Source organism: Phascolarctos cinereus, unplaced genomic scaffold (assembly GCF_003287225.1).
Source record: "Phascolarctos cinereus isolate Bilbo 61053 unplaced genomic scaffold, phaCin_HiC Scaffold_3;HRSCAF=262, whole genome shotgun sequence".
Classification (NCBI taxonomy): domain Eukaryota; kingdom Metazoa; phylum Chordata; class Mammalia; order Diprotodontia; family Phascolarctidae; genus Phascolarctos; species Phascolarctos cinereus.
Genome location: NW_027555736.1, coordinates 61,340,415 through 61,412,503, shown reverse-complemented (window position 1 = coordinate 61,412,503; position 72,089 = coordinate 61,340,415). Strand labels below are relative to the sequence as shown.

The following is a 72,089-nucleotide window of genomic DNA, read 5'->3' as shown; positions in this document are numbered from 1 at the left end:
CAGAGGTCTCATGAGTTATAAATATCATCTTTCCATGTAGGAATGTAATCAGTTCAACTTTAATAAGTCCCTTACAATTTCTCTTTTCTGTTCACCTTTTTGTGCTTCTCTTGAGTCTTGTATTTGAAAGTCAGATTTTCTATTCAGTGCTAGTCTTTTCCTCAGGAATGCTTGAAAGTCTTCTATTTCACTGAATATCCATTTTTCCCAGGAAGGATTATACTCAGTTTTGCTGGATAGATGATTCTCTGTGTCTAGCTCCATTGACCTCCAGAATAACATCTTCTAAGCCCTCTGATCCCTTAATGTAGAAGCTGCTAAATCTTGTGTAATCCTGAACTGTTTCTTTCTGACTGCTTGCAATATTTTCTTGACATAGAAACTCTGGAATTTGGCTAAAATATTCCTAGGAGTTTTCCTTTGGGGATCTTTTTCAGGAGATGACTGGTAGATTCGCTCCATTTCTATTTTACCCTCTGGTTCTAGAATATCAGGGCAGTTTTCCTTGATAATTACTCAGAAGGTGATGCCTAGGCTTGTTTTTTGATCATGGCTTTCAGGTAGTCCAATAATTTTTAAATTCTCTCTCCTGGATCTATTTTCCAGGTCAGTTGTTTTTCCAACAAGATATTTTACGTTATCTTCTATTTTTTCATTCTTTTGGTTTTGTTTCATAGTTTCTGGATTTCTCATAAAGTCATTAGCTTCCATTGCTTCATTCTAATTTTTAAGGAAGTATTTTCTTCAGTGAGCTTTTGGATTTCCTTTTCCATCTGGCCAATTCTGCTTTTTAAGGTGTTCTTCTCCTCATTAGCTTTTTGGACCTCTTTTGTTATTTGGATTAGTCTATTTTTTAAGGTATATTTTCTTTAGTATTTTTTTGGTTCTCCTTTAGCAAGCTGTTGACTTGTTTTTCATGATTTTCTTGTGTCACTCTCATTTCTCTTCCCAGATTTTCCTCTACTTCTCTTACTTGCTTCTCAAAATCCTTTTTGAGCTCTTCCATGGCCTGGGGCCAATTCATGTTTTTCTTGGAGGCTTTGGATGTAGGAGCTTTGACTTTGTTGTCTTCTGGTTGAATGTTTTAATCTTCTTTATCACCAAAGTAAGATTCTATGGTCTGACTTTTTTGTGCTGTTTGCTCATGTTCCCAGCTAATTATTTGAGTTATAAACTCTTTGCTAAGGTAGGGGTCTACTTCCAGTGTGGAGAATGTACTGTCTCAAACTTTGGGGGTTTTGTGTAGCTGTTTTCAGAGATATTTCTAGGGATCTATATATTTTCAGTTCTTCCAAGGTGCTATAATGAAGGGCGAGGTGTTTATTCCTTTCCCGGCCCATGCTGTGGTCTATTAGTGACCACAAGTACTCTTTTCTGCCTTGGAACTGTGAGGAGGATTCTCTCTCTGCTGCCACTACAAGCTCCACCATGCCGGCACTCCTCCTTGCCTCAGGATTGCCAGCCAGGACTGTGACTCAGATCTAAGTATGGGCAGAACAAGAGAATCCTGCCTCACCACCAACAGAAAGATCACTGCAATCCCCCTATGATCCCCCCTCTGTCTGTGGTCCAAGAGCTCCAGAAGCAGCTGCCACCCTGGTGCTGTGCCAGAAGTGGGGAGGGACCATGCTCCTCTCTCACTGAGGTCCAGTAGACCTTTCCTACTGACCTTATAAGTTGTCTTTGGCATTTGTGCATTGAGAAGTCTGGAAACCACCACAGCTCCCCTTGCTTCAGTCTGCTGAGGCCTGCTCAGGGTTTGCTGAGGTCTAGTCTTTGTCTGTATGGCCCACACTGACCTGCACTCCTCTCCCAGCCTGGGGCAACAGACCTTTCACATCAACCATTCAAGTTGTCTTGGGCTGGAAATTTGTTTCACTCTGTCTTTTTGTAGGTTTTGCTGCTCTAGAATTTGTTTAGGGCCATTTTTACAGGTATTTGGAAGGGTTTGGGGGAGAGCTCAAGCAAATCACTGCTTTTACTCCACCATCTTGACTCCACCCCCAATGATGACATTTTTAAACTGGGTTTGAGATGTCTATGGGACATCTAGTTTGAAATGCCTGATAGCTGACAATGCAGGACTGGAGATCTGGAGAAATATCAATGCTAGATATATAGATCTAGGTGACACCTACATAGAGATAATAGCCCATCTATGGGTGATTATTTAGTAACCAAATGAGAGCATACATGGAAAGAAGAGAAAGCAACTCAGGACAAAACCTGGGGATACACCCATAGTTAAGGGATATGCTATGGATAATGATCTAGCAAAGAAGGGCAAGATGGAACTGTTAGACAGATTGAAGGAGAACTAGGAGACAGCAGTATCATGAAAACCCAGGGAGGACACAGTGTCCAGTAGGCAAGGGTGAGTAATAGTGTCAGAAGCTATGGAGGGCTCAAGAAAGATGAGGACTGAGAAAAGTCTGTCTGATTTGGCAATTAAAATATTGTTGATAATTTTGGAGAAAGCAGTTTCAGTTAAATGAAGAAATTAAAAGTCAGATTTCAAAGGATTGGGGAGTGAAAGGAAAAGAAATGGAGGCAGTGATTGTAAATAGATTTTTCTAGGATTTTGGGCTAAGAAAGGGAGCAGCTTGAAATAAAAAGTATATCAAAAAAACATGTTGCTATATCCTATAGGTTCATTCAGTTTTCATATTAAATAGTATTTTTCATGGCCACAGGAATATGTGTCTCCTTCCCATTAGCATTAAAAGTAGTCCATTTAGCAGTTCTCCTTCCCCTCTATCTACCCTCCCTTTAATAATTTCAAAATAACATCAGTAATGGGGCAGCTAGGTGGTGCAGTGGATAGAATGCTAGGCCTGGAGTCAGAAAGACTCATCTTCCTGTGTTCAAATTTGGGCTCAGACACTCAGACACTGTGTGACCCTGGCCAAATCACTTAACCTTGCTTCCTCAGTTTTCCTCATCTGTAAAGAGCTGGAAAAGGAAATGTCAAATCACTCTAGTATCTTTGCCAAGAAAACCCCAAATGGGGTCACAGAGTTGGACACCACTGAAAACGACTAAGCCTAGTACTTTACATGTTGCTGTGAGAGATGATCTCTCAAAAGTGAAGCCTCCTCAGGGGATCAATAGTTCTTGTTAACATTTCTTGATTGTTGCTTTCAAAACCCTCCCCTGCTCAGACCCTGTTGGGGTTTTTTTAAATGCTTAGCAGAAAGAATGGCCCTGCCCCCAACCTGAACTCAATGCCCTTTGAAAAGCTCCCCACCTTTTTTTGTCTCTGGGATAAGGAGAAGCGGGTTAGGGAGGGAAAATTGCAGTAAATTTCGTTTCCTAGAAATTACCTAAACCTATAGGAATTCAGCCCTAAACCCCGTCCTGATTGCCACACCGCTATCACATCAGCATTACTTTACTAAATAAGGACATGTGTGTTTGGATTGGTTATACCCTGTTTCCTTGTCGTCTTTGAATTTTTGCTCCTAGAATGCAAGACCGCCTCCCCAGCCAATGGGAATGAGGGATAGTGGTGGGTGGAGGTTTGTTTGCGTTCATTTAGCTTTCTGTGCCTTGCCTCTCTCTCCTGGAAGTGTACGGGGAGAGCGGATGCCCCTTCTCACAAGATTGTAATAAAAAGTAGCTTTTGCTTCTCTCTTGAGAAGTCTCTGAGTTTAATCGATTTAGAGTCGCTGTCCCACACATGGCCTTGCACACAATAGGTTTTGTTGTAGGTGGTACAGCGGATAGAGTGCTGGGCCTGGAGTCAGGAAGATCTGAGTTCAAATCCAGCCTCAGACATTTACTAACGGTGTGACTCTGGGCAAGTCACTTAACCACTTTTTGCCTCAGTTTCCTCAATGGTAAAATGGGATAATAATAGCGTCCACCTCCCAGGGTTGTTGTAAGGATCAAATGATATATTAATTATAAAGTGTTCAGCATAGTGCTTAGCACATAGTAAACATCATATAAAAGTTAGGTTTTATAGCTATTATTGAGAAAAAGGAAAGAATCACTACTTTTTCCATGTATGCTTTTTCTTGTATGGTTTCCATGCAAGGTAGCTCTCTAGTCAAACTGCATATTTGTCTTTGGGCTAATATTTTCCTGAAGTAATCAATATCCAGATGACTCTTTTGTATTCAGTAAACAGCCACCCTTGCTTTAAGGAAGAAATCTGTGTGTGTTATTACTTACAGTTTGTCTACTATGGACACACTGTTCTCAAGGTCAAAAAAGCCTTGTAAAACGGGCAAGTGACACACGTCCATGGAAATATGGCTTAGTTATGTTTCCAGATGAGGCTTGTTGACTGACTGATAATGTTGGGGCTCAGGCTACAGTTGTTCCGCTGATGGGAACAGGATCTGAACCCTTAAAAGGCCATCTTTGAAAGCAACCCAGGCCCTGAATTTTCTCATACATTTCAGTAACTCAGATCACTGTTGCTTCTGCCTGGGGCATCTGGCCCACCCCAGCCTACCTTGATTACTTAATTAGCTTACTTGCCACTCCTTAATCCCATCCAGGCCCCTTTCTCTATTACTTCTAGACCACCCAGACTACTTGCCACTCTTTAATCCCATCCAGATCTTCCCACAGTCTGTATGAAAATATCCATCTCATCCTCATCAAATGCTCACTCTTAAGATCTGGCCTGCTTGTACTGGTGTTACAAATAGCCCAGATTCACTAGAAATCTAGCCCACTCCCACCAGTGTTTTAATAAACTCACTGCTTGTACTGAAAGAAGGCTTGAATGGTTGAATTCTTTCAAGGCAGATCCACACTCTTTACCTTTGCATTTTGGGGTTCCCAAGATCCCTAGACTGCAACCCAGCCAGCCTAGGTTTTCCCCCCTCTTTCCTAGAAATATAGCCTGGCAGAAACTTTCAATCCTTCCCTTCCCTGGAGTGTGGATCCATTTGCTATTTACTGCTTTATCATTTACTTCACTCACTGCTTTTCCCTCAGGGTGTGTGTGTGTGTTGTGTGTGTGTGTGTGTGTGTGTGTGTGTGTGTGTGTGTGTGTGTGTGTGTGTGTCTGTCTCAGGGACTTTGGGGAAAAGAAACACTTTTTGTCCTTCCTCAGCTGCCACTTGAAGAATTGATTGAATGGATAGATGGGAAAAGCATTGGGGATAGAAATACAAAAGCAGAGACAATAGTCAGTATCAGTCACCTACAGGTACCCTTTCTAGGCCTCAGTTTCCTCAACTGTAAAATAATGGGGCTTGACTCATTGGTATCTACGGTTCTTTGCAGCTCTATAGCTATGAAAATATCTTGGAGTGAATCACTTCACAGGAATGTTGGAAAGAAGACATTTTGCAAAGTCTCCATAAAAGTGGGCTTTTATTGACTATGACCCTTAGGCTCTACTTTATCATCCAGCCATATTAGCCTACTTTCTGTTCCTTGAATGTCACACTCCAAGCTCTCCCTGGGAAAAGGTACTTTGGAAGTACCTTTGGAAGCACTTGGAATGCTCTTCTCTCTCACCTCTGGCTCCTGGCTCCCCTGGCTTCCTTTAAGATGCAGCTCAAATTATACTCTGAGAGGGGGGCATCTCCATCCCCATTTGCCCCACCTAATGCCTTCTTTCAGATTACTTCCATCTACTCTGTAAATATCTTAAATGTACTTAATTATTTACATGATGCCGCCCCCATTAGAATGTATTGAGGACAGGGACTGTTTTTGCCTTTCTTTAAATGTCACATAATAAGAACTTAAAGAATGCCTGTTGACTGACTGACCACATGCTGTGCTCTGTTTGGTTAAAAAACCAAATCCCAGACAAAACAAAACAAAAAAACCCCAATGAGCAAGTTAGGCTCCACACATCTTCTGACTCCATAGAGACAAGTAATAATGATTTTCTTTGTAACTTTTGGTGAAGTATATCACATAAGGCAGAAGTGCTGGAACTCCATTGGTGTTGGTCAGGGCCCTTTAGTGGAAACAGCTGGAAGAACTAAAGAGAAAGGGAAAAATGGGGTGGGAAGGTGCTGGGAGTCTGCTGGGACAGTCAGTTATGTATTAAGACATAGAACAGGAAGGGAAAATGAACCTTTGACTAAAATTGCGACAATGCTTGGAAAGTGGGGAATTTGACATGGAACAGACCTGGGTTCTAATGATTTTGCCACTAACTATACAACCATGGGCAATTCACTCTATTGGTTCAGGTTTCAGTCAGTCAGTCAATAAACATTTATTAAGTGCCTACAATGTGATGGACACTGTGCTAAACACTGGGGATACAAAAAGAGGCAAGAGTCTTTGAAGTTAAGGAATTCACAGTCTAGTGGGGGAGACAACAAGCAAACAAATATGTGTAAACATATACAGAATTAACTGGAAAGAATAGGAGGAATCCTACTCTCAAGTCAAGGGAAAAGAAAGGAAAAGAAAGCTTCCTATAACAAGTGTGATTTTAAGTGGGATTTGAAGAAAGGCAAGAGGCAAAGATGAGGAGGGAGAGCATTCCAGGGATAGGAGACAGCCAGAGAAATTCCCTGGAGCTGAGATATGGAGTGTCTTGTTCATGTAACAGCAAGGAGGCCAATATCACTGGATCAAAGAGTATATGACAGGGAGTAAGGTGTAAAAAGACTGGAAAAAATGGAGGAGGCTAGGTTATGAAGGGCTTTGAATGCCAATCAAAAGATTTTGTATTTGATCTTAGAGGCAATAGGGAGCCACTGAAGTTTATGGAGTAGGTGGGTGACATGATGGTCCTCAGTTTCCCCATTTACCAAATGAGTAATTTGGATGAGATGAGATGTAAGATTCTTCAGAATGGTCTATCATTCTGAGATTATACTCTACACTCTTACATAAGGTCCAATTTTGAGATTAGCCTTTGGGAATGATGGTAAGACTTAAAGCATCTCTTGTTGAAACATACCATGAACACATATTGTTCACAAATCTACTTAATTTAACAAAGCTCTTGCTTGTAGAATTACATTTTCTTGGTTTTTGTCTTTCCAGGTCATATACATGTACATATTAATGAGGCACTATTTCTAATATAAATCTGCATGAGAAAATTAAAAGTGAGTTGGGTATTTTAATTATGTGTTTAAATACAGAAAATGGCAACTGAATGTCAAGCTTACAACATTCCAGCATTCATTTCTGGTATCATTGATATGGAGTCACAAATAAAGGACTTCAACATTCAATCCCCAGTAAGGGACCCATTCAGACAGGAAATTCACAGACAGCAAGCAGGGAAGTTGTACAGGATATATCATTCCATGATCCGTCATTATTCAATAATACACAGTCTTCCCCAGATCCATGATTATTGGGTTCATTCTCCCTCCAGTTGGTGTAGGTCATTCTCTCTCCTGTTATATATACAAATTGTCCTTCTTGAACTTTGTCTGTGATACCCAGAAAAGCAGGGGTGCCATTGGCCAAGTTCTGGATAGCTTTATTCTCCTCTGCATTCTTTGGGGTTGCGATGGTGGCCTCCACTTGCTCACAAAGAACTTTCACTCTGTCAAAATTGGCTTTTTCTCTATTGGTTAGGAACAGTTTTTTCCCAACCTTTTTGCCCAAGGAGAAGGCCAGAACTGTAGGTAAGATGAATATGGTTGATAAGGACAGCTCAGGAACAAACAAATGCCTTTTCTGAAAATGGCTACCTCCGGAGAGACAGACCAGGGGTTCTTAACTATTTTTGTGTGCTTTGTGGACCCCTTTGGCAATTGGTGAAACCTATGGATCCCTTCTTAGCTTAATATTTTTAAATAATTGAATAAAATACTGAATTTCAGTTAGATGAAAATAAAGATGGAATTTTCTTTCTTGTCCTATTTAAAGACCCTCTGCAATCTATCTGCAGACCCTTTGGTGGTCTATGGGCCCTGAGTTAAGAACCTTGGTTTATCCATGAGATTCTGTTCTTATAGTATGAGGACAAGAGTCTACATTCCAGGGGCAATATGAATTAGATGAAGACCATAACTGAAGTGTCGGAAGGGCTTGGTTTGTGAACCAAAGGGAAACCTTTGGCCAAGACCAATGAGCCTTTACACGTAGAACTGAAACCATGGAAAAACATCAAGGAACATTTGTCCCAGGGTAGGTAGACCAAAGAGAAGTGAACAGATTCATTACAGCCAAAGATTAAAGACTGACTAGCCAGGGAAAGCGATGTAGAGTAGCTGATAGGAAAAACTGTGATTAAAGTCAATGTGTGATTAGAATTCTTAGCTATTTGCTACTCTTCTCCCCTTATTAACAAAAACAATCATGAGAAACAGTGTGATATAGTGAAGAGGGGATTGGTCTTGGAATAAAGACTTGGGTTTAAATTTGACCATGAACTCATGCTAGTCATGTAAGCATAAGCAAATCATGCAACCTCTTAATGCCCTCAATAGATCTCTAAAATTATCCATTAGAGGGAGACTGGAGTGGTCATTGCTCATCTGTGTCAGTGAAAGGAGTTTGTCACCAGTAGTTCCCTGCAATGATGATATCAACGATGTGGAGCAGACCCACCCCATCCTCATCTCTCTATAATCCGACCTGCCTAAAACAGCTCGCAGATAGTGTTTTCCAGTTTGTAAAGCACCTGCCTCAGTGTGGCTGATATAATGGGGAACATGTTAGTAGCAGAGTCAGGGGAGAGCTGGGTTCAAATCTCACTCAGTTCTGTGACCCTGGGCAAATCCCTTAACTTCATTGAACCTCAGTTTCCTGATCTATAAAAATGAGGATAACTTTGCCTGTAGCTCCTACCTCACAGGGTTGTTATGAGCCTTTAATGAAATAATGTAGGGGAATTAACTTTGCAATTTCAGAACTCTATAGAAATATTAATTACTGCTACTACTGCTGTTGCTACTATTACTACTACTACCACCACTACTACTATTACAACTATTGCTACTACTACTACTACTACTACTACTACTACTACTAGTGGTAGTAGTAGCTATTCCATAGGGTTGGCTGAAAGGTTCAAATTAAGTAATGTATTTAAGCATTTTGTGAATTTTAAAGTGTTAAATTTCAGCTACTGTTCATGTAGCTGGTGTGAAGAAAGAATCCCCTGATTTTTGGGACTGGAGTGCCTCTCATGGAGCTGGACCTATGCTCTAGGATTATTATCTCTACTTCAAAGATTAAGAAACTGATGTTTGAAGAATTACCTATAATCACATGGCTAGAAAATGGTAGAACTAAAACCCAGAGCATTGGATTATAAATCTAGACCTGGGAGGGACCTCGGAGGCTATCTCATTCACAGGCTCAGTTTTACAAGTAATGTCAAATGCTATTAAGTGACATGATCAAAGCCACTTAGGTAGGAAGTGTCAGAGGCAGGATCTGAACCCTGGGTCTCTGGCTGTACAGACATTTTGCTTTTTTGTTTACCTAGATCTTCTCATTGTAAGTCTAATGCTCTTTCCATTATTTGTGAAAAACTATTAAAAACACATTTTTAGGGGGTTTTGCAGTTTACAAAGTGCTTTCCTCTCAACAACCCCAGGAGGTATTATTATTTCCATTTTTACTGGTGAACATATCAAAGCTTAGAGAGGTTAGTTTAAGTGGCTTTCCTAAGGCCACCTGACTGTTTGATATTGGATTGAGGCTGAAGCCCCACTTTTCTCACTAAGCCTAATTTGTTCCCACATGAAGCTGCTGCCTCTGGCTTAAAGTCCCCCAAAGAGCACATGAACAAGAAAGGACACCACCATCATGAAGAGCTAGCTTACGATTTTTGTTCTTCTCCACTTGAGCTTGAAGGGTCTGGATTTGTTTATCTGAGGTTGTGGCCAGTCTGAGAAAAGCTAGAAACAAAAGAAATAAGAGAGATGATTATCTCGAGATTTCTCACGAGACATAGAAGTTTATTCTATGTAGCACTAGAGGGCAGCACTGGGCATGGAAACAATCAATGGAAGTTACAGGGAGGCAAATTTGGGATGAATATAAGGAAGCAATTCCTGATAAAACCAAATAATCATAGTCTGCATAGGCGGCCATTCATGGAAATGTTCAAGCAGGGGACCAGGTGATCACTGTTAAGGACATCACTGACAGGACTCCTATAGTTGATTTAATTCAATAAACCTTTATCACATACCTACTACGTTCAAGAAAATATGTTGGATTTTATTAGGAGACCTCTCAGGTTCCTTTTACCTTTAAGAGCTTATGATTTTAGAGGCCAATTTATAACAGGGCTCATAGACCTTGACTAGGAAAGGATGGTGGTATTCTCCATTGTCTCACCCTCCACCCCTTGCCCCATTTTTGTCATTTCATTTGTTTCCATTGCATTAATGAGCTCTGAAGATTTCCCTTTATCTGAACTGCCTGGAGGTTCAAGGTCTGGCTGCTAAGCATTTCAATAGCTACTGAAAAATTCCTCAAATGCTGTCAAATTTCTCCAGCAGATTTGGTTTCCTCCTATTACACAATGGGGATTTTGGTATTTGGAGAACATTTTGATTTATTTTTTTTTTTACCTGTGATTTCATTAGTACAGGGAAGTACCAAAGATGAAATTCCCTTAATCAGTGGAGATTGGCACCTGCTTGACAATGTACAGTCTTAGAGAGTAGCTTGGGGGCACTGAGGGATGAGGAGAGATGAAATTGACTTGCTTGGGGTCACACAGCCAGTATACTGGGGCAGATCACCCTGCTTCTGAGTCTCCCTTTCATGTATTTATAATAATATATAATATATACTTATATAAAGGTTATATTATATTATACAATAATAATTTATTTCAGCTTTATAAGTATAAGTTTTATTTCCCATATTTTAAGTATTGCAAAACTGAAGCTTAGGGAGATGGAGTCCCATAGCTAGTAAGAAACAAAACCAAAATCAGATCTTTTTTCTATGAAGTCCACTGCTTCTTCTAATACGTGTAAAATAGTATGAATGTTTCTATGATAATTTATTCATTACAAAATTATTTCCTTTCAACAACCCCAAGAGGAACATGGTATTATTATCATCATTGTCATTTTACAGATGAGGAAATAGAATGCCAGAGAAGTTGAGTGTTCCCATGTGGTCACCTGGCTAGCAGGTATTAGACATGGGCCCCAAACCCCAGTTATTATAAACCTAAACCCGATAATCTTTACACTAAACCACTATGCCTCTGGCTTAGAGTTATCTGAAGTGCAAACTACAGCGAAGGGATACCATGTTCATGAATGGTTAGCTTACACTCTTTGATATTTTCCAGTTGTGTCTCAAGGTGCTGGATTTTTCTTTCCAAGGTTGATAGCTTATTCAAAGAAACTAGAAGCAAAACAATTAGTAGAGTGTTATCATACCGATCTCTGCTTCTCCCCAGACTTTCTTCTAAACCCTTGCAAGCTTGCTTCCATCATCATCCTTCCCTCTCCAAAGTTACTACTGATTTCTCAGGGCCAACTAATGGCCTCTGCGTTTGACAATGTCAATTGCCATCTGGATACTCTCAAGTTTTTTGCGATACTGCTCTCTCCTGGTTCTCCTCCTGTCTGTTTGATCATTCCTTCCATTCCTTTTGCTGGTTATCCAACTGTATCATTCCTCTCACTGTAGGCGTCCCCCAAAGCTCTGTCATAAGCCCTCCTCTTTTTGCTTTTTACTATGCTAGCTCATTTGATGATCCCATCAGTTATCAAAAGTTCAATGATTATGTCTATACAGATGATTCCTAGACCTAAATATCTAGCTCTAGTTTCTCTTTTGAAGTAATAGTCACATATCTCAAACTAGATGTCCCACAGAGACCTCGAACTCAGCAGGACTCATTATCCCACTCCAGAGCCCTGGCCTCTTCTGTACTTTCCTGTCCCTGTAAAGAGCGTCAACATCCTTCCACTTAGCTAGGCCTTCAACCTCAGTGTCATTACCCTCACTCACCCCAATCACTTCATTGCCAGATCTTGTCATTTTTATCTTTTATCTTTATAACACCTCTCACATAAATCTCCTCCTCTCCTAGAACTACAATTCTAGTTTAGTACCTCATACCTCTCGCCTAGACTATTGAAAAAGCCATGTACCTACTTATTTACAGGTTTTTTCCCTGCTAGCATGGAAACTCCTTGGGAGCAAAGAATGTTACATATAGATTTTGTCTATATCCCCAGAACTTAGCACATACCTGACACATAGCAGAACTTAATAAATGCTTGTTTCACAAACCCACTGAATCACATATTTATTAAGCATTGTCTTAGGCATTAGGAATATAAGACAGAAATGAAACACTCTCTGCCCTTCCTTTATTGACATAAATATAAATATGTGTATATCTAAAGTATATACAAAGTAAATATGTGTGTATATATATATATACATATATCTATCTATCTATCTATCTATCTATCTATATATATATATAATATATATATATAATATATATAATATATATATATTATAATATATATATATATATATATATATCTATGTGGTTGGGAGGAGGCACTAGCAGCTAAGGGGGATAAGGAAAGTCTTAAATAGAAGGGATCACTTGAGTAGAGTTTTGAAGTAAAAGGATTCTAAGTGGTAGAAGTGAAGTGGTGAAAACTTCCAGGCATAGGATATAGCCAATGCAAAAGCATAGAGAAAGGAAAGGGAATGCCATATGTGAGGAGCAGCAAAAAGGTCAGTTTGACTGTGCATGGAAGGGAGGTAAAAATAAGGTTAGGAAGGTGGATTGGGGCTAGGTCTTTGTGAAAGTCTTTGAAAGCCAAATAGAATTTTGCATTTGATTCTAGAGGTAATAGGAAGTTGATGGAATTTCTTGAGGAGGAGAATCCATGGTCAGGCTTTCACTTTAATGGAATTTCTTGAGGAGGAGAATCCATGGTCAGGCTTTCACTTTAGGAAAATGCATTTGGCAGCTGTGTGGAGGACAGACTGGAATGGGGAGAGAATTGAGGCAGGGTGACCAATACAGAGGCTATCTCAATAGTGCAGGTGACAGGTACTTAAAGGCCTGAGCTAGTGTTTAATATACATTGCTATGTCCAAGACACTGTACTAGGATATATTAGATGACCTCTGAGTTCCTTTCACCTCTATGATTTGGAAAGAAATTTATGATGGCCCTGGTGGATTTTTTTTTTTTACTAAGAAAGGTTGAAGATTTTCTCTCCCCTCCTGTTTCTCTTGACATGTTTGGTTTGTTTTCTATTGAATCAATGATGCCTGAATATTTCCCACTGCCTGAATTGTCTTAAAGTTCAGTTCACTGTTTGGCTTCTCAATACCCCAATAGCTACAGAAAAATTACATGAATGGGATCAAACTTCCCCAGTCATCTTCTGTTTGATTATTTTCAGGAACAATTACTCAACTCTATTTCCAGCTGAAGGCTGAGACAGGGTCTCCAGCTAACATATAATGAAAAATGTGTTAGGAAGAGTGTCTACATGCATTGATGTATGTGCATGTGTGTGTGTGTGTATAAGATGTTTCTATAATAACTGCAGAAAACTAATGGGACTATGGTCTCACCTTGGACTCTGGTCTTTTTGTAAACAAACTTTTATGGATAACTTTGTTTGAAAATTTCTTACATTTCCTAAAATATCCCTCCAGCTTATCCTTCCCAAAGAGGCATCCCTTGTAATGGAGAATAATAAAAAAGTAGAAAAAGGGGGAAAAAAAGCTCAGCCAAATTAACCATTGTATTAGAAACAGTCTAATTCTATATACAGTGTTATATAGCTATAATTTGGGTAAGGAAGGGGAGAGGTATGGAGTCATAGAGGAGTCTCTGCTAGTAATGATACAAGTGGAAGGGGACATTTGACTGCACTGGTAACAGGATATTTGGAGAAGGGATCGTCTGCTTACTGGATCTAAGCCCCAAATCCCTAAGTAGCCTCCTTCCAACTAGGGAAAGCACGAAGCAGATAGAGCATTACCTGAGCTGTCTCCTTTATCTCCTTTCAAGCCTCGTAGTCCTGGAACTCCTGCTGACCCTTGTTGCCCTGGAGGCCCCATTTTCCCTGGGGGGCCCTGGATACCTCTGAGCCCTTGGCCTATTATTGGACAACAAACAAACTTATCTTTGTATTCAGTTTTTAAAAAATGTTTGAAAAAATTAGTTTTATTGTTAGTTCTCATTTTATATATGGTCTTTTCTGTATATGCCCATTCCACCTCCCTACCACCTACCAAGATCCCTTTCTTGAAACAAAGAAAAGTTGTGGTGGTGTGCAGATTACTTTGGACAAACAGTGCCTTTTAAAAAATGATTCCATTTTGTGACAGTAATAATCATATGTGTGTGCTTCTAATGACACCAGACTGACTCAGTATTACCTTGACCAAAGGAAACCAGGCTAAGCTGGGGTCCCCACTTTGAGTTAGTTCTTTGTCAACTGAACAGTGGATTTGGGACCATGCATACATCTTTCATTGTTCTCTTGTGTTGTTAATTCTGTAGAATTTTAAAGAATGGCCATTACTTCAAAGAAACACGCAAAAATTGTAGCTCTCAAAGATCACACTTCAATAACTATTAGAAGTATTGCTGAGAATGGCATGGGGAAGTCATGCATGTCAAGGATCTTTCAAGCCCACAAGAAACAGGACCAGTCTCAACAAAGCAAAAAAGGGTAATGAAATCCAAATGAAAAGTAATGCTAAGAAATGACAACGTGTGGCTGCAAAATAGCTTGATTTATCCTCAGAAAACAAGTAAAGGGCTTTGTAAGAACCTGGTGGCTGGAAGGGTTGTTACTGATCATTCTACAGTATGGTGTAGACTTTTTAAAGTTGAAAGAACAGTAATAAGACTAGTTGAAAATCAGTTACTAACTCTTACTAACAATAAAAAAAAATGTTTTTTCATGGGCAAAATTACATAAAGACTAATGTACTAAAGTTCAGAAAATGATACTTTTTACTAATAAACTTATTTTTTCATTTAAGGTCTTTTAATTCCAAACCATTTTCAGGAGTCCAGATAAGCTTGCAATGCCTGGGCATCTTCATCAGATTGTAAAACATTAATCTCCAAAAAAAGTTTGGGGAATTTTTTACATTCAGTAAACCTAGAAATTTTGTCTCAACTGAAGAAAATTATGAACTCTGATGAATCTATTGATATACTGATAAACAGAATTGTTTTGGTATTATGGGACTTCCCCAATAGCAATGCAACATTGCACCGTGCTACAGGTCATGAAAAACTAAGAAATTTACTCAGTAACTGGAGAGAAATGTGCTTCAGTACCCAAGAACTTGTCAGATTTAAGGCCTAGTAAGAGTCTGTAAGCTATAATCAAGGCTAGATTTGGAAAAAATGACTATTTTAAAAGGTATAATTAATATCTAATGTGATAAGTGTGTTTTCATGAATTAAGAATTAAAGATTGTATTGTCAAACTCATTACTAAATTACATATAACAAAGGCTCACAAGAAGTGGAGGAAACATTACATATTAAAATATTTTGGAGGACACAAAAGTCTTAAGACTTATTATATGCCAGGAAATGTAGTTATTATAGATTGTCCTGATTAACTGGTATACCACTATAAGCAAAACCACCATACAGATGGGTATGCAGTACTCTCAACTTACAGCCCTCTGTTTCTCTACAAAATGGAGTGAAACAAGCAAAAAATATTTCACTATGAATTCTAAGTGGACACCTTATGGGGGGCATAAAATGAACTGGTGACCTCATGAAAGAGTTCCTAGACTTTCTTCCCAGCATTTGGAGTTTACTTTAAATCTAATTAAGTAAGCAGTATTCCACAGGTTTCCCCAAAGAGGAGTGGATTGAGAGATTCTCAAGAGATAGACTTGGAAAGTAGCCCCAATGTACTGTCTTTTTTGGTAAGGCACCAACATAATCCTTCCTTTGACTACTTGGAAACTGGGGTTGCCAGATTACCGCAGTGGGATCAATAGAAAAGCCTTGATCATTTCACTCCCTTATTTAGAGGAGAGGTTTTTGGACAGAGATTGTATCTAGAAAAACAATTCAACATCATTGATAAATGTGACCTCATGTGTTGAGTCTGAACTCCTGGAAGAGGCAGTCATCATGTGGGAACACCTGGTAGAAATGAAGGCTCAGAGAGAAGGACCCTAGTTGGCCTGTACCTGGTTCTCCTTTTTCTCCCTTGAGCCCATCTCTTCCATCTTTTCCAGGAGCCCCATTTGCCCCAGGGGTACCACAAGAGACCAGGGAGCAGCAAGGCAGCTCAGTCCTCTCACTTAAAACTGGCTCTGAGTAGTCGGTCTTTACCATGATGATGAGGAGGAGTGGGAACCAGGAAAAGACAGCCATCCATCAAACCTTGAAAGGGGAGAAAGTTGAGGTCAGTTGTTTTAGAAATATAAGTGGCAGAGGTCTTCAGCCAGCCTCACTATTTGCCTCGTCACTATTGTCTCCCCCCTGGTGGCAGCACCACCTACCTCTTTTCACTCCAAACCAGCCTGCACACACCCCTGCCAGTTTCACTGCTTTGGATCCTGTCAGTCTCTTGGTCAGTGTTTTATTGACTCCCCAGTGTTTACAAGATTAATTAACCCAAACGGATTTGGAAACCATTATACAAGTTAATCCCCACCCTACTTATCCTGGCTTATTTCCCATTCTGTCCTAATGAGAACTCTCCATTAAAGACTGACACATCTCTTGCTTTTCCAACCCACATACTGTATATTCATTACCCTCACTGCCCAGGCTAGTCTGGCTGCTTTCTTCTGCATGTCTTCTATTTCCTAGGATCCTCTATAGTGCATAGCACAGGACTGGATATACAAAATAAATAATAAAATAAATGAAAAAATAAAAGCTTGATATGCAAAATCCTTATTTCCCTTCCCTTCTCTCCCTCTCTCCCTTTCTTCCTTCCTTTCCTCCTTCCTTTCCTCCCACCCTTCCTTTTTCTTACTTTATTCATTCCTACCTATGGTCTTGCAAAAAGTTTTGTAAATCTTGTTTGTTCTTGCCAGGGAGTCCATGAGGTGCAGTGTGGGGAAACTGCTAACCCTTCATCCAGAGACCAAATAATTTCATGTCCCTTTTTCTTTTCCCTGCACCAGATCTGGCCTGTTTCTAAAGAGTGCCATATTTCCAAAGGAATGAAGGGACCTAAAAGGAGATGAGGGACATCAAAATAGAAAGACCCTTGATAATAACTCTGTAGTAACAAAACTTTGCCTGAGAATCTGATGGAAAGTCCCTTTCTGGAACCAAGTTAAACACACAGATCTTTGACCCAAGTTCCCCAGACTTTCTTTCTGATCAGAAACTTACCTGGCATATAACAGGAAAGAGGTAACAGGACAGAGTGTCCTCTAGTTTAACCCCGAGAATACGAGAAGAGGCTGGATTCCACAGAATATGAAGAATCAATTCTGTTTACAGGGTAGAGCTCTGTCCTTGTCCTGCTTCCACAGATTAATAAACAACTGAAGCAAATATCCAGCTCTTATTTTCACAGCTCCCAGTGGATACTGGCAGATTGGGAGAGAATCACAGAGACAGAATTTCAGAGCTACAAGGGCCCTGACTGTCCACAACCTTACCTAAAAATGAGTTCCCTCAACAACATACTTGAAAAGTGGTTAGCCAGCTTTTGCTGGAAGACTTTCAATAAGTAGAAGCCCTTTATCTCCCAAGACGGTCTATTCCATTTTTTGGTAGCTCAAATTGTTAGTAAGCTTTACTCTCTGGTATCACTCTAAGTTTCCACATGATAGTTTTTCATGTATAGCAAATAAATAACTGTCCAATTCCTGATTCCTACTTCCACCTTTAGGGAGACCTCAGATGTGATGAATCTGGATAACCCTGGTTGATCTAGTGAAGCAAAACTAAAACCTTAAGTGCTAGAGTGGGGGACAAAATGAGCCAAAGAGTAAGAGAAATGGAATTCTGACTTCTCTCATTAAAGGTCAGGCTATCTAAGGCTGATGCTGTTTGGACCATGTGCATATGTCCAGTGGTGAGAGGTGGCCCTTAGTGCAAAGAAGAGGGAGTGCCATGCCTTAGCTCTATTGCTCCAACCGTTAAATTATGAATTTAACAAACCATAAGGGAACATGAACATTTCTACATATAAAGAACAAAATAGAGGGTAGTATAGGAAACTGTGAACTGTCACATAGAAAGTTTTCAAAGTATATATTAAATGTAACACAGTAACAAGAAAATCGCCCTGCTTGTCCATAATCCCTATTACCGCCCTCTGAATTCTTCTGTCTACTGTGTTTGTTTTTAATGTTTTGTTGATGGGCTTTTCTTTCTTTTCATGCATTTTTGTATCACTGCCCTATCTACTACCAAAGCCATTTCTTGTAAGCAGTAAGTACAGTCAAACAAAATAAACCAAGAGCACTTTTTCTGAGAAATTTGCTCCAAAGATTATACCTAGTAAACTGTTTCCTTAAGAAGTCTAACTTGCACAATCAAAACTTTATTTTTTTGTGCAAGTTCTCAATTTTAAGCAATAGCAATTGTCCATTTATCTTTTATGATCACTTATAATCCTTGTTAATTAAGAAATCTTCCTTATTCATAGTTTGGAAAGGTATATCTTTCCTTCCTCTTTTCTCCTCTTGTTTACAAAGAACCTGTCATATTCTAAGTCATGTAACCATTTGGAGCTTATTGCAATATACAGTGTGAGCTGTAGCTTTTATGACTGGATCCTTTTTGGATTTTGACTTCTGAAGTTCTGGGTGTTTTGACCACCATCTAGATTTGTGAATAAAGACCAGTTTTTATTTCTCCCTTCCTTTTCAGTTTAAGGCCCTTTTGATTAGAGTTAAAAGAAGTAACATGGCATAGTGGACAGAGAACTGCCCTTCCTCAAAGCTAAGCAGACCCAGATTCAAATCTTGCCTCTGATACATATTGGCTATGTGACCCTGGGCAATTCTCCAAGAGTCTAAATTGCAGATGTGGTGTTGACCTGCATTTGTAGATGGAGTTTCCTCACATGGGCATTCTCTATACCATTGAAATCACAAGTGGAATGTCTCTCTCTATCCTTTGATTAGACTTTCAATACCCTAGGCAAATGCAGTTAGCTCTTGTTAGATGTATCTCTGGTCCAAAGCCTTTCATTCCTATTTCTTAAGCTTTGGTCCAGAAACCCTATTCAAGTTGTGGGAGACCATCTTCTTTCATACACACACACACACACACACACACACACACACACACACACACACATACATATAGATAGATATACACACATACATATATATATATATATATATATATATATATAGTTAGCTTTTATTTAGTACTTTATTTTTCCCCAGTTATATGTAAAAACAATTTTTAACATTCATTTTTAAAACTTTGAGTTACAAATTCTCTTCCTTCCTTCTTTTCAACTCCCCTTATTGAGAAGGCAAGCAATTTGATATAGGTTATACATGTGTAGTCAGGTAAAACATATCCATAGAAGTCATGTTGTGAAAGAAAACGTAGACAAAAAAGCTCAAGAAAAATTTAAAAAGTTTAAAAAAAGTGTATTTCAATCTATATTCAGACACTATCACTTCTTTCTCTGGTGTTGGATGGCATTTTTCATCAAGAGTCCTTCAGAGTTGTCTGGGATCATTGTATTGCTGAGAATAGCTAAGTCATTCAGAGCTGATCATCTTACACTATTGCTGTTACTTTGTACCTAGTACATTTCACTTAGCATCAGCCCATGCAAGTCTTTCCAGGTTTTTCGGAGAGCATCCTGCTCATCATTTCTTATAGTATTCCATCATGATCACATACTACCACTTGTTCATCCATTCTCCAAATGATATGCTTTTCCTCAACTTCTAATTCTTTACCTCCAGAAGAGAGCTGCTATAAATATTTTTGTACATATAGGTCCCTTTCATTTTTGTTTTTTTAATCTCTTTTGGTCTACAGGGTATTGCTAGGTCAAAGGGTATGCATGGTTTTGTAGCCCTTTGGGCATAGTTCCAAACTGCTCTACAGAATGATTGAATCAATTTGCAACTCCACCAACAGTGCATTAAAGTCTCATTTTTCCCATGTTTCCTCCAACATTTATCATTTACCTTTTCTGTCCTATTAGCCAATCTAATAGGTAAGAGGTAGTACCTCAAAATTGTTTTAATTTGTATTTCTCCAATCAATAGAATATTTTTTTCGTATGGCTATAGACAGTTTTGATTACTTCATCTGAAAACTAATCATACCTTTTGATCATTTATCTGTAATACCATCTTCTTAACCAGCTGTTAACTTCCCTAACTTCCTTTTATCTATGACATCTCTCAGCTTTGATGAAACCTTAAGGTCTTCAGTTTCTTCCTTAAAGATTTATAATCTCTGCGTGATGCTTTAAAAATTATTTTATTTATTTATTTTTATTATTAGGCAATTGGGGTTAAGTGACTTGCCCAGGGTCACACAGCTAGTAAGTGTCCAGTGTGTGTTCTGAGGCTGGATTTGAACTCAGGTCCTCCTGACTTCAGGGCCAGTGCTCTATCTGCTGCGCCACCTAGCTGCCCTGATTATATAATCCTGAGACATAATTGTTTTATTAACAATGCCAGCATTTTAAATAAAAGCATGGTCATTTGGCCATATCTCTCAGACAAAAGACCCCTCATGGGGAGGGCTCACAGCTTATATGCCCTTGGAAGAGTAGATGTTCCTTAGGTTGGCAATCAACACTGATTTGTTAACACTTAATGATAAAATGAATACTATAATGAGAGGGTGGGCTATATTACAATGACAGTCTTGGTGACTGGGTGACTTGGATCACCCAAATCTCTGTCAAAGAGACTTCCCAATTTCCATATCACTTGTTTGATAAAAGAGAGAATCAATACTTCCCTAGACCTATCTGAACACAGTGAGCATGAATGCATCTATTAGCCCAACCTTAGAATTTCTTTTACTGTCTGATTAGATCTTGATTTGGGTAAATATCTGCTAAAGATTTCCCACACTGGTTAATTTCTGAATGAGGAAGTAGAAAAGGGGAAAATACTTGTTCCTAACACAATAACTGGTTATTAAATACGTTAGAGAAATGATAATCATTTCTCACATTTTAAAAATACTTTTTAGGTCCTTTCTGGTAAAGTTACTTGTGTCCTTTTGAATCACTGGAAGTAGGGTATTAGTCACCCACTGTGACCAGTCTAGAGAGATGTTTGAGGTCTTAGAGACATATTCCAGAAAGATGGCAGGTGTCTCTTTTGTCATTATTGATTGACACTTGGTTGTTTCAGTACCTTTCAGCAGAGGGTAGCCAAGCACCATTCCTCTTCTCTTCTTCCTCTGACCCTTCCTAAATAAATTGTCTTTTCACCACACAGCTCTTGTAGAATTACTTTTTCATCCTTTGGAGGGTAAGTGGCAGCTTTCTCCTCAGTGTGTACTTCCTACTCTTCCATTTTCTTTTTGCTTTTCACATGGAACTCCTCCTCCTCCCTTCCTTTTCCTCCCTTCCTCCTCCTCCCTTCCTCCTCCTTCTCCTCCTTCTCTTCCTTCTCCTTCTTCTAGGATAATGGGATTTTTAAGTTGAAGGGATTTTAGAGGTCATGTAGTCCCCTTTCTCAATTAAAGATAAGGAAATTTGGGACCTGAGGGATAAAATGACAATCAAAGTCACACAAGTAATGAAGGAAAGAACTGAGATGTGAATCTAGGTCTTCTGACTCCAAAGTCAGTTCTCTCTCCACCAGACCATGTTGATATGCTTGACAGCAATCTTGCCATTCATAAAATCTCAGAGGTAAAATGGGGTTCTAGGGGCCCTTTAATGGAACCTGTGCAGCACAGTGGAAAGAGCCCTGGGCAAATCACTGCTCTTCAGGCCCCAGGTTTCTCATTAGTAAAAGGGGGAGGTGTTGGATTAGATGACCTCTGAGGACTCTTCCAACTCTAAATCTGTGATGTGTGCTTCTATGAATATAAGTCCCCTCTACAACATCCCTGAGAAGTGAGCATCCAACCTCCAGTCGAATACTATCCATGAGGGAAAAACCTTCTGAAGTACTTCATTCTGCTCCCAGAGAGAGTCCCTACATTAAGCTGAAATCTGCTTCAGCAATTTCTATCCATTGGTCCTAGTTCTACTTTCCAGAGCCATTTACATTGAAATGTGGCTGATGTTTCTTTGACTAAATATAGTCCAGATAATTATAAATCCTTTATAGAAGAGTTACATGGACAAGAATTGAATAGGAGGAGGGATTGCAATTTGAATCAATGGATGGAGTACTCACTTGGATCTTTCAAGTCTCTGAAGTCAGAGGACTTTGGTTCAAAACCCACCTCTGATATTTACTACTTATGTGACCTTGAGTAAATCACTTAACATCTCTGAGCCTCAATTGCCTCACTACAAAAATGAAGGGATTGAAGCAGATGGCCTCTGAGGTCCCCTTAAGACCTAGATGTATGACTAAGACAACTGTGTCCCCATTCCCTATATGGCTGAAGAAGGAAAATGGTAGCCTGATTTGGGGAATTTAGACACCATCATTCTTTCTGACCATGGTTATTCTTTTTCTTGGTTCTTCTCCTCCTGGATGATTAATTCAGGAAAAGCACCAGCCATGCCTTAATTCACTCCTAACTCTATCTCCTCCATATACTTGCAGCTACCTTAACTCCTGCCCCTCCCTACAATTTTCCTGTTCCTCCTTCTGTACTCCCTCAAAAGACATGGGACTATTAACCATGATCATATCATTCCTTCAATTGTTCTTGTATTGGGGTGTGTCAATCTATTCCTCTATAACCTCATTCTCCTCATCATCCCTAAAAATTTCTGGACCAAAGTGTCCCTCTCTGGTTACTACTCTTTGTGTGTTGCCTCCTTCATTAGACTATAAGATCCTTAAAGGCAGATCCTTAAAGGTCTTTGTAGTGTGTATTTGCATTTCCAGCACTTTTCACTGTACTTGGTACATAGTACGTGTTTAATAAATGCCTTTTCACTCATTGATTCATTTATGTCCATGTTGTACTGAGCAACCTTTCATAAGAAGTTTGAATTCCTCTTCTTTATGTCAGGAACTCATAACTGATTGTATTTCAATACAATAAAGCAGTTGACCTTTAAAGATAAGACATTTGTCCCTCCCTCCTGTTCTCAACCCTATACCGTTTTATCTATAACAGCATCCTATGATGGCACTTAACTGAGAAAAAAAAAGCCCCTTTCTCTCATCTCTCTTTCTTTCAAGTCAACTGCTCCCTCTGGTGGTCTCCCAAGAGGCTCTCAGATTTGTTACCCACAGGTATATTGATGATTCTCCTCCCCAATAGTTTCATCCCATTTTTTTTTACCCACCAGAACTGTGATTTAATCAATGTAGGGAAATCCTAATGAGGCATTCCTTCTATGATTGCAGATAGGTATTTTGTGTGCAACTAACAGTCTTAGAAATTTGAGGTTGTGAACTACTCAGTACCATACAGACAGTATTTGCTGTATATTTTTAAAAAATTGAATTTTATCTTTTCAATTGACAAAAACATATTTTTTCTCCATTCTACCTTCATCTTTCTCATTTGAAAAATCTCACAAAATAGAATCCTGGTAGCAAATAAATTAGTGAAACAAGCAATTTCCTGCACCAGCCATGCCAAAAAATATGTTTATGTGTGTATATACCCCCCCTCTATATATAATATGTATGTATATGTATATATATATACACATACATATATATAATATCAATATAAAATATATATACACACACATATATACATATATGTGTGCGTATGTATATATATATATATACATATACACATATACATATATAAATACATATACCCATACATATATTTATATATGTTGATCTCTACATTGAATTTATCACCTCTCCTTAGCCAATATTTATTAGAGGTACAACTTGAAATTACTTCTATTTGACTAAAGCCAAATATCTATCCACTGTCAATCTGTCTCTCTCTTTAGCTCAGTCATAGCCAGAATCATACTAAATCTATCCAATGTTAATAATGCTCTATAGTACAGATGGACACTCCAGACAGGAGTGCCATGAACTAAATTTGACCTAGAAGGGGCTACCTAGAGAATAATAATAATACTTAACATTTATATATCACTTACTATATGCTGGGTACTTTAAAATATTATTAAATTTGACCCTCACAACAATTCAAGAAGTAATATTATTATCACCATTATACAGATGAGGAAGTTGAGGTACAGAGATGTTAAATGACTTTCCCAAAGTCACACAGTTTCTAAATGTCTGAAGCTGGATTTTAACTCAAGTCTTCTTGATTCTAGATTTAGTGTTCTATCTATTGTACCACCTGCCTAAGGAAGGAAGGAAGGAAGGAAGGAAGGAAGGAAGGAAGGAAGGAAGGAAGGAAGGAAGGAAGGAAGGAAGGAAGGAAGGAAGGAAGGAAGGAAGGAAGGAAGGAAGGAAGGAAGGAAGAAAAAAAATTGAGAAAATGCTCAGATAAAAGCCTATTTCCATGCTGTCCGAATAGATAGCCTATCTTCTGGGAAAGAAAGAAGACATGGGAAATGAAAGGCCACTGCTCAGCAGATAGTCAGCAAATATTTCCACATAGTTTTTGCTCAGGATGCCCTGGGTAAGAGATAGCTGTCCTTTGCTTCTATAGGAATGTAAACTCCTCTTTCTGCACCAGTCAAAATTTTCCAAAATGAGCAATCATTCAGTTTCCTTTTAGATTTTTTGGTCCTTTGTGCCATGAAGGGTCTTTCTTTCTCTATAAAAGATACTAGATTTCAGGAAAGTTGCATGGTTGGCAAAGTTTGCCTTTCCCTCTTATATAACCAGACTAGCTAGATCATCACTATGGAACCAAGGGTCAGGATCAAACCAGGCTTCTCTTTTTAGGATATTTAGAATGGGGTGAATCAACCATTATCTCCTCTCAAACCCTTTTAACCTCCAGCTGTGGACCTTTGAATTTATCCCAGAAACCAAAATGATCCAACTTATTGCTTCAAATTTCTTTTTATTCCAAATGTAAATATAAATAAAATGGACATTTCCATATATGTATTGAACTGGAAAAGAAGATCTCTTTTATGTACAGCTTGCTTTAAATATATATACACAAGTATATTTGTGTCTGCTTCCCTCAAATCTAAATCTAATTTATTCACTAATCAAAGGACATCACCTGTACCATTTTACCATTTTACCTATCTCAAAGTCCTGTAGCAACAGGCAAGTGACAAAGCAGCAGGTGCAGATACACTGGAGAGCTGTAGTCACACTCTTGCACACAGGTGGCCCAAGCCATAGGGTTGTTTCTCACTGAAAGCAGCAGTGGGATTTGGCAGCCCCCTCTGAGTCTGAGTAGCCTTTTAAGGATTGCACAGCTTACTGCCTGGTGTGAGGAAGGAGCAAGAAAAGGTGCCCTAAAAATTATCTGCTTACCCAACCCTGGCCTGATTACTGTGGCAAGTGGGGAATCCCACTCTGTGGTTGCAACACAGGAAAATGTACAAAAACAGCTGCAAAGACAATTCCACTCACCATCAGCACATGGAACGTACACATGCTTATAGACAACACAAATTCCAGTAGACCTGAAAGACGAACAGCTCTTGTTGCAAGATAATTCAACAGGTATGGCATCCAAATAGCAGCCCTGAGTGAAACAAGGCTGGCAAATGAAGGCCAGCTTACTGAAGCTGGAGCTGGATACAGGTGTTTTTTTTTTTTCTGGAGTGACCACAGTGAAAGGGAATGCTGTGAAGCTGGTGTAGGTTTTGAAATCAAAACAAATCTAGTCAACAAGATTGTATGCTTACCAAAAGAAGTGAGTATATATTGCTTATAGCAATGCGATTGCCACTTGCAGGAAAACATCATGCCACCATCATCAGTGCCTATGTTCTATGATGAACACTAATAAAGTTAAAGAAAACTTTTATGAAGACCTAGAGACCCTTATCATCAATGTGCCAGAAGAAGACAAGCTTATAATTCTAGGTAACTTTAATGCTTAAGTAGCCTCAGACTACCAGACTTGGTAAGGAGTTCTAGGGAGGAATGAAGTTGGAAACAACAGCAAGAGTCACTTACTACTGAAGACTTCTGCATCTCATGACCTTCTTATTACCAACAATCTTCTGTTTACCTAAATGCAATAAAACTTCATGGATGCACTCTTGCAGCAAACATTGGCATTTAATAGACTATGTGATCATAAGGAAAAGAGACAGACAGGACGTAAGAATGACAAAGGCGATATGTGGTGCTGAGTGCTGGACTGATCACAGACTTATCCTTTCCAAGCTAAATATTTGCATTCAACAAAAGCAGCATTCCCCAAGGCAAAATGACTGCCAGAAGAATTAATGTCAACAGACTAGAGCACTTCTGTGAGAAGGAACAGTTTGTTGCTAACTTGGAGGGAAAGTTGAACCAAACTGTGGAGCCGAAAAGGAATGGGCAGCTTTCAGAGATTTGGTGTATAGCACTGCATTTGCTTATCTGAGTCAGAACACTCGCAAACATCAAGACCGGTTTGATGAAAATGATGGGGAAATTCAGAAGCTGCTAAATGAAAAACAAGAACTCCACAGGATTTGCCAGCAGGATAGTTCATCCATCTCTAAGAAGGCAACATTTAATTCCATCAAAAATAAAGTACAAGCAAAGCTTAGAGAGATGCAGGATTCTTGGCTCAATAAAAAGGCAAATGAAATTCAGTTTTGTGCTGATAGTAACAATCCAAGGCACTTTTATGATGCCCTGAAGGCTATTTATGGGCCAAAGACCTATGGTGCATCTCAACTACTCAGTGCTGATGGAGCCACATTGATTAATGATAAGGACAGGATCTTAGAGAGATGGGCTGAACACTTCCATAATGTTCTCAACAGACCATCATCAATCAATGCAGAAGCCATTGACCATTTACCTCAGGTTGAAGTCCATCTCTCCCTAGCTGAAGTTCTAATTGGAGAAGAGGTTTTGTATACCATTAGGCTCCTTTCATGTGGCAAAGCATCTGGTGCTATTTTGATTCCAGCAGAGATTTACAAGGTAGGGGGTCCACTGCTCATACAAAAGCAGACCAAAATTTTCCAGGTTATATGGCAAGAGGAAGTTATACTCCAAGAGTTCAAGGATGTCTCCATTGTCCATTTCTATAAAGGTAAAGGAAATAGATTGTCCTGTGACAATCACAGGGGGGTCTCTCTCTTAGTCATTGCTGGCAAGATTCTTGCCAGAATCCTCCTTAATAGGCTGATCCTTCCCCTAGAAGATGGTCATCTACCTGAGAGCCAATGTGGCTTCAGAAAGAGTCAAAGAATGGTTGGTATGGCGATTGCTGCCCAACAACTCCAGGAGACATTCCAGGAGCAGAACAGAGGTCTATACACAACATTTATAGATCTAACCAAGGCCTTTGATACTGTTAATCACGAGGCCTTATGGAAAATTATGTCAAAATTTATTTGTCCAGAGAAGTTCATCAGCATTGTACATCAATCTTGTGACCACATACTTGCCCAGATTCTGTACAATAGATAATGCTCTAGTGCTTTCCAGTAACCAATGGAGTGAAACAAGGCTGTGTGCTTGCTCCCATGCTTTTTAGCTTGATGTTTTCAGTCATGTTGTCAAATGCTTTCAATGAGGATGAACATAGCATCAAGGTCAGCTACTGCACCGATGGTAAATTCTTCAACTTGAAAAGACTACAGGCCAAGACCAATGTGGAGGGAGTGTTGGTGCATGATTTTCTGTTTGCAGATGATTGTGCACTCAATGCAGCCTCTGAAACTGGGATGCAATGAAGTATGGATTGATTTTCTGCTGCTTGTGCTAATTTTGGCCTAACAATTAACACTAAGAGAATACAGGTACTCCATCAGCCACCAGCACACCAGCCATACATGGAATCATCTATTGCAGCAATAAGAGAAGTTTTGAATGCTGTGAATAAGTTCACTTACCTTGTTAGTGTACTTTTCTGGGATGTACACATTGATAATGAGGTTGATGCATGCATTGCCAGAGCTAGCCAGTGTTTGGGAGGCTCCAAAGGAAAGTATGGGAGAGAAGAGGTATTAGACTGACTACCAAACTGAAGGTCTACAGAGCCATTGTGCTGACCTCATTGTTGTATGCCTGTGAAACCTGGACAGTATACCAGCGCCATGCCAGGAAACTGAATCATTTCCATTTGAATTGTCTTAGGAAGTTTCTGAAGATCACCTGGCAGGATAAGATACCAGACACCGAAGTCCTTTCTCAAACTAAACTGCCACACATTCAAATTCTACTTCAGAGAGCACAATTCCAATGGGCTGGCCACATTGTTTGAATGCAAAACATACACTTGCCAAAAAGACTATCTTATGGAGAACTCACACAGGGCAAGCATTAACATGGTGGCCAGAAGAAGCAATATGAGGATACTCTCAAGGTCTCTCTTAAGAACTTTGGAATTGATTGTGCGACATGGGAGACACTGGCACAGGACTGCTCAGTATCGCATGCCCACCTCAGTAAAAGTGCTGTGTTCTATGAGCAAAGCAGAATTGAAATAGCTCAGGAGAAATACAAAATATGCAAACTTAGAGAATCCACCCCAAATATCAACATGGACCATTTGTGCCCTACCTGTGGTAGAACATTCTGAGCTTATATTGATCTGATTAGCCACAGTTGGACACACTAAAACTTGTCTCTAGCATAGTGATGTCATTTCCTCTTCAAAAATGAAGGACAACAACCAACCAGTGTGTGTGTGTGTGTGTGTGTGTGTGTGTGTGTGTATACACACATATATACACAAACATTCAACATGTGACTTTTAAAACTTTCTTTCTTATCTATAATTCTTTCTGACCTTCATTCTGTTCTCTTTTGTGCACTTAAAATACTTCAGTGACACTCTTGTTTAACTATCCCATCCTTAACGCCCATCTCTCTCATACTTCCTCAATTGAAAAAAAAAAGTTCTTATAACAAATGTGCCTAGTCAGGTCACACAAATTTCAACATTATCTGTGTGAAAAAAAATGTATTTCTGATTTTGCATCTCAAGTCTATGACCTCTCTGTCAGGAGGTAGGCTGAGAGCTTCATTCTTAGTTCTCTGAGATTGTGGCTGGTCATTACATTCATCAGAATTCTTAAATCTCTCAAAGTCCTTTTTTCTTTATAACAATGCTGTTTTTCATACATTGTTCTCTTGGTTCTCCTCACTTCACTACATCAATTTGTACAAGTCTTCTAGATTTCTCTGAAGCCATCCTTTTTTCCTTTCCTATGGAAAACTAATGTTCTATTATTCACATACCATAATTGATTCAGCCATTTCCCTTTTGATAAGTACCCCCTTTTGTTTTCAGTTCTTTGATATAAGAATAAGAGCTATAAATATTTTTTTTGTTTATTTCTTTGATGTCTTTAGGTTATAAACCTAATAATGATTCTGCTGGGCCAAACAACATGTAGAATTCAGCCAGTTCAGCAAAAGTTATTCTTTTGTGAATGAGCCTGATCTTCTTTTTCTTAACTCAGAACCTGAAAAGCATCATTATCTTCACGCAAAGGGTAATCTTTAAGGGACTCATAGATAAACATTGGAGATGGGAATGGGGATGGGATGGAGAACAGGATGGGGGAGGAGAGAAAAGGTAAAGTGGGAGAGAACTTAGAATCATAGATCTAGAACAGGAAATACCTCAGAAGTTATTTCATCAAATTCCTTCATTTTCCAGATGAGGAAGCTGAAGTATGGGGAAGTTTAGTGCCTTGCTCAAGCTCATATGTGTTGTGTCTGAGATGAGATTTTCACCCTAGTCCTCTGATTCCAGAACCTGTATTCAGAGTTGGGGCATGGTTCCTAACCTGTTTAACCATGAGGACCCCTCTTTAATGTAAAGGAATTTTTACACCCTACCCCCAACATGACAGTACTTGTGCTTAAGGCTTGCATTGATTAATAAAATGCACAATTACAAAAATGAATTTATAACCTTATAAATTAATTTATATTCTATTCAGCACTGGTAGGTTGTTGAAGAGGACCAAAATGATATCACCAGGTTAGAATCACTGAACAATATTGTGGTTACTATGTACAATATTCTCCTGGTTCTGCTCACTTTACTTTGCATCAGTTCAGTATTTCTAGGTTTTTTTGAAATCATCCTGATTTTCATTCTTTATAGCACGATAATATTCCATCACAATGATATATCAGTTTGTTTAGCTATTCTCGAATTGATGGGCATCTCCTCAATTTCCAATTCTTTGCCACCATAAAAAGAGTTGTTATAAACATTTTTGTACAAATAAGTCCTCTCCCTCCCATGCACGCACACTTTCAAAATCTCTTTTGGATATAGACCTAGCAGTGGTATTTCTGGATCAAAGGGTATACACAGTTTTATAGTCCTGTGGTCAGAGTTCCAAATTGCTCTCCAGAATGGTTGGATCAGTTCACAACTTCACCAGTTTACTAGTGTCCCAGTTTTCCCACATCCCCTCCAACATTTATCATTTTTTTTTGTTATATTAGCCAATCTGACAGTCGTGAGATGGTATCTCAGAGTTGTTTTAATTTGCATTTTTTTAATCAATAGTGATTTAGAACATTTTTATATGACTATAGGTAGCTTTGATTTGTCTGAAAACTGCCTATTCATTATCCTTTGACCATTTATTAATTGGGGAATGACTTGCATTTTTATAAATTTGACTCAGTTCTCTATATATTTAAGAAATGGGGTCTTTAGCACAAACACTTGCTGTAAGGATTGTTTCCCAGCTTTCTGCTTTCCTTCTAATCTTAGTGGTATTGGTTTGTGCAAAAATTTTTAAATTTTATATAATCAAAGTATTTTACATTTGGTAATGCTCTCTGTCTTTTGTTTGGTCCTAAATTCCTCCCTTATCCATATATCTGACAAATGAGCTATTCCATGCACTCCTAATTTGCTTATGATATCAATTTTAATGTGTATATCAGGTACCCACTTTGATTTTATCTTCATGTATGATGTGAGATGTTGGTCTATGCCTAGTTTCTGCCATGCTATTTTCCAGTTTCCCTAGCAGTTTTTGTCAAATGAGTTTTTGTTCCAAAAGCTTAGATCCTTTGGCTTATCATATACTTGATTACCATGGTCATTTACTTTAATGTAATGTGTACCTAATCTATCCCACTGATCCATTACTCTGCTTCTTATCCTGTACCAGATTGTTTTAATAATTATCTTTTTATAATACTGTTTTAGATCTGGCATAGCTAGGCCACCTTCCTTTGCATTTTTTTTCATTGATTCCTGTGATATCTTTGACTTTTTGTTCTTCCAGATGAATTTTGTTATTATTTTTTCTAGCTCTATAAAATAATTTTTTGGTAGTTTGATTGATATGGCACTGAATAAATAGATTTATTTAGGGAGAATTGTCATTTTTATTATATTGGTTTACACATGAGCAACTGATTTTTTTTGACTGTTTAGATATGACTCTATTTGTGTGAAAAGTATTCTGTAATTGTGTTCATATAGTTCCCGGAATTGTTTTGACAGGTTGACTCTCAAGTAATTTATATTGTCTACGGTTATTTTAAATGGAATTTCTCTTTCTAGCTTTTACTGCTGGACTTTGTTATAATATGTAGGAATGCTGATGATTTATGAGGGTTCATTTTGTATCTTTCAACTTTGCTAAAGTTATTATTTCAAGTAGTTTTTTCATAGATTCTCTAGGATTCTCCGAATATACCATCATATCATCTGCAAAAAGTGATAGTTTTGTTTACTCATTGCCTATTCTAATTCCTTCAATTTATTTTTCTTCTCTTATTGCTTTAGCTAACATTTCTAGTACAATATTGAATAATAGAAGTAATAATGGATATCCTTGCTTCACCTCTGGGTGTACTGGGAAGGCTTCAAGCTGATCTCCATTGCAGATAGTGCTTGCTGATGGTTTTAGATAAATATTACTTATCATTTTAAGGTAAGCCTTATTTATTTCTATGCTCTCTAGTGTTTTTTAATAGGAATGGGTGTTCTATTTTGTAACTTTTGAGATAATCATGTGATTTTTGTTGATTCTATTATTGATATTGTCAATTATGCTGATAGTTTTCCTAATATTGAACTAGCCCAGCATTCCTTGTATAAATCCCACCTGGTCATAGTGTATTGGCCTTGAGATAAGTTGCTGTAATCTCTGTTATTATTTTATTTAACATTTTGCATCTGTATTCATTAGGGAAATTGGTCTATAATTTTCTTTCTCTGTTTTGGCTCTTCTCGGTTTGGGTAGCAGCACCATATTTGTATCATACAAGGAATTTGGTAGACCTCCCTTTTTTGTCTATTTTCCCAAATAATTTACATAGTGTCAGAATTAATTATTCTTTAAATGTCTGATAGAATGCACTTGTAAATCAATCTAGCCCTGGAGATTTTTTCTTAGGGAGTTCATTGATGACTTGTTAAATTTCTTTTTTCTGAAATGGGGTTATTTAAGTATTTTATTTCCTCTTCTGTTAATCTGGGCAATTTATATTTTTGCAAATATTTATCCATTTCACTAAGATTGTCGAATTTGTTGGCATACGGTTGGGCAATATAGCTCCTAATTATTGTTTTAATTTCCTCTTCACTGGTGGTGAATTCGCCCTTTTCATTTTTGGTACTGGTAACTTGGTTTTTTTCTTTCTTTCTTTTTTTAAATCAAATTAACTAAAAGCTTATCTATTTTATCATTTTTTTTTCATAAAACCAGCTCTTAGTTTTATTTATTAGTTCAATAATTTTCTTGATTTCAATTTTGTTAATCTTTCCTTTGGTTTTCAGAATTTCTAATTTGGTACTTGACTGGGGATTTTTTAATTTTTTTAGCTTTTTTAGTTGCATGTGCAATGCATTAATCTCCTCTTTCTCTATTTTACTCATGTAAGCTTTTAGAGATATAAAACTTCCCTAAGAACCACTTTCTCTGCATCCTATAAGTTTTGGTATGTTGTCTTGTTATTGTCATTCTCTTGAATGAGGTCATACCACATTACACCATTTGGTGCATATATGTTTAGTATTGATATTATTTCACTGTCTATGGTACCATTCAGCAAGATATAGTTTCCTTTTCTCTCTTTTAATTAGATCTATTTTTGTTTTACTACCCCTGGTTTTGTTTTGTTTTGTTTTGTTTTTCCACGGTAGCTGATACATAATATATTCTGTTCCAGCCCCTTACCTTTATTCTGTGTATCTCTGTGTTTCAAACATATTTCTTGTAAACAACATATTGTAGGATTCTGGTTTTTAATCCATTCTGCTATCCACTTCCATTTTATGGATGAGTTCATCCCATTCACATTTATAGTTATGACAATTAACTGTTTATTTCTGTCCATGCAAATTTCCCCTTGTTCATTCTTCTCTTTCTCTCTTATCTCCAAGCTGTCTTTCCTCACAAGTGTTTTACTTATGGTTATTCCCTCTCCCAATTGCCCCTCCCTTCCATGAGTCCCCTCCTCCTTTCTCTTATACCTGCCCCTTTTTCTTCCTTATAGGGTGAGATAGATTTCTGTCTCCAATTGAGCCAATTCTGATGAGAGTAAGGTTCAGACTTTGTCACCATCTCTCATATTCTCCTCCATTGTAATAGCGCTTTCATGTCTCTTTTATGTGAGATAATTTACCCTCTTCTGTTTTCCCCCTCCTTCTCCCAGTTCAATCTTCTTTTTCACCCCTTTATTTTGTTGGGGTTTTTTTGTATCATCCCATGAAAGTTACCTTTATCCATATCCTCTACATATACTGCTAATTATCCTTATAGTAATAAAGTTCTTAAGTTACAAATATTATCTTGCCATAGAGAAATATAAAAAGTTTGACTTTATTGAATCTCTTATGTTTTCCCTTTCTTGTTTCTCTTTTACCTTTTTATGTTTCCCTTGAGTCTGAATTTGGAGATCAAAATTTTTATTCAGCTCTGTTCTTTTAATTGGGAATGCTTGAAAGTCTTCTATTTCATTAAGTATTAATTTTTCCCCCTGAAAGATTATATCCAGTTTTGTTGGGTAGGTGATTTTTAGTTGTAATCCTAACTCCTTTGCCTTCCATAATATCATATTCCAAGCCCTCCATTCTTTATTTGGAAGCTGTCTGTGTAATCCTGACTGTGACTTTATGATATTTAAATTGTTTCTTTTGGTTGCTTGCAGTATTTTCTCTTTGACCTGGGAGCTCTGGAATTTGGCTGTGATATTCCTGGGACTTTTCATTTTCAGATCTCTTTCAGGTATTGATTGGTAAATCTTTCAATTTCTATTTTACCCTCTGGTTCTAGAATATCAGGGCAGTTTTTCTTGAGAATTTCTTGAAAAATGTTGTCTAGGCTTTTAATTTAATTCTTTTGTTTTATCATCACTTTTAGGTTGCCCAATAATTCTTAAATTATCTCTCCTGGATCTATTTTCCAGTTCAGTTGTTTTTCCAGTGAGAAATTCCACATCTTCTTGCATTTTAATTTTTTTTAATTGTATTTTGCCATCTCATGGAGTCATCAGGTTCCACTTGCCTGATTCTAATTTTTCAGGAATTTTTTTCTTCAATGAGTTTTTGTGCTTAATAAATGCTGTTTTGTGTTTCCTTTTTCTATTTGGCCAATTCTATTTTTTAAGGAGTTATTTTCCTCCATTAATTTTTGTATATCTTTTTAAATTTTTTTAAAAATCTTTTAAAACAATTTTTGTATATCTTTTTCCTTGCTATTGACCTTTTTTAAAATTATTATTCTCTTGTATTACTCTCATTTCTTTCCCCAATTTTTCTTCTACTTCTCTAATTTGCTTTTTATAATTCTTCCAGGAGTTCTTTTTGTGCCTGAGGCTAAATTATATTTTTCTTTGGGGCTTTACTTGTAGCTATTTTAATACTGTTATCCTCCTCTAAGTTTGTGCCATGATCCTCCCTGTCACCATAGTAACTTTCTTTAGTCAAGTTCTTTTTTTTTTTTATTGTGGTTCATTTTTTTGTTGCCTATTTTGTGATTTGATGTTTTTCATGTGAGAGTTGGGTTATAGTTCTACATTGTCCTAAGCTTGTTGTGCTGGGACTCAGAGTCTTGCTCCTGGCTTCCACATTGCTTCAGAGCCTAGCTGCAGGCTTGTGCTGGAGGGGAGGCCTCCTTGTTGGTGTATACTGGGGAGTGGGGCCTCCTAGCTGGCCTCCCTGGATGTGGGGTTTCACAGAAAGTCCTGCCCCAGGGGTGAAGCCTTGCTGCTGAGTCGCCACAAAAATTGGACCTTTGCTGATGGGCCTTAGGGGTGTGGTCTTTCTGCTGGTTGGCCCCAGGGGCAAGTTCTTGCTATTAGCCCAGACCCAGGGGTGGGGCCTTACTACTCATAAGCAATGCAGGAGAAGCCTACCTGGTGGGCTGTGATAGAGTTGGGGTCACTGGGGTGGGGCCTTGCTATGCTGCACAGACTGCTGGCTTGCCTGGGGGCTGGTGGATTGCCCCAGACTAGGAGCTTTGCTGCAGACCCCCTGCTGTGAGGCTGGCTTCTACTGTTCTCAGACCTTGCTCCCTCCAACCCCAGTGAGACAGACCTTTCCTGTTGAGCTGGTAAGCTGTTTCTATATTCCTAGATCCATTATGTAGTAGTTTTTCAGTTGTTTTGAAGAGAATTTGAAAGGGCTCCAGGGGGTTCCTTCCTTAGTCCACCATCTTGGCATTGGAAGTCAAGTCAGGCATTTCAAGAAGCAAAAATAAGAAAGGGGTATATTTCAGACATGAGAAGATATAGCCTGTGCAAAGGAAGCTAGTCAGGAGAAGGGAGCAGGTATACTCAGTCAGCAAACAGCAAGCCCTACAACAGCTTAACTTTGGGGAATTTTGCCTCATGGATGGTGTGTGGGTTGGGTGGCTAATCAGGGGAAGACTGGGGCTTGGCTCTCTGCGGATCAGATGTGGTCCCAGGCTATGACTGCCGGAGAGGAGGAAAAAGTACTTGCCAGTGCAGTTTGTCACAGAGGGGTGGCGGTGAAGGCATTGCTGGTTGTGTTCACTCACAGGAGGGCTAGGTTTCAGTTCAGTATTGGGAGAGAGGGGTGAGCTGACACTTGCAGCTGTCTGAGGGACCGTGGGGAGCATGAGTGTTTGAAGTGGCAGTGGTGCTCAGAGCCCTAGTTGAGGCTCAGGGGTGGAGAGGAGTCCCTGAGGGCACCTGTAGACCAAGGCCTGGGCCAGAGGAGCAGTGATCAAACCTACCCTTGAATCATAGAACATTGGAAGAATAAAAAGGTTAAAGATGCTGAGATAGAGCTCAGAAAACAACAGCAGGAAAAACCTGAAAACTAAGACATTATGCCCCACATCCAATGAACAGAGCCTGACCCGAATGGAAAGCAACAATAAAGAAATAAAATATATTTTTTTAAATGAGTAAGCAACAGAGAAAGACCCTGACCACAGATACTTACTATATTGATAGAAAAGATTAGGGTTCAAACTCAGAAGAAGAAAATGAAGTCAAAACATCTACTTGTAATGCTTCAAATAAAAATATAAAATAGTCACCATTCCTAAAAGAGTTCTTGGAAGAGCTAAAAAAAAAGACTTTAAAAATTAAATAAGAGAGATTGAGAAGAAAATTAGGGGGAAAATGAAAGTAATGCAAGAAAATCAACAAAAGAAAGTCAACTAATTGGGAAAACAGTCACAAAAACTTAAGGAAGAATGTAAGTTCTTAAAAATCAGAATTGGGCAAGGAGAGGCTAATGACTTCATAAGACATCAAGAAATAATAAAACAAAATTTAAAAATGCAAAAAAAAAAGAATGTAAAATATCTCATTAGAAAAATAGCTGACATGGAAAATAGTTAGAAGAGATAATATAAGAGTTGTTGGACTACCTTAAAGTTATGATATAAAAAAAAATCTAAACACTTTGCTTTAAGAAATTATTAAGGAAAATTATTCTGAAATTTTACAACTAAAGGATAAAATAGAGATTGAAAAAATCCACTTATCACTATCTGAAAGAGATTCCAAGATGAAAACCTCACAGGAACATTATAGGTAAGTTCAAAGCTCCCAGGTCAAGGGACAAAAATATATTACAAGCAACTGGAAAGAAATAATATAAATATTGTGGAGCTACAGTCAGGATAACACAAGATCTAGCAGCTTCTACATTAAAAGACCAAAAGGCATGGAATATGATATTCTAAAGAGTAAAAGACCTATGTTTACAACCAAAAATAACCTACTGAGAAAAGCTAAATGTAATACTGTGAGGGGAAAATCATTATTTAATGGATTAAAGGACTTTCAGGTATTCTTGAGGAAAAGACCAGAACTGAAAAGAAAATATGACCAACAAGAATCATGAGAAGGTAAACATGAAAGCTTAATTATAAGGGTTTTTCATAAGATTAGACTATTTACTTCTCATATGGGAAAATGTTATTTGTAACTCTTTAAGGATGTTGTCATTACCAGGGTAGTTCAAAAGAGTATGCATAGATAGAAGGCTTTGAGTTCAGTTGATTATTATGGGATGATCCTCAAAAATAAAATTGTGTGGGAAGAGGTAAAACAGAGCAAATTGTCTCATACGAAAGAGGTGTAAATGAAAGAACTATTTTTTTTTAAGGCAGTTGTGGTTAAGTGATTTGCCCAGGGTCACACAGCAAGTAAGTATCAAGTGTTTGGTCTGAGGCCAGATTTGAACTCAGGTCCTCCTGACTTCAGGGCCGGTGCTCTATCCACTGCACCACCTAGCTGCCCCTTGAAAGAACTATTACAGTAGAGGGAGGAGAGAGTAGAGGGCAAGTTGTGTGGGAAGTTTATTCTCACTGGAACTAGGTTAAAGAGGGAATAACATGTACATCTAATAGGTATAAAAATCTTAACTTATAGAGAAATAGGAGGGTAAGGGGATAGGATAAGAGAAGGACTCTTAGAAGGGTATGAAGATTAGGGAGGCAGTGTTCAGAAGTAAACCAGACTTCTGAAGAGGGAAAGGGTAAAAACAGAGAGAGGTGGACAAACAATGAGGGAAAATATGATGAAAGGTAATGCAAAACTATGAATGTGAATGGGATGAATTCACTCAGAAAATGGAAACAGATAGCAGAATGGGTCAAAAATCAGAACTGAACAATATATTGTTTACAAGAAACGTGTTCAAAAATGAGAAGCACACATAGAGTAAAAATAAAGGGCAGTAGAATTTAATTTTACTTTAGCTAATCTAAAAAAAGGGTTAATCATAATTATAGACAAAGTTAAAGCCAAAATAGATGTAATTAAAAGAGATAAACAGGAAAACTACATTATATTAAAAGGTGCCATAGATAACAAAGCAATATAAATACTAAATATATATGTGCCAAATGATATAGCATCCAAATTTTTAAAGGAAAAGGTAAAAGCATTACAGGTAGAAATACATAACAAAACTATAACAGTGGGGGATTTCAATCTTCACTCAGAACTAGATCATTCTAACCAACAAATCAATAATGAAGATGTCATAGGCAATAAATAGATTCTTAGATAAGCTAGATATGATAGACATCTGGGGATTTTTCTTTTTCTCAGTGATTCATAAAACCTTTACAAAAATTAACCATATATTAGGGCATAAAAACTTTGTAGTTAAATGAAGAAAAAATAAATGTGTCCTTTTCAGATCATAATGCAAAAAACACATTTAATAAAGAACCAGAGAAACACAGATTAAAAATTAATTAGAGGTCAATTAACAAATCTTAAAGAATGAGTGGGTTAAGGAAGAAGTCATAGCGTCTCACACCTATCAGATTACTAATATGGCAAAAAAGGAAAATGATAAAGGGAAAGGATATGGGAAAATTGGGACACTAATGCACTGTTTGTGAAGTTGTGAACTGATCCAACTATTCAGGAGAGCAATTTGGAGCTATGCTCAAAGGGCAATCAAACTGTGCATGCCATTTGATCCAGCAATACCACTACTAGTCCCAAAGGTATTATAAAAAAAAGGAACGGACCTACATGTGCAAAAATATTTATAGCAGCTCTTTCTATAGTGGCAAAATATTGGAAATTGAGGGGCTGCCCATCAGTTGGGGAATGGGTGAACAAGTTGTGGTATATGAATGTAATGGAATACTATTGCGCTATAAGAAAGGAGGAGCAAGTAGATTTGTAACAAATCTGGAAAGACTTGTATGAATTCATGCAAAGTGAAATGAGCACAACCAGTAAAACATTGTATACAGTTAACAGCAACATTGTGTGATGATCAACTATGAATGACTTAGCTTTTCTCAGTAATGCAATGGTTCAAGACATTTACAAAGACTCATAATGGAAAATGCTATCCACATCCAGATAAAGAACTTAACAGACTGTGAATACAGATCAAAACATACTATTTCCATTTACTTTTTTTGTTTTTTGTTTTTTCATTTTGATGTTTCTTCTTTCAAAACTGTGACTAATGTGGAAACATGTCTTACATGATTGCATATATATAACCTATATCAAATCACTTACCATTTTAAGAAGAGAGAAGGGGAGAAAGGGAACTAAAATCATGTAAAATGAATGCTAAAAATTGCCTGTACACATGGTTGGAAAAATTATATATTACTTAAAAAAGAAAGAAAATATTTACACTTCATTAAAACAAAGATGTAAATCAGCATGAAAAATGAGAAGTGGTTATTTTTAGGCTGGAGGAATTTGCTTCCATGCTCCAGATCATCAAGAGAAAGGAGGAGGAGAAGGAAAATTAGGAAGAAAAGGAGGAGGAAGAGGAAAAGGAAGAAGATGAAGAAGATAAAGACAAAGACAAAGAAGAGGAGGAGAAGGATGATGAGTGAGGAGGAGAAGGAAGAGGAAGAGGCAGAAAAGCTCAAGATAATTTATTTAGGAAGGAAGAGAAGAGGAGTGGTGGTTGGCTACCTTCTGCTGAAAGGTACTGAAACAGCCATGTGTCAACCTGATAATGACAATAGAGGCACCTGTCTCAAACAGCTCTCTAGATTAATCACAGTGGATTACTAATATCAGTACTTCAAAAGGACACAAGTGACTTTGCCAGAAATGACCTAGAAAGTATTTAACTAGGATTATAAATCTTTAAGAAAGAAAGTGAAGACCATAAGGTTTCATCAAATTCAAGAGATGCCATAGACAAAGGAAGGTTAGGAAAGTTAGCAGTTGGTTAAGAAGATGGTATCCTAGAACTTGATTAGGGTTTCTGGACCAAAGCTCAACAAATAAGAATGAGAGGCTTCGAACCCAGAGATATACCTAACAAGAACTAACTGCATTTGTCTAGGTTGTTGAAAGTCTAATCAAAGGAGAAAGAGAGATATTCTACATGTGATTTCATTGGTATAGGGAACTCCAGGGTAAGGAACCTCCCTCTACAAATGCAGGTCAATCTGCAATTTAGAGTCTTGGAGAATTGCTTAGAGCCTATGCTCTATTTAAGTGACATAACGATATGTATCAGAGGCAAAATTTCAACCTGGGTCTGCTTGGCTTTGAGGCCAGTTCTCTGTCCACTATGCCATATTGCCTCTTTTAAGGCTAATTGAAAGGGCATTAAACTGAAAAGGAAGGGAGAAATAAAAACTAGTCTACATCCACCAATCTAGATACTGTAGAAAATAGCTACAAGATAGGAAGAAAAGTGGCAGTCAAAATACCGAGAAATTCAGAAGTCAAAATCCAAGAAAAAATTCAGTCATAACAGCCACAGCTCATATTGTTTATTACAATAAGCTCCAAATGGTTACATGACTTAGAATATGACAGGTTTTGTTGTAAACAAGAGGAGAAAAGAGGAAGGAAAGATGTACCTTTCCAAACTATGAATAGGAGACAGATTCTTAATTAAATAAGGATTAGATATGACCATAAAAGATTAAAAATGGACAATTTTTGTTGCTTAAAATTGAGAACTTGCACAAAAAAAGCAATGTCCAGATTGTGCAAGTTAGAATTGTTAAGGAAACAGTTTTTACTGGGTGGAATCTTTGGAGCAAATTTCTCAGATAAAAGTGCTCTTGGTTTATTTTGTTTGACTATACTTACTGCTTACAGGAGAGGGCTTTGGTAGTAGATAGGGAAGCAGGTGATGGGCAGTGACACAAAAATGTAAGAAAAGAAAGAAAATTCCATCAATGAAACATTAAAAACAAACATATAAGAGGGGAAATAGAGGGTAATAATAGGGATTATAGACAAGAAGGGCAGTTTTGTTGTTAACTGTGTTACATTTAATATATGCTTGGAAAACTTTATATGTATAACAGTTCACAGTTTCGTACACTACTCTCTTTTTTATTCTTTGTATATTGAAATATTCACATTCCTTGTTGGTTTGCTAAATTCACAATTTAACATTAAGAATCTAGGGTTGAAGCAATAGGGCTGGGGCATGGCACTCTCTCTTTTTTGCACTAAGGGGCCCCTCTCACCTCTGGACATATGCATATGGTCCAAACAGCATCACCCTTGAAGAGCGTGGCCTTTAATGGGAGAAGTTAGAACCCCATTTCTCATACTCTTTGGCTCATTTTGCCCCTCACTCTAGCACTTAACATTTTAGTTTTGGCTCACTAGATCAACCAGGCTTATCCAGATTCATCACATCTAAGGTCTCCCTAAAAGTGGAAGTAGGAATCAGGAATGGGACAGTTATTTATTTCCTATACACAAAAGATTGTCATGTGGAAACTTAGACTGATCCCAGAGAGTAGAGGTAGGAAACACTCACTAATGATCAAGTTACCAAAAATGGACTAATGGACTGTCTTGGGAGATAAGGGCTTCTACTTATTGAAAGTCTTCCTGGCAAAAGCTGGCTAACCACTTTTCAAGTATGTTGTTGAGGGAACTCATTTTTAGGTAAGGTTGTGGCCTGTCAGTTAGGGTCCTTTCAGTTATGAAATTCAGTCTCTGTGATTCTCTTCTAATCTGCCAGTACCTACTGGGAACAGTGAAAAGAAGAGCTGGGGGGCGGAGCCAAGATGGCGGAGTGAAAGCAGTGACTGGCTTGAGCTCTCCCCCAAATACCTCCAAATACTCATAAAAAATGGCTCTAAACACATTCTGAAGCAGCAGAACCCACAAAAGGACAGAGTGAAACAAATTTCCAGCCCAAGACAACCTGGATGATTGATAAGAAAGGTATATCATGCAAGGCTGCGAGAGGAGCACAGTGTGGCATGGGCACACAGGCCGCAGCAATGCCTCAGAGGACTGAATCGCGGGCAGCTGCGGAGGTTTCCAGACTCCTCAATCCACAAATGCCAAAGACAACTTAGAAGGTCAGTGAGAAAAGTCTGTTTTTGAGGTGCTGAGAGAGGAATGCAGGGTCTCAACTTCCTTCCCCAAGAGCATGACCCTAGTGGGGGGGAAGGGGGAGAGAGGACAGCTGCCTCCTGAGCTTCTGGCCCATAGACTGAGGGGGAATCCAGTGGCTGATCAGAGAGGGATTGCAGGGATCTCTTTGCCAGTGCTGAGGCAGGAATCTCTCACTTTGCCCATGTTTCGATCTGGGTCACAGTTCTGGGTGGCGGTCCTGGGGTGAGGAGGAGCGCTGGTGTGGTGGAGCTTGTAGTGGCTGTGGAGAGGAACCCCTCCTCACAATTACAGGTCCCTACAAGTATCTCTGAAATCAGCTGTACAAACCCCCAAAGCTTGGGACAGTACATTCTCCACATTGGAAGCAGACTCATACCTTAACAAAGTTTACAACTCAAGTAATTGGCCAAGATCATGAGCAAGCAGCGCAAAAAGAATTAGACTATGTTGTCTTACTTTGGTGAAAAAGAAGATCAAAATATACAACCAGAAGAAGACAACAAAATCAAAGCTCCTACATCCAAAGCCTCCAAGAAAAGTATGAATCAGTCCCGGGCCTTGGAAGAGCTCAAAAGGGATTTTGAGGAGCAAGTAAGGGAAGTAGAGGAAAAACTGGGAAGAGAAATGAGACTGACGCAAGAAAATCATGAAAAACAAGTCAACAGCTTGCTAAAGGAGACCCAATAAAATACTGAAGAAAATAACACCTTAAAAAATAGCCTAACCCAAATGGCAAAAGAGGGCCAAAAAGCCAATGAGGAGAAAAATGCCCTAAAAAGAAAAATTGGACAAATGGAGAAGGAAGTCCAAAAGATTACTGAAGAAAATACTTCCTTAAAAATTAGAATAGAGCAATTGGAAGCTAATGACTTTATGAGAAATCAAGACACTGTAAAACAAATCCAAAAGAATGAAAAATTGAAAACAATATGAAATATCTCATTGGAAAAACAACTGACATGGAAAATAGATCCAGGAGAGACCATTTAAAAATTATTGGACTATCTGAAAGCCATGATCAAAAAAAGAGCCTAGACATCATCTTTCAAGAAATTATCAAGGATAACTGCCCTCATATAGTAGAACCAGAGGGCAAAATAGAAATTGAAAGAATCCATCCATCTCCTCCTGAAAGAGATCCCCAAAGGAAAACTCCTAGGAAAATTATAGCCAAATTTCAGAGTTCCCAGGTCAAGGAGAAAATATTACAAGGTGCCAGAAAGAAACAATTCAAGTACTGTGGAAACACAATCAGGATAACACAAGATTTAGCAGCATCTACATTGAAGGACCGCAGGGCATGGAATATAATATTCTGGAGGGCAAAAGACATAGGATTACAACCAAGAATCACCTACCCAGCAAAACTGAGTATAATCCTTCGGGGAAAAATGGTCATTCAGTGAAATAGAGGACCTTCAAGCATTCTTGATGAAAAGACCAGAGCTGAATAGAAAATTTGACTTTCAAGTATAAGACTCAAGTGGAACATGAAGAGGTAAACAGGAAAGAGAAATCATAAGGACTTATTAAGATTGGACTGTTTACATTCCTGCATGGAAAGATGATATTTATAACTCATGAGACTCTTGTCAGTATTAGGGTAGTTGGAAGAAAAAAAATTATATGTATGTATAGATAGATAGATAGATAGATAGATAGATAGATAGAGGGCACAGAGTGAGTTGAAGATTAAGGTGTCATATCTGGAGAATAAAATTAAGGATGAGGGAGGATTATACTCAGAGAAGAAGAAAGGGAGAGGTAGAATGGGGTAAATTATATCACACAAAAAAAAACAGAAAAGTCTCTTACAGTGGAGGGGAAATGGGGGAAGATGAGAGGGAATGAGTGAATCTTCTCATAGGATTTGGCTAACGGAGGGAATAACATACACATTCAATTGGGTATGGAAATCTGTCTTACCCTATAGGAAAATAGGGGATGAAGGGGACAAGAGAGCAGGGGGATGATTGAAAGGAGGGCAGATTGGGAAAGGGGGTAATCAGAAGCAAATACTTCTGAGGAGGGACAGGGTCAAAAGAAAGAATAGAATAAATGGGAGGGCAGGACAGGATTAAGGGAAACAGAGTTAGTTTTTCACAACATGTCTACTATGGAAATGTTTTGCATAACTGCACATGTATAACCTATATTGAGTTGCTTGCCTTTTCAGTAAGGGTGGGTGGGGAGGGAGGAAGGGAGAAAATTTGAAACCTAAAGTTTTAAAAACATATGTTTAAAAAAATGTTTTCACATGCTACTAGGAAATAAGAAATACAGGAAATGGAGTACAGAAGTCTATCCTGCCCTACAGGAAAATAGAAGGGGAAGGGGATAAGAGAAGGGGGGAGAGATAGAAGAGAGAACAGACTAGGGGAAGGGATATTCAGAATGCATGCCATCTTGGGGTGGGGGGAGGGGTGAGATGGGGTGAAAATTTGGAACACAAAATCTTGTGGAAGTGAATGTTGAAAACTAAAAATAAATAAATTTATATTTAAAAAAAGAAAAAAAAGAAAATAAGAGGTGGATATTTGGTTCAGTTGTTTATTAATCTGAGGAAGCAGGACAAGGACAGAGCTCTACCTTGTAAACAGAATTGATTCTTTATATCCTGTGAAATCCAACCTCTTTATTCTTGGGTTAAACTAGAGAACACTCTGCCCTGTTATCTCTTTCCTGTTGGATGCCAGGCAAGTTTCTGATCAGAAATACGGCCTATGGAACTTGGGTCAAAGATCTGTATGTTTAACTTGGTTCCAGGAAGGGGACTTTCCAACAGATTCTCAGGCAAAGTTTCTATCTGTAACTAGAGTTACGGTCAAAGATCTTTCCATTTTGAGGTTCCTCATCTCCTTTTAGGTTCTTTGGTTCCTTTGGAAGTATGGCACTCTTTAGAAACAGGCCAGATCTGGTGCAGGGAAAAGAAAAAGGGACATGGAATTATCCTGGTCTCCTGCTGAAGAGTTGCCTATGGACTCCTGGAAAGGAAAAACAAGATTTAGAAAAATTTTCCAGGTCTAAGCCATTGGTAGGAATGAAGAAAGAAGGAAAAATGAAGGAAGGGAGGGAGGAAAGGAGAAAGGCAAGAAGAAAGGAAGGAAAGGAGTGACAGAGGAAGGGAAGGAGGAAGGAAAGAACAAAGGAAGGAAAAAAGGAAAGAAGGAAGGGAGGGAGGGAAGAAAATGAAGAAAGAAAGGATGAAAAATGAGAAGAAAGGAAGGGGAAAGAAGGAAGGAAGGAAGATAAAAGAAGGAAGAGAAGGGAAGGAAGGAAGAAATAGAGGAAGGGAGAGAAAGCAAAAATATAATTAAAAATTGTGGCCACCACAGCCCCCTAGTCAAATCTCCATTAATTTTTTTTTCTTATGAGAGCATGTCAAAACTGTCATGTATGCATCAAAATTTCACTCTTGGATGACAAGGCTAGGATCTGAATGAATTCTTTCAGTCACTGAGCAGCAGCTGATGAACGTCTTTACAAGGTTCAAAAATTGATTACAGAGATGTACAACATAAGACTGCACATAGTTGTATTGATTTTAAATAAGAAAGATATCAATATTTTAAATCAATTAAGCTAACAAAATTTTTTGTATGTTTATGGCATTTGTATTTCTGAAGTAATTAAATCTTACAACTGCACTAAGACTTTTGGACACCCAGTATATCCAGTCCTGTGTTAGGGACTATAGAGAATCCTAGGAAATGGAAGGCATGCAGAAGAAGGCAGCCAGACTAGCCTGGGCAGTGAGGGTAATGAGTATACAGTATGTGAGTTGGAAAGACAAGAGATGTGTCTGTCTTTAGTGGAGAGTTCTCATTAGGACAGAGTGGGAAAGAAGCCAGTATAAGAAGGGTGGGGAATAACTTGTATAATAATTCATTTTGTAGACACCGGGGAGTCAATAAAATAACAATCAAGAGACTGAGAGGATCCAAAGCAGTGAAACTGGCAGTGGTCTTTGCAGGCTGGTTTGGAGGGAAAAGACAGCTGGTGGCAGCACCACCAGGAGGAGACAATAGTGACGAGGCAAATAGTGAGGCTGGCTGAAGACCTCTGCCATTTATCTTTCTAAAACAACTGATCTCAACTTTCTCCCCATCCAAGGTCTGCAGGATGGCTGTTTTTTCCTGGTTCCCACTCCTCCTCATCATCATGGTAAGGACTGACTGCTCAGAGCCAGTTTTGAGTGAGAGGACTGAGCAGCCCTTCTGCTTCCTGGTCTCTTGTGGTACCCCTGGGGCAAATGGGGCTCCTGGAAAAGATGGAAGAGATGAGCTCAAGGGAGAAAAGGGACAACCAGGTACAGACCAGTTGGGATCCTTCTCCGTGGGTCTTCATTACTACAGGTGTTCCTACATGATGACTGCCTCTTCCAGGAGTTCAGACTCAACACATGAGGTCACATTTATCAACGATGTTGAATTGTTTCTCTAGATACAATCTCTGTCCAAAAACCTTTTCTATAAACAAGGGAGTGAAATGATCAAGGCTTTTCTATTGATCCCACTGCGGTAATCTGGCTCCTCCAGTTTCCACATAGTCAAAGGAAGAATTAAGTTGGTGCCTTACCAAAATAGGCAGTGTATGGGGCCATTTTCAAAGGCAATCTTTTGAGAATCTCTCAAACCACTCATCTTTGGTGAAACCTGTGGGATACTGCTTGCTTAGTAAGACTTAAAATAAACACTGATTACTGGGAAGAAAGTCTGGGAACTCTTTCATGAGGTCACCGGTTTGTTTTATACCCTCATAAGGTGTCCACATGGAGTTCACAGGGAAATATTTTTTCCTCATTTTATTCCATTTTGTAGAGAAGTAGATGGCTATGAGTTCAGAGTAGTGCATACCCATCTGAATGGTGGTTTTGTTTCTAGAGGTATATCAATTAATTGGGAAAATATACAATAATTACATTTCTTGGCATATAAGTTTTAAGACTTTTATGTCTTTCAAAAAATTTCAATATGCAATATGTCCTCCATTTCTTGTGATCCTTTGTTATATGTAATTTAGGGAAATGAAGAACATATACTCTGACCTGGAAAAAGAAAACCAAGAAAATATATTTCCATTATCAACAGTTTTGTTAACTTAAGTAGATTTGTGAGCAATATACATTCATGGGATGTTTCAACAAGAGTTGCCTTGAGCCTTACCATCCATTCCTAACAGCTAATCTCACACTTAACCTTATGTAAGAGCATAGAATACAATTTCAGAATGATAGAGCATTCTGAGAAATCTTAGATCTTATCTCCTTCAAGTCACTCATTTGGTAAATAGGAAAACTGAGGACCCTTGTATCACTGGGTCAGATCATGTCAAGTGCCTGCTCCATAAATTTTTGTGGCTCCCTATTGCCTCTAGGATCAAATACAAAATCCTTTCATTGGTATTCAAAGCCCTTTATAACCTACCCCTCTCCTATTTTTCCAGTTTTTTTTTTTTACCCATTACACCCTGTCATGTGCTCTTTGATCCAGTGACATTGGCCTCCTTGCTGTTACATGAACAAGACACTCCATATCTCAGCTCCAGGAAAATTCTCTGGCTGTCTCCCATCCCTGGAATGCTCTCCCTCCTCATCTCTGCCTCCTGGCCTCCTTCAAGTCACATCTAAAATCACACTTGTCATAGGAAGCTTTCTTTTCCTTTCCTTTCCCTTGATTCTAGAGCAGGATTCCCTCTGTTATTTCTAGTCAGTCTTGCATATGTTTGGATGTATTTGCTTGCTGGCCTCTCCCCCACTAAACTGTGAATTTCTCGAGAGCAGGGACTGTCTCTTGCCTCTTTTCGTATCCCTAGTACTTAGCATAGTGCCCATTACATTGTAGGCATTTAATAAATGTTTATTGACTCACTGACTGACTGAAAGCTGAACCAATAAAGTGAATTGCCCATGGTCATATAGTTAGTGGCAAAACCACAAGAACTCAGGTCTGTTCCATGTCAAATTCCCCACTTTCCAAGCATTGTCACAATTTTGGTCAAAATTCATTTTCCCTTCCTGTTCTGTGTCTTAATCCATAACTGACTGTCCCAGCAGACTCCCAGCACCTTCCCACCCCATTTTTCCCCTTCCCCTTTAGTTCTTCCAGGCAGTTGCTCTAAAGGGCCTTGCCAAATACCAGTGGGATTCCAAGCACTTCTGCCTCACATATTATACTTCACCAAAAGTTAGAAAGAAAATCATTATTACTTGTCTATGGAGTCAGAAGACTAATGGAGCTTAAATTGCTCATTGGGTGTTTTTTTTTTTTTAACCAAACAGAGCATGGCATATGGTCAGTTAACAGGCATTCATTAAGCTCTTATTATGTGATAGGCCCTGTACAAAGCTCCGGAGATTCAAAGAAAGGCAAAAACAGTCCCTTCCTCAAGTAGTAGACATTTTAATGGGTGAAGCACCATGTAAATAAGTACATTTAAGATATTTACAGAGTAGATGAAAGTAATCTGAAAAAAGAAGACATTAGAAGGTGGCACGTTGAGATTGGGGTTGCCCCCCCAACAGGAGATGTGATTTGAGCTGCATCTTAAAGGAAGTCAAGGAAGCCATGAGTCAGAGGTGAGGGGGAAGAGCATTCCAGGTGTCTCTGTACCTTTTCTAAGGGAGAGTTTGGAGTGTGACATTCAAGGAACAGAAAGTAGGCTAATACGGCTGGATGACAGAGTAGAATGGAGGGGTAGTAATCAGTAATAGCCCACTTTTATGGAGACTTTACGAAATGTCTTCTTTCTAACATTCCTGTGAAGTCATTCCGTCCAAGATATTTTCATAGCTATAGAGCTGCAAAGAACCTTAGAGACCAACCAAACTCCATTATTTTACAGTTGAGGAAACTGAGGCCCAGAGAGGGTGCCTCCAGGTGATTAGTCAGTGACTATTGGCTCTATCCCCTGTGCTTGGCACAGTGATTAAGAAAAGCTTTTTCCATCCATCCATTCAATGAGCAATACCATACACTTCCACTAAGCACCAAATAACGGCTCTAGGGGCTAAAGGCAATAGGAAGGAGATACAGCCACAGTTTGGGATGGTCAGAGAAGGTTTCATAGAGAAAGTAGGACTTGCATTGATTTTTAATGCAGGAACAGATCACAGATAGAACGAAGAACAGAGAACAGTGTTTTCTCATGATGCCAACAAACATAAAGGACCCTAAAGCTTATTGTCATCACAGAGGTGAAGGCTAGCCCACTTCTTCCCCACAAGAGAGGCCATATGGTATGATGGAAAAAGCACTAGATTTGGCAGCAGAGGACTTTACAAATCTTGACTCTATCATTTACTGTCTGTGTCACCCTGAGCAAATGACTTAACCTCTTTAAGTATCAATTACTCCATCTATAAACTGTGGGGTTTGGACTAGATGACCCCAGATGTCCCTTCCTACTCCAAGGCTATGTATGATTCAATGATCCATGCCTTCCTGTGCCTGGAAGTCCTAGGCACACAAGAGCCTGGAAAGGCATAATATGACCTCTACATGGACACCAAACCAGACAGGTAGGAATAGGTAGGGACAGGGGTTCCAAATGAAGTTGATGAGAAAAAAATGTTCTAATTCAATCCAGTGTTCTGCTTTTTGGAATAGCCCTAACAAATTTTGATGATGGAAGAGGCTTTACTTAGAGTTCACTCTGCGAGAATCCTATATGTTCTGGGGCACACTTTACCTATAAACTCAGGTAGCAGCTACTTGTGTGGTGTGATTTGAGAAGCACTAGAAAAAGGCTCTTATATCCCCAAATACCTCCTATATCAACCTATCACAGTGCTTGAACTTCCCCCATTGGAAAGCAAAATCTTTGGCTTGGAGCATTGATCTCTTTTACCTATACATTTACTGTCATTTTCTGCATGGGTTAGTTTTGCTGAGGTATTTTCCCTTTCTTTCTTTTTTTTAATCTTTGCTATAAGAGATGGTTCACTAAGTGGGAGATTTTAAAATATTTGAAAATGAAGGCGACATAAGAACAAAACATGCCAATAAAAATAAAAATGCACATTCCCTTTGGAGGTATTAATTATGAATTCTTCAGTGTGTTTATGCTTCACACCGAAGAATTCATAATTAATCATTAAATCTCTTTCATAGGTTTCATAGGGGAGATCCAAAGGAATGTATTGGCTTTAGATTGGGGGAGAAGTAAAAGAAAGAAATAGAGTACTAGAAGGCCAATTCTGTCAGCTTCAGGAGAAGGGCCATCCACCAGGCTAGGGTCCACACTTTCTTTTTTTTTAATTTTTAATTTATCTTCAGTTTTAAATAATATTTTATTTTTTTCCCAAATACAGGTCAAAAAAATTTTCAGCATTCATTTTTACATGATTTACATGATTTTACATGATTTCCAAATTTTTCTCCCTCCCTGTCTCCCTCCCTCCCCTTCCCTCTTCTGAAAAAGTGTGCCCCAGAATGTATAGGATTCTCGCAGAGTGAACTCTAAGTAAAGCCTCTTCCATCATCAAAATTTGTTAGGGCTATTCCAAAAAGCAGAACACTGGATTGAATTAGAACATTTTTTTCTCATCAACTTCTTTTGGAACCCCTGTCCCTACCTATTCCTACCTGTCTGGTTTGGTGTCCATGTAGAGGTCATATTATGCCTTTCCAGGCTCTTGTGTGCCTAGGACTTCCAGGCACAGGAAGGCATGGATCATTGAATCATAGGACCATAGCCTTGGAGCAGGAAGGACATCTGGGGTCATCTAGTAGGTCATCTAGGTAGGCAATTGGATATAGGTTATACATGTGCTATCATATAAAACATTTCTTTATTAGTCACAGTTGTGAAAGAAGAAACAGACCAAAGGAAAAAAAAACATGAAAAAGAATAAAATAAGTAAAAAAAAGATTCCATCTGTATTAAGAGTCCATCAGTTCTTTTTCTGGATGTGGACAGCATTTTTCTCTGAGTCCTTTGTACTTGTGATCATTTGATCATTGTGTTGATGAGAAGAGCTGAGTTATTCATAGTTGATCATCACAGGATGTTGTTGATACCATGCACAGTGTTTTCCTGGTTCTAATCATTTCACTTTGTCATCAGTTTGTAAAAGTCTGTCCAGGTTTTTTCCTGAAATCTGCCTGTTCATCATTTCTTATAGCGCAATAGTATTCCACTACATTCATATACCATAGCTTGTTCAGCCATCCCCCAACTGATGGACATTCCCTCAATTTCTGTCCCCAGAACAGCTGATATGAGGGTCTGCATCAGAAGTCCAGGACAAATTGGACATGCTGAAGAAAAGCAGCCTCTGGGACTCTGCAAGCAGCCCAGCAGAAAGCAATGCCATTGGGCTCAAGAGAAACATTATTAGGGCTCCACAAAGGGGAGAAAGGAACTTTCAATGAAATGACTTCCAGGAGCTGTGATTTTTTGCCACATATATTACACCAAGCTTGAGTTCACTTTCTTCTGGACTCTCTATGTACTTGTGGGAATGCATTTCTTCTATTTGGGCAGCTAGGTGGCATAGTGGAATGAGCACAGGGCCTGAAGTCAAAAAGATTCATCTTCCTGAGTTCAAATCTGGCCTCAGACACTTACTAGCTGTGGGACCCTTGGCAAGTCATTTAACCCTGTTGTCCTCTGTTTCCTCATCTGTAAAATAAGCTGGAGAAGGAAATGGCAAACCACTCCTGTATGTTTATCAAGAAAGCCCCAAATGAAGTCACAAAGAGTCAGACATGACTGAAAAGACTGAACAGTAAAAATGCCTTCAGTGTGGTGTACCAGTTTGTACCGTAACATTATTATGTATGTTCTCACTATGTGTTTAGTATCATTACTAAACACTGGTTGCTAATTAAGTCAGGCTGACTAATTGATATCAACTGATAATCAATGGAGGAAGTGCATTGGCAAGGCCTCATGAGCTATGGCATCAGAAGACCCCTCAGAGTCCCCTACAAAGCCTGAGAGGAAAAGTAGTAGCCATCCTCTGAGGACCACTTGAACAAGACCCTCCATCTTCTGACTGAGCATTTTCACTGGCTCTCCCCCATGCCTAGAATGCTCTTCCTTCTCATCTCTACCTCCTAGCTTCCCTCAAGTACCAGCTAAAGTCTCATCTTCTGCAAGAAGCTTTTCCCAGTCCCTCTTAATTTCAGCATCTTCCCTCTGTTGACTATTTCTTATTTAACCTGCAACCACAGGTATATGTACATAGTGGTTTGCAAGGTTTCTCCCCTCATTAAACTTGGAGCTCTTTGAGAGCAGGGAATGTCTTTTACCTTTCTTTGTAGCAAAGTGCATGGCACAGAGTAGGTGCTTAAAAAATGTTTGTTGATTGACTGACCTGGTTTGCCAATGCAGTGGAGCCCCAGAGTACACCCTATATTTATAATAATCCTAGGAGGGAGACATTATTATCTATATTTTATGATAATAGCAATAAAATAATTAACATTTATATAGTACTTTAAGATTTGCAAAACCCTTTACATGTGTTATCTCATTTGAACCTCACAATGCCCCTCTGAAGTAGGTGCTATTATTATCTCAGTTTTACAGATGAGGAAACTGAGGTTAAATGGCTTAAATGCAAGAGGTTAAATGACTTGCCCAGGGTCACACAGTAGACATCAAAGGTAGGATTTGAATCTCGCTGGTTTTGGCCTCCCTGTCCAACACTTTTCCCACCATACTAGGTTGCCAAGGAAAGGGGAATATTTAATAGTAGAAAGGAGAGATAGCATTTGAAACTGAGAAACTGAGGAGGTACTGAGCTAGTTTGCTATTTTATAGAATCCCCACAGGGTATAAGTGCTGCAGAAATGCTGTGTATGGAAGTAGATATAAAGAAAGATGTGATTAGAATGGAAGATCACCATTAAGTGATCATCATTAGGCATTACTCCACTGTCTCACATACATAGAAAAGAAAAGACAGGACCTCTGACTTCATATGGTATTTATAAGACCAACCAATTTAAATCTGGAAAGAACCTCAGAGATCATTTCCAACACTCCATTCTAGAAATGAGGAAACTGAACCTCAGAGAGGTGGTAAATGTACCCAGAGGATACATACAAGGTAGCAGAGAGAGGATTTCAACCTCTGACTCCAAATCTAGTACTATTTCTATTGTATCACATCTGTACAACTCACCTGACACATATTTTCATTGTTAGTTATCTTCTTCTATCTCTTACTTCCTCAAATAGATCCCTGGAGGGTAGCTTCCATGCCTTCTCCCTTTCTTAGAAGTTCCATGGAGTTCCTATTCTACTACAGTAGTCTCTCTTTTAAAGAAGAGAATAGGAGCTCAGAGAATATTGGAGAAAGAATGAAAGAGAGAAAGGAGGAAAAGAAAAAAAGGAAATTCTCTTGATGTGGCTTGTCAATAAAAAGTTTCAAGAAGAAGGGGCAGAAAAGTGTTAGGCACAGGGGACATGCAAAGATAATATTTATTCTACCCGATAAATTGCCATCTTTCCCACAATTCCTAGTAAACAGAGAGGTGGGTACTAAGTTCAGCTGTGGATTGAATACAAGGCCAGGAGTCTGATCCTAATCAGATTGACCTTGGCAGAGGTGCCTCAGCATGTCCTGCTAAATCCAGTCATCCTTTGGAATCATAGAGAGGTAGGAAACAGAGCAGGAGTTCTTCACCTGGGGTTTATGGATCAAATTTCAGAGTGTTTGTGAACTTAGAGGGGGAAATTACATCTTTGTTTTCAGTAATCCTATCTGAAATTTAGCATTTCTTTCAATTCTTTAAAAACATCATTCTGAGAAGGCTCCATCAGCTTCAGCCAACTGCCTAAAGGGTCCATGACACAACAAAAGATCAAGGTGCCCTAGGGCAGAAGATAGGCTCTCTTGCTGTCTTTTCCTTTCTGTTTAAATCTTGTTCAAATGGAAGGTTGACCTGGCTCCTTAACTGGGATCAGAATGAGGGAGTCCCAAGAATCTTCTCTTCTCTCCTCTAGGTAGATCTCTCTGTGACAGGTAATTCTCATCCAGGAGCCTTTCTTGACCTTTCCTAATCATGCCTCCATTTGGAAGATGAGATTAGTTCTGTCCTGGCAAAGGGGAAGTGACATTCAAATCATTTTGACCAAGTCATTGGAGATGATTCTCCTTGACATTTCCCAGGTCTGGGGTTTTAATGATGGCTCTGCGGCACCTGCTCAGTCTCTTGCTCCTAGAGTGGGCATTGGTTGGATCCTCCTCAGCTTCACTGGAAAATGAAGAGCAGCCAACGATGTACTCACCCCCTCATTGTAATGGTCCTTTTATTGCTGCACTGCCTGGGAGAGATGGACGAGATGGGAGAGAGGGACCCAAGGGAGAAAAGGGAGACCCAGGTATGTATAAAGCAACAATTCCTAAGAGCAAAAGTGTAAGATCGTAGTGTTAGTCACTGAAAGGATCTTATGGAACATATCTCCAACCTTCTCAGTTTATATATAAGAAAACTGAAGCCCAAAGGAGGGCAGTGATTTTTGCAAAACACACTTAGTAGAACCAGAACTAGAACCCAGGCTTCCAGACTCCTTTGTTAAATGCCTTTCCCATCACATCATGTTGTATCTTTACAACATATTTTCCCTGAAGAACTTTTAATACAAGGTCTCAGTCTTTCCAGGAAACCTATTGACTTATTGTTGTTCAGTCATGTCCTACTCTTAGTGACCCCATTTGGGGTTTTCTTGTCAAAAATACAGGAATGGTTCACCATTTTCTTCTCCAGTTCATTTTACAGATGAGGAAGTTGAGGTAAATAGGGTTAAGTGACTTGCACAGGGTCACACAGCTAGTAAGTGTCTGAGACTGGATTTGAACTCAGGAAAATGAGTCTTCCTGACTCCAGGCCAGGTACTCTATCCACTGGGCCACTTAGCTGCTCTCTGGATTTCTGGGACTTAATGATTCTTGTGACATATTCTCCCAATAGTAGGTGGCTCAGTGGTCAAGGTTTCAATGATCTTTTCTGGAATCTTCCAATATTTCTCTTTTAAAGAAGCCTTATGAAACACTCCATTGGATGTTAAGGTTAATAGGCTTCTCAGGGACTCCATTTTATGGAATCACTGGATTCCCGCGCCCTTAGAAGGACCCTAAGCAGCAAGATCGAGATGAACGCAAGATCAAATGTTGAAGTGTAGTGGGTTTTTTTTTCCCTCACATTCACTAAAGGAAAAAATAAATACACAAACCAAATTTATATTTTAGTTTTCATAGGTGAAGGGCTATATAATGTATGTATATATACATGTATATATATATATATATATATATAATTTATATGATAAAATAATTCATATTAAATAGGTGAAGGGCTCAGGGGCCTCCAAGGAGATCCAGGGAGTTTGGGGCCTCCTGGACACCCAGGGCCACAAGGACCTCCAGGAATCAAGGGCATGAAAGGAGAACCAGGTGGTAAGAAGTTCTATGCCTTCTATCTTAATGAGGGGGGGGGAGGTGGTGAAGGGGCTATTCGTAGACCAAAGGGAGGTTGGAGAGAAAATGGGAAGTAGTTCTCAAGTTTTCAGACCACTCTAATGGAGTAACCTTATAAGCTAAGCACAGGGAAGACAGAATTGTCTCAAAACGAATACATTTCCCTTGAAATGGGGTGGGGGAGCTGCTGAATGCCACATGTCTTTTAATGTTGGTTCAGCCAAGGTAGCCAGTAAGCCCCCTGCCAAAGTACATTCTGGTGCAATTGTTCTACCTCTGACCCCCCAGGAGCCGCCAGCTGCTGCCCAGAAGTGCCCTCAGGGAAATCAGGTCCAACCCCATCCCCCTCCACATTCCCACTTTTGGACTTGAAACATTGATTGTTCTTTCTCTCACCAGGTTCAAAACAAAAGGAAATAAGTCTGTAGTAGGAATAATCTTAAATATATTAAGGCACTGCAGGAAGTCTCTCTAATTGGTTTATCCTTACCAAGCATGCAATGCAGGGGCGGGGAAGTATTTCCATGCCTTCACAGACAAAGATCTTATAGTAGATGACCATCTTTTCTTTTATTTTTTTTTAAAATAGCAGCTGAATATTACAAGGAAAATGAAAAGGAAAGAGGTAGATAAATAAGGCTTTCAAAATGCCAGGTGCTTTGACTGGCAACTGGGAAGGGGCAAAAAATATTTCTTTTCCCTGCCCCCCACCCTGCCATGCACATGGCATCTGGGGAAAGTGGGAAAGTGAATGAATGATAAAGCAGTAAAATAGCAAATGGATCCTCACTGCAGGGAAGGAAGGGTTAGAAAGTTTCTGGCAGGCTATATTTCTGGGAAAGAGGGGGAAAAGCACAGGCTGGCTGGGTAACTGTAGTCTGAGCCCCAATATTATCAGTCAGCCAACAAGCCTCATCTGGAAACATAACGAAGCCATCGTTGTGTGGACTAATGTATCATTTGCTTGTTCTATTAGGGCTCTTTTGACCCTGAGGACAGTGTGTCTACAGTAGACAAATTGTAAGAAATAACACACACACACACACACACACACACACACACACACACACACACAATTTCTTCCTTAAAGCAAGGGTGTCTGTTTACTGAACACAGAGGAGTCATCTAGATACTGATTACTTCAAGAAAACATTGGCTCAAAGACAAACATGCAGTTGGACTGGAACTGCATTGCATGGGCACAATGATAGCTATAACAGCTACCTTTTGTATAGTACTTAGTATGTGCCGAGCACTGTGATGAGTGCTTTATAATCATTATCTCATTTGCTCCTTGAAACAACTCTGGGAGGCAGGTGCTATTATTATCCCCATGTTACAGATGAGGAAACCAAGGCAAATAGTGGTTAAGTGACTTGTCCAAGGTCACACAGTTAATAAACAACTGCAGGAGGATTTGAACTCAGATCTTCCTGACTCTAGGGCTAGTTCTTTATCCATTATGCCACCTCGCTGCCTCATTACTGATGTTACTTTGAAATTAATAGGGGGAGGGTAGAGAAAGGAGAAGGAGAACTTCCTCCCTAACCCATTTTAATGCTAGTGTTTGTTCATGATCAGTAAAATTTAATACACACGCTGAGTAAATCCATAGTATATTATAGCAAGATGATTTTGATAGACGTTGTTTCAAGCTTAAATCACTGCTTTTCTTAGCCAAAATCCTAGAAAAATCCATCTACATCATTGCCTCCATTTCCTTCCCTTTCCCTCTTCAATCCTTTGAAATCCAACTTCTAACTTCTTCATTTAATTAAAACTGTTCTCTCCACAGTTAGCAACAATCTTTTAATTGCCAAATCAGACAGCCTCTTCTCAGTCCTCAAGCTTCCTGAGCCCTCTACAGCATCTGATACTATTACTTACCCTTGCCTCTTGGACACTGTCTCCTCCCAGGGTTTTCTCCTGGTTCTCTTATCTGTCTAATAGTTCCTTTTCTGATTACATTATCACCCATATTATGCCCCTTAACTATGGTGTATCTCAAGATTTTATCCTGGGCTACCTTATGTGGTGATTAAAAAGGTTCAAAAGACGTAAGTTCTGGGTAATTTAACAATTTTATTAATAATGCCAACATTTTAATAAAAGGATGGCCATTTAGTTGTCCCTCTTGGACCAAAGACCCTTTGGAAAGGTGTTCCCTAGGGTGAGAATCAACTCTGATGGTTAACAATTAATGAGAGAATGAATTTTGCAATGAACAAGAGGACCTGAACTTTGATTAAGTCATTTACTTCTTAAGTTAACCCCAACCTTGGACAATCTATTCAAAGAATTTATGCCCCACGCAAGCCTGAGCAGAACAGAACAGCTACCCTACCTGGGTGGGTTGTGAACAAGAAAGTTAGTCCAATCTTATTAACAGCAATGTCCTTCAAGAGACTGAACTTTTAAAATCAGGACTTTTGAAAAAGTGGGAAACTCTGGATCTCCCCAAATCTTTGCTTATTAAAAATCGCTTCTCTCACTTCTTTTCTTTCTCAATATGCTCTCATTTGGTTACTAAATAATCTCCCATTATCTCTATGTAGATGTCTCCCAGATCCCTAGCCTCAGAATCTCTCCAGATCTCTAGTCCTGCATTGTCAACTATCAGACATTTCTTTTTTAAAATTATTAGTATTAATTTATTTTTAGTTTTCAACAATCACTTCCATATGCTTTTGAGTTTTACATTTTTCTCACCCTCCTTCCCCAAGACATTGTACAATCTGATATATGCTCTACACATACATTCCTATTAAACATATTTTCACATTAGTCATGTTGTAAGGAAGAATTAGAACCAGTAGGAGGAACCACAAGAAAGAAGAAACAAAACAAAAGGGGGAAAAAAGAACAAATAGCATGCTGCAATCTGCATTCCAACTCCATAGTTCTTTCTCTAGATGCGGATAGCATTTTCCATCATGAGACTTTTGTAGATGTCTTCTTAGATCCTTGCATTGCTGAGAAAGGCTAAGTGTATCAAAGCTAGTTGTCACACAATGTGGCTGTTACTTTGTATATGGTTTTCCCTGTTCTGCTGACTTCACTCAGCATCAGTCCATACAAGTCTTTCCAGGTTTTTCGAAAGCCCACCTGCTCATCATTTCTGATACCATAATAGTATTCCATTATATTCATATACCACAACTTGTTCAGCCATTCCCCGATTGATGGGCATCCCCTCAATTTCCAATTCTTTGCCACCACTGAAAGAGCTGCTATACATATATTTGTACATGTGGGTCCTTTTCCCATTTGTATGACCTCTTTGGGATACAGCCCTAGAAATGGTTTTGCTGGGTCAAAGGGTATGCACATTTTTATAGCCCTTTGGGCATAGTTCCAAACTGCTTTCCGAAATGGTTGGACCATTTCACAACTCCACCAACAATGAATTAGTGTTCCAATTTTCCCATATCTTCTCCAGCATTTATCATCTTCCTGTTTTGTCGTGTTGGTCAATCTGATAGATGTGATGTGGTACCTCAGAGTTGTTTTGATTTGCATTTCTCTAATCAATAGTGATTTAGAGCATTTTTTCATATGAGTATAGATGGCTTTTATTTCTTCATCTGAAAACTCACTCTTCACATCCTTTGACCATTTATCAGTTGGGAATGACTTGTATTCTTATAAATTTGACTTAGTTCTCTATATGTTTTAGAAATGAGGCCCTTCTCAGAGATACTGGTTGCAAAAATTCTTTCCCAGTTTTCTGCTTTTCTCCTAATCTTGGTTACATTGGCTTTGTCTGTGCAAAAACTTTTCAATTTGATATAATCAAAATCATCTGTTTTGCATTTCATAATGTTCTCTATCTCCTGTTTGGTCATAAATTCTTCTGTTCTCCATAAATCTGACAGGTGAACTATTCCTTGCTCTCCCCATTTGCTTATAGTATCAGCCTTCATATCTAAATCATGAACCCATCTTGACTTTATTTTGGTATATGGTGTAATATTTTGGTCTATGCCTAGTTTCGGCCATACTCTTTTCCAATTTTCCCAGCAGTTTTTGTCAAAGAGTGAGCTCTTATCCCAGAAGCTGGGGTCTTTGGGTTTATCAAATGGTGGATTGCTATAGTCATTGATTATTGTGTCTTACATACCTAACCTATTCCACTGATCCACCACTCTATTTCTTAGCCAGTACCAAGTAGTTTTGATGATTGCTGCTTTATAATACAATTTAAGATCTGGTATGGCTAGGCCACCTTCCCTAGCATTTTTTTTCATTAGTTCCCTTGATATTTTGGACCTTTTGTTATTCCAAATGAACCTTGTTATTATTTTTTCTAGATCTATGAAATAATTTTTGGTACTTTGATTGGTGTGGCACTGAACAAACAAATGAGCTTAGGTAGAATTGTCATTTTTATTATATCAGCTTCGCCTACCCATGAGCAACTGATGTTTTTCCAATTATTTAGATCTGACTTTATTTGTGTGAAAAGTGTTTTGTAATTGTGTTCAAATTGGGTTTGTTTTGGGAGCTAGACTCCTAAATATTTTATGATGTCTACAGTAACTTTAAATGGAATTTCTCTTTCTATCTCTTGCTGTTGGGCTTTGCTGGTAATAATATAGAAATGGCAATGATTTATGCAGGCTTATTTTATAGCCTGCAACTTTGCTAAAGTTGTTTATTATTTCAAGTAGTTTTTTACTTGATTTCTGAGGATTCTCTAAGTATATCATCATGTCATCTGCAAAGAGTGATAGCTTTGTTTCTTTTTTGCTTATTCTAATACCTTCAATTTCTTTTTCTTCTCTTAATGGTAAGGCTAATGTTTCCAGTACCATATTGAACAACAGTGGTGATATTGGACATCCTTTTTTCACCCCTGATTTTACTGGAAATGCTTACAGCTTATCCCCATTGCATATGATGTTTGCCGAAGATTTTAGGTAGATGCTACTTATCATTTTAAGGAAGACTCCATTTATTCCTATGCTCTCTAGTGTTTTTAATAGGAATGAGTACTGTATTTTGTCAAAAGTTTTCTCCCTATTTATTGAGATGATCATGTGGTTTCTGTTAGTTTTGTTGCTGATACGATCAATTATGCTATCAGACATTTCAAACCAGATATCACAGAGAATTCTCAAACCCAGTTAAAAAATGTCACCATTATTTTCCACATCTTCATTGTCCTCATAGCTAGTGCTTATATAATACTTTAAGGCTTGCAAAGCACCTTATATATGTTAATCCATTTAATATTCACAACAACCCTACGAGATAGGCGCTACTATTATCTCCATTTTACAGATAAAATAAGAGAGGTCAAACGAATTGACCAGGGCCATACAGCTAGAAGAGTGAGATAGGTTTTGAATTCAAGCCTTCCAAACTCCAGACCCCATGCTCTATCCACTATAATCCCCTCTTCCAAAAAAAAAAATCCTAATCCTCTCTTATTTTTGCCAAAAGCATGATCATCTTTCAGATCTTCTATGTTTTCAACATTAATGTTTTCCTCAACTCTCTCCCTCTCCTTCTTCTCTCTCCTATCTTCTCTCTCTCTCTCTCTCTCTCTCTCTCTCTCTCTCTGTGTGTGTGTGTGTGTCTCCTTCCACATATACAAACAGTTCTCAGACCTTTCCAGTACTACTTCCAAAGCATCCCTCTCTCATCCAAATCCTCATTACACTCACACAGCTACCATCCTATTTCAGGCTCTCATCCCTTCCACCCTGAACTATTTAATAGTCTCCTAATTGATGTCAAGTCTCTTCTCTCTTCAATCCCTCCTCCACACAACTATCAATGTGATTTTCCTAAACCACATATCACTCTCTCACTTCAATAAATTCTATTTAGTTTCCCTGCTGCCTCAATGATCAAATATAAACTCCTCAGTTTGGCATTTAAAGCCCTTCATAATCTGGTCCTAAATTGTCTTTCAAGCCTTATACATATTACTTCCCTTTATGCACTCCCTACATTGGCTTTCTTCTTGTTCCTCACACACAGCCCTCCAGCTCCCGTCTCCATGCTTTTGCTCACCTCCATGCAGGAAATGTGCTCTCTTCTTGCAGCTACCTTACAAACCTTAGTTTTCTTCAGAAATCAGCTCAAACAAAACATTTTAAAAGAAGACTTTCCCAACGTCTTCAGCTCCTAGCACCATTCCTCTCAAAATTACTTTTTATTTATTTAGTTCACATTCACATATTTCCCTTCATATAAAAGCTGATTAATAAATACTTGTTGTTGGAATGATTGGATATGATGAAAGTTGTATGTATGACTTGTTGGCTTCAGCTGGCTCTTTGCCTTGTCAGTGGTTTCAAAGAAAGATTTCTCTCCTTCTTAGAAAGCCGTTCTTCTGTATCTGGTGAGCAACTGAAGGTGATCTCAGATTTACAAACTAGCCTCCTGAAGCTGACAGCTGGTAAGTCTGTGGGTTCTCCCAACAGAACAGGATTCTAGAACAGGGCATTTTGGGGCCGAGAGGGTTCCTCTTCTCAGGCTGAGGATGGAAATAGGGAGTCATTCACCTGTCCTTTGGTTCTTGGATTTGGGTCTTCACTGAGAGAAGAAAGATAAGGGAGAAAAATGGAGACAAAAGTGCAGAAAATGAAGTGGCTCTTGCCCTTAATGATGTTTCATTTTGATTAAGGCAGGGTTTGTCTTTTTTTAGAAAAGTCTTTTGGGCAAAGGGCAGAAAATTACATCTTTTGAAAAAGGCTTACCCAGATCAAACCAACTGTCAAATATTCTTTTTAATCTCCCAGATAATGGGAGGTACTGAAAGGCCTCCCTTTGCCTAATATATAAAAAATGGCAGTGAGTGGCGAGATCTAGCTACCCAGGGCTGCCTCTGGGGATGTTATCATGGCAGACCCACTCAGTAAGAGTTCTCAGTTCATCAGGCCATCTCCAATAATAATAATCAGTGAAAATTTATATTCCAGTTATTTTTATAATTTTGGAGGTACTTTATAAGCATTACTTAATTTGATCCTCCCAAAAATGTAGTGAGGTAGTTATCACAGGTATTTATAGAGGAAGAAACTAGGTCTCAAAGAAATTAAATAACTAACCTATGGTGCAACACCTAGTGTCAGAGTTGATATTTGAACTTAGGCCTCACTTAGATTCAAAGACCAACACTTTCTGCCATGCTATACTCCTTTATAGTCATTTAGCATAATGAAACACAGACAGAGAGACTAATAATAATTATTATTACTATAATTAATTTCAATTGTATCCACTTTGTAGGCCTATCAGTCATGCCCTATCCCCTCCCTCCCCCCATATTTAGGTATACCCCAGAGCTTTTACAGGCCCTCTTCTCTTTTCTCTTTACTCTCTTTTTTGATGACCTTTTGTTATCATGGGTTCAACTATGCAAATGATTCCCAAATCTAGATATTTTAATTGTGAGCAATAGTCCCACATTAACTCCCTGCTGAATTCCTCACATTCAACACGTCCAAAGCAGAATTTATTATTTTCCTTGCTAAGTAACTGCCATCCTCCTCATAACACAGCTTCACATCATTGGAGTCAATCCCAGCTCTCCTCTCTATTTCACTTTCATACCTAATCAGGTACCATGTCTCGGTGAGTCTTCCTCCATATTTTGCCCAATCATCCCTTTCTCTCCACTCACATAAGCACCAGTCTTGCTCAGGTTCTCATAAGCACTTTTCTTGTACTATTACTTGGTCTCCCTGCCTCTAGTCTCTCCCCTCTTCATGCTATCACCCACCCAACTGACAAATTTATGCGCCTAGAGGAAAGTTCTGACACTCTCTTACTCAGAAAGCATCAGTAAATAAAACTCCTTTTTGACATTTAAGGTCCTTCATAACTGGGCTCTACCCTCTCTTTCTAGGCAGATTTCAACATTACTTTCCACATAGTACCCTCTCATCCCATGCACTCTCCATTCCTGCTAACTTGGTGTATTTGATGTCCCTCAATCCCAGCACTGATCTCCTGTATCTATGCCTTTTCACAGGATCTACCCCCTCACTCTACCCAGCCCCAAATGCTCTCCCTTTTCTCTTCTGCCTTTTGGAGACTAACTACCTTCAAAGCTCAACTCCCCCAAAATACAATTACATTGTATTTATCATGTATATTTTATATCTGTGTCTAGGATATTTCTCCCTTTCTTCCAGCCAAGTAGAATGTAGCTCCTAGAGAACAGGAATAATTTCATTTTCATCTTTGTATTCCCAGGGCATTAGAATAGCCTAGAACATGAATGGCTTAATACTTGTTACTTATTAAACTGAACAAATATTTATTAATCTCCTGGCACCATACTTGGTGCTCAAAGATAAAAGCAAATATGAAATGCCTCTGCCTTCAAGGAGCTTACACTCTAATGGAAGGAGGTGGCAATGGAAGGATGTGTGCAGAGATAAGCATATACAAGGTGTCCCCAAAGTAATTTCAATGAGGAGAAACTATTAATAACTGGGTAAATTAAGAAAAGGCTTATTGAGGAGGTAGCACCTGAATGTGTTTTGAAGGGAGCTAGAGATTCTAATAGGAAAAAGTGCTATGGAGGCACAGTTCAGACAGGAATGTGGGGCCACCATCTGTGCAAAGGAATGACACCTGTGAAGAACAGTTAGTGGGCCAGTTTGGACTGGAGGAGAATAATAAGAAATAAGACTATAATGGAAGCAATAGTCATAACAAAAACAATAGCCACAATGATGAGGTCAATAACAATAACTTTAAAGTTTTCTAAGCTCTTTATATGTTTCATTTGAGCCTCACATCCATCCTCTGGCTTAATAGTTAGCACATATAGTGTTTTGAGGTTTGTAAAGCACTTTACAAGTATTATCTCAATTTGTCCTCATAACAATCCTAGGAGGCAGGGACTATTTTTATCTACATTTTATAGATAAAGAAACTGAGGCAGACAGCAAGTAAGTGATTTGCCCAGTAAGTGGCTGAGGTTGGATTCAAACTCAAGTTTTTGGAACTCTAGCTACTTAAAGCAATCCTAGCTGCCATGTCGCTGCCCATTGTTACCTACATTTTACTTAAATTTAAGGAGGCCCAGAGAACTTAAGTAATGTCCAAGATTATGCAATTCATAGTAGTCACATAGCTAATAAATGTCAGAGGTAGTATTTGAATGCAGGTTTTCCTAGCAGATTCTTTTAAATGCCAAGCAGAGGATTTCATTTATCTATGTGGAGTGGGACACACAGAGACAGAAACAGAAAGAGTTAGTGAGGAAATAAAGTGGTAGAGATAGGGCGAGAAAAACAGGGTAAGAAACAGACCTCCATAAAGAGAAATATTCAGACATGCTCATACAAACAGAGAAATAAACACAGAAAAAGTAGGACAAAGGGAGCACTGCCTTCAATCTGTTGCCTCTAATCTCCAGCTCTCAAGTTATACGGAATTGCAGTTCAAGTGGGAAAAAAGTTTTTTGCCACCAGTGGCATGGCTTCTGATTTCCTCACAGTTAATAAGACTTGCCATGAAATAGGAGGCACTATTGCTACTCCAAGGAATGAAGAGGAGAATGCTGCCATTCTGAAAATTGTGGTGAAGCATGACACATATGCCTTTCTTGGCCTGAAAGAGGGAAGAACACCAGGGGAGTTCCATTACCTGGATGGATCCCCCGTGAACTACACCAACTGGTATTCAGGCACTCCAGATGGGCAAGGAAGTGAAAATTGTGTGGAAATGTATACAGATGGTACTTGGAATGATAGATACTGCTCCAAGAGCCGCCTTGCTGTCTGTGAGTTCTGGCCAGAGCTGGACCACTGGACAAAAGAATGAAGGACTTACTGGTGAACCTGGGTGAATCATTTATTTCCAATCTTGGTGGCCAAAAGGGAATTAAATCTTCTGCCTCTCAGGTAGGAGTCTATGATAAAGAAGTGTTAATTGAATCCTATTTGTAGCCCATAAAACAACATGAAAATCAATTCTGTTTCCACTGCCAGGAATGCCCATCTCTCTATACCCCTTTTCTCTCTCTAATCAAATCTTAACCCATCCTCCAAGGCCTAGGTAAAGTTCTGTCTTTTTCCCATGTGGCCACACATGACTCTGTCATTCTACAGTAATCTCCTCTTTGGAGCCTATATAATTTTGTACCACCCAAATTAATATTTACCAACTACTGCTTACTCAAGTTACTTAATGTTTCAAGTGGGTATACCCACCTCCCCAACTTGAGTTTAAACTTCTGAAGGAATAGGAATTTGTCTTCTCTTTCCTTAGATTCCATGATACCTAGCAGAGGGCTGGGCAAACATAAGGTACTCAGTAAAGGCTTATTGAATAATTGAATCAAAACAAATTAATTTTTATTGGTTTGAATTCCTGTCTGGTTTGCTCTAGGAAGTGAGCCCAGGGGCAGTAGACCATTATTCCTGAACACTATCACAAAATCCCTCTGAGGGAAGGCTGAAGGTCACCAACTTGAGTGTACAATGCCCCATGCTTTCACTGAATCAACAATTACCAAGCACATAGGTGTCAAGTATCTGCCACCCCCTCTGTAGCCCAGATCCATTCTCAATGTCTGCTCCTTCTACTTTTTTTCCTTAAATGAAGTCTCTACTCAGGATGTGAGTTGCCTTTCCACACAGATTAACGTGCCAGAGAAGATGCAGACTTGTCTCATCTCTCTGACACTGATACCTGTAATTAGCATAGATTCCTTCCTTAAGTTTATGGGAAATTTACAGGGGAAAAGATGAATGGATGAATGGTAAAGGTTGTTAAAAACAATAAACCAAAGAAGTTACTAACTTACAAATGTCCCAACAGCTGAGCTGGAACTTGTGTGGGGCCACTAGAGCACAGTACCAGGGCAAGATATTTCTAGAGTGTTTTTTCCCAGGCTCACTTCCCTACCCACTAGCCCCTGCCATCTCCAGTCCTGCCCCTAAGGTCTTCTTTTTCAGTGGTATGTATGATTCCTCCCCTTGAGTCAAGAAACTTAGAGAGTTTACCAATTTTTCAGCTTTCTCCTCTCCTTGCTTCTATGAATTTCCTCCCCAGACCACCCTGTTTCCTAGTCAACCTTGTCCTAGGGCTTGCTTCCTCTCTTCTGCTCCATCATCCCATCTCTCCTGTCTCCTTCTCCTTTGCTCCTACTAATTGCCAGCCCTTCAGGACTACTGAAACCTGAATCATCCCTCCCACCACCTGCTGTTTGTCCGGGGTGCAAAGATTGCCAATTCCAACCCTGGAAAGAGCAAATACTTGCAGCTGAATTTATTTGTCCAAATCACTGAAAGAGATAAATAAAATGCAACTTTATTCAGAGCAAAATTTGAGAGATTCTATGGAACTTAAAATAACATTCTCAAGAAATAAAAACTTGCTTTATAAAAACTACCCATTCAAAGTTGGGCCCCAGCTACTCCTGTAATTTAGTTCTTCATAAGATTTTTTTAAAGACGTAAATCTACCAAGTTACTTCTCTGCTTTTAAAGTTATTAGCCAATAGTAAATAGGAGGGGAAGGGATGACAACTGTGGGCTTGCTACTTTACTGCTTTATGTACATTTTAGGAAAAGTAAGTATCTACAGCTTGATGCTTAGCACCAGCCTTGAACCTTCAAATTTTGTCAGGAGTTTAAAATATAATCACTCAAACATCTTTCTCTCCCTCCTCACAAGTCCAAGTCAGATAAAAGCATTACTCTGCCTCCTTAAACTGGACAATATAGACAATGGCTTTAGAAATGGTGAGTCCTTTTGAGGTTGAAGTCAGAATGTGGCTTGGGTGACCTATACTGAGATTATTTACAGATTACTTTTGGTGGCATTATCAGGTGGGTGTTCACCATGAAATCCACCATAGACCAACCCATCATCATCCTGTCAAGCCAAGGGATCTTTGAAAGGGGCTTACATAGAAGAACTGTGGTTCTGAGCCTCGCATAACTGCTCACACTGACATGAGTGACCTGAATTTCACAGATATGCTGTGTATACACAGTCCACGGGCCTGGTTTAGAATCAATGAACACGTTGCATAGAAGAACCAAATAGAGAAACCAGATGGTAGCATAAACCCTTCTTTGTAATGTTATGCAAGCTAGTTTCTTTAAATTCAATTCAACTTAACAAACATTTCTATATATCATATTTTCTTTCTCCTATCTGTGACTTTAAATCCAAACAATTACAAGTAGGTGTTATAATTTTACTTTGAAAAATAAATTGTCATGCTACTATCAATTGATGCACCTTGGTCCTTCAGGTATTCTTAAATCCTGGTCCTTCTAGTCTTAAGAGCTTACTTTGTACCAGGTACTGTGCTGGGTACTAGAGAAATAAAGGAATAAAAATCTCCACCTTCAAGGGGCTTATGTTCTTCTGGAGGTGATGGGCACAGCGTATAATAGGTAAGTAAATACATACAAAAAAAGAGAAGCAATTGGGGAAAAGGGTAACAATTGGGAAAACTAAGAAAGGTGTTTTCCAAGAGAGCACTTGATTAGATTGAAGTGAGCTGGAAGTCACAAAAGGAAGCAATGAAGAGACACTGAATTCCATTCATGGGGTACACATGGTGCAAAAGCAAGAGACAAGACATGGGCTGTCCAACTAGGAAAACCAACATCACCAAATAGGTGACTAATTCTTCAATAGGAGGCAAATGCAGTTCTTCCACTGTCTGTGGCTATCATGTAACTATGCTGGGGCTGGGGAGAAGGCTTACCTAAGGATACACAGATCATCTGTGGCAGACCCTAGGTGTCCTGAGTCTAGGTTGACCACGCCATATTGATCCACTTCTCACCCTATTGGTAGCAAGGAACAGAGGCTTACATATACATATAGTAGGCCTCCTGCATCATTTTTTAGGGGGGATCCTAAAGACTTTTTAACTCTACTGAAAAATTAATGTGTGATTTGGGGCAGGTTGCTTAATTTTTCTAAGGCTCAATTTCCTCATCTATTGAATGAGGTTGATAATGCTTTTGCAATGAATCTGCTGTGATGAAAGTAAACCCCAGATTGATTTATATGTAAATATAATGCAACATATTTATAACATAGAAATTATAATTTATCTGTAAATATAACAAAATTTAATGCATATGCACATATACACATATAAACACATACCTATATGCATATATATGGAGTGGAGACTATTATGGGGCAGTTAGGTGGCACAGTGGATGGAGTGCCAAGACTGGAGTTAGGAAGATAAATCTTCCTGAGTTCAAATCTGGCCTTAGACACTTAGATACTGGTTGCATGACCCTGGGAAAGTCACTTAACCTATTTGACTCAGTTTCCTCATCTGTAAAATGAGCTAGAGAAAGAAATGTTTGGTAGCTGTAGTATGTTTGCCAAGAAGACCCGAAATGGGGTCAGATTATTATTACTAAAGGTCTGAGGTTTCAACTTTTCTATACCAGTTTGATGCTATTAAGCACCATGAATTGATTCTCAACATGGGAGGGTCTTTATTAAATAGATTTTAATAAGACTCTAATAACTTCCCCAGACTCAGTGTCCATGTTGAGGCACATGATTCTTCTGCACCACTTAAAGGCATTCTGGGGAAAAGGGTATAGAGTAATAAGGTGGTCAATATATGAGCTTATACACGCAGAGCCTTATAGACCTAAAAGGTACCTAAAAAGTAGTAAAAAGTAGTAGTAGTAGTAGTAGTAGTCGTAGTAGTCGTAGTCGTAGTCGTAGTCGTAGTAGCAGTAGTAGTAGTAGTAGTAGTAAAACCCAACCAAATCCCAGACCATATTTTCATTTTACAATTGAACTGCAAACTTCTGAGAACCCAGAGATGCATCGAAAGAGCAGTACTGGCTGCTCAAAGGACCTGAAAGACACAAAACACTTTTGACACAAGAGACTGGGCAGCACTAGTTTCCATGTGCCAGCTTTGAATGACCACTGCTACACTTGAAATTCTGGCAGTGGTCATTCAAAGAGCCAATTAACAAATGGCAATCACATCCCAGAGCTGGTCTTACCCCTAAGCAAAGCAACAACAGCAACAATAGTAACAATAATAATAACAATGGAGCAGCTAACATTTATATAGTGCTTACTATGTGCAAAAGCTGGTACTAAGTACTTTAGAATTATTATTTCATTTGACCCTCACAAAACCCTGAGAGATAAGTGATGTTTTTATCCCCATTTTACACATGAGTAAACAGACCGACAGACATTAAGTCACTTGCACCAGGTCTCACAGCTAGTTAGTGTCTGAGAAAGGATTTTAACTCAGGTCTTCCTGAATCCATGCCTGGTGCTCTATCCATGTATGAATATAGAAAAACCAGTCATTTGCAAAGCATAGACTAAGATAGACTCCATTGCTCAAAATGTGTTCCCTACTGAGAGCTAAAATTTTAGGATAAGGCCATTTGCTCAAAATATGTCCCTCACTAAGAGCTAAAATTTTACCAGTAGCTATTCGTTCCTTTGGATTAAACAAGGCCTTCTCCAGGCTACTCTTCACTGGGGTAAAGTAGCAAGTAAAGTTTTCATTCTTCTTTGTGAAATAATGTATCAGTTCCCCTTCCTCCCTTGTAGATGAATTGAGGCAGTTAAAACCATTGGTTGCCTGAGAGTGAGGGAACAATGAAAACAAGCTGTGTGGACATCATTTGATTATGTATAAAATGAGGAGGCCAGACTAGATGATCTCTAATGGAGCTTCTAGCTCCAAGTTCTAAGATGCCGAACTATTTAGTGCAGAAAACAGTAGTGGTGGGAATTATGAAAAGATGGTGTTGTGTTAGGTCCTAGAAGAACCCAGATCACCCACAAAACACCAGTAAAATTCTAAGAATGTTTTACCCCTCAAAGAGTGAAGTGAGGAAGGGGAATTAAAAGGAAAAAAAAAGAACCAGAAAGAATAATAATAAAGAAAATCAAAGAGAAATAATGATAAGTTCTGCCATCCCCAGTACTGCTTAAAAAGGCTGCCAGAATCAGAAAGTAATGGCTCTGTGATGCAACAAGAAATACTGAAACAAAATAAAAGACTTGAAAAAGAGAAGAAAATGTAAGGAATATGATATTTTAAAAACAGGTCAAGGAGAGATAATCTAAGAACTATCAGATTATTGACTGATATTCTACCTATACATCATAACAAAAAATAAGCTTTATATTCCAAGAAATTATAAGTGAAAGAAGCCCAGATTTATTAAAATCAGAGGGCAAAGTGAAAATAGAAATGCTCTACCATTCACCTCCTGAAAGAAAACCCAAAATGAGAACTCCTAGTAATGTTATTGCCAAAATCTAAAACTTCTAGATCAAATTTTAAAAATAAAGCCATACTTCCAGTAGCCAAAGCAAGAGTTAACATACAAAAAAGCCACTGTCATACATCACACAAGAGTTGGAAGCTACAACCACAAAAAGAAGAGTCTTGAATGTGATATTCCAAAAGGCAAAAGATAAAGACTTACAAGAATAACCTTTCTGGCAAAACTGATTATATAGCTATAAAGGAGAAAAGATATTTAAATAGAGGACTTATAAGTATTTCTAGGGAAAAGGCCAAAACTAACCAAAAACTGAAATGAAAATGAAGGAGTAAAAGAAAAAAACAGAACACAAATTACATAGAAAGATAAGTGCATTTGATCAATCAGAAGGGAAGGACTCATGATAATGAACTGTTTATATCCTAAGGGGGAAAAAAGGAGGAATGTCAATGTCTTCAAGGGTCATAAAGTTAAATAAAACAGTCAGATGGTCTGGGAATGATTTTGTTCTATTTTAATAGTCTTAGAAGTAGGAAATGGGGAAAAGGGAGGATAAACAAACAAATAAATAAATAAATAAATAGGCAAATAAATAAATAAATGAATAAATAAAGCAAAAATGGAGGAAAAAAGAGGAGGAAAGGGCACTACCTCATTTAACAAGGGCACATGAGATGAAGACTCAACAAATGTAGAAGAACTGTGGGGAACTGTCATCCCATGAACTTCACTTCTGACCCAGACACAGGAAAATGTAACACACTCATACAACCATGATTACAATCACACAAAGCATGGTAAAGATATACATTAAAATCAATTGGGAAATAGGAGGGGTAAGGGAGAAGAAAGGGGATAGTAAAGAGGGAGGATAGAATAGGTAAGGGAGTAGTCATGAGAAAAAGCAAAACAGATTCCAGAATCCCTGAGTGGAACATGAAGGGGTGGATTAGAAGTAAATAAAGAGCAAAAACCTGTGATCAGGGATAGAGAAAAAGGAAGAGGGGAAATTGAGTCCAAATAGATTGCTTCAGTTATATAGCATTATTGTTAAGCAAAGTACTCTTTCATAAATCTCTTCTTTGTAAAGA

At 38.6% G+C, this 72,089-nt stretch overlaps 2 protein-coding genes and 1 long non-coding RNA gene across 7 annotated transcripts; 2 read left to right on the top strand and 1 right to left on the bottom strand.

Annotated features, from left to right (window-relative positions):
• Positions 1-7,037: 7,037 nt before the first annotated feature.
• Positions 7,038-17,394, bottom strand: MBL2 (mannose binding lectin 2). 5 transcript variants are annotated; one of them, XM_020977366.2, is made up of 6 exons: positions 17,258-17,394; positions 16,096-16,291; positions 13,902-14,018; positions 11,200-11,274; positions 9,726-9,800; positions 7,038-7,568 (listed from the first exon to the last, which is right to left on the bottom strand). In XM_020977366.2, the coding sequence occupies exons 2-6, from the start codon at positions 16,280-16,282 to the stop codon at positions 7,192-7,194; spliced, it is 831 nt and encodes a 276-aa protein (XP_020833025.1). In that variant the 5' UTR covers positions 16,283-16,291; positions 17,258-17,394; the 3' UTR covers positions 7,038-7,191. The 5 variants fall into 5 exon arrangements, with proteins under 5 accessions (XP_020833025.1, XP_020833028.1, XP_020833027.1 ...); XM_020977369.2 differs by having other exon boundaries at positions 16,241-16,291; positions 17,258-17,393; XM_020977368.2 differs by lacking the exon at positions 17,258-17,394 and adding an exon at positions 16,908-17,136 and having other exon boundaries at positions 16,241-16,291.
• A 27,895-nt stretch (positions 17,395-45,289) lies between these two features.
• Positions 45,290-52,683, top strand: LOC110201602 (uncharacterized). The gene is made up of 3 exons (XR_013485206.1): positions 45,290-45,364; positions 46,444-46,639; positions 51,541-52,683. It is a non-coding gene; the product is annotated as an uncharacterized LOC110201602 (long non-coding RNA).
• Positions 52,684-53,839: 1,156 nt separating this feature from the next.
• On the top strand, positions 53,840-67,979 carry LOC110201601 (pulmonary surfactant-associated protein A-like). Its single transcript, XM_020977374.2, has 5 exons — positions 53,840-53,941; positions 54,455-54,666; positions 55,634-55,741; positions 62,094-62,171; positions 65,148-67,979. Exons 2-5 carry the CDS (start codon positions 54,468-54,470, stop codon positions 65,552-65,554), a joined length of 792 nt encoding a protein of 263 aa, XP_020833033.1. The 5' UTR covers positions 53,840-53,941; positions 54,455-54,467; the 3' UTR covers positions 65,555-67,979.
• The last annotated feature ends 4,110 nt before the right edge of the window (positions 67,980-72,089 follow it).

Bases quoted from the DNA above. Each gene is read 5' to 3' on its own strand.
- LOC110201601 (XM_020977374.2), top strand. From the start codon at position 54,468: ATGATGGCTCTGCGGCACCTGCTCAGTCTCTTGCTCCTAGAGTGGGCA. The intron at 55,742-62,093 runs GTAAGAAGTTCT...TCTCCTTCTTAG, and splicing joins CATGAAAGGAGAACCAGGTG to AAAGCCGTTCTTCTGTATCT. The intron at 62,172-65,147 runs GTAAGTCTGTGG...TCTAATCTCCAG, and splicing joins CCTCCTGAAGCTGACAGCTG to CTCTCAAGTTATACGGAATT.
- MBL2 (XM_020977366.2), bottom strand. From the start codon at position 16,282: ATGGCTGTCTTTTCCTGGTTCCCACTCCTCCTCATCATCATGGTAAAG. The intron at 14,019-16,095 runs GTACAGGCCAAC...GTCCAATAATAG, and splicing joins GGGAGAAAAAGGAGAACCAG to GCCAAGGGCTCAGAGGTATC. The intron at 11,275-13,901 runs GTAATGCTCTAT...TTTTGCTTCTAG, and splicing joins AGATAAAGGAGACAGCTCAG to TTTCTTTGAATAAGCTATCA.